The sequence below is a fragment of the Peromyscus californicus genome, unplaced genomic scaffold, assembly GCF_007827085.1.
Source record: "Peromyscus californicus insignis strain IS unplaced genomic scaffold, ASM782708v3 Scaffold_3__1_contigs__length_106647218, whole genome shotgun sequence".
Taxonomy (NCBI): Eukaryota; Metazoa; Chordata; class Mammalia; order Rodentia; family Cricetidae; genus Peromyscus; species Peromyscus californicus.
This window is the reverse complement of record NW_026294551.1, coordinates 78,592,584-78,664,672: the sequence shown is the minus strand read 5'-3', so window position 1 is coordinate 78,664,672 and position 72,089 is coordinate 78,592,584. Positions and strand designations below refer to the sequence as shown.

The following is a 72,089-nucleotide window of genomic DNA, read 5'->3' as shown; positions in this document are numbered from 1 at the left end:
ATGTAGACCAGGCTGGCCTCCAACTCTCAAAGATCCACCTGCTTTTGTCTCCTGAGTACTGGGACTAAAGTTGAGCACCACCGCATCTGGTACAATATTCTGTTTTTTTTTTTAAAGTCCACATCCTTTTCATGAATGAATGGCTAAGTAATAAATAAATATTACTGGGGGGCTGGGGGTGCACTCTCAGGAAGTTGAGATGCAGTAGGAAGTTCTCCGTCCTTGAGTGGATGCTTCCATGTAGTAGTTCCCACCCATTCATACAATAGAGGCTGTAAGAGCTATGCCATAGCTCTGCCAAACCCCGGACAGTGTGTGGCTGTCATACCACTCGCCTTGGCAACTAATGCATGTCACACAAATAGGACAGCTATGGTAGGGTTGTGTTGTCACTAGCAAATTGACAGCTTTCTAGTTTGTTTCTTCTCCCTGCTTTTCTCTTATGGAGAATAAGACATCACCAAACCAGACTCTTGGCTTCCCGGTTGCCCCCAAGTCTAAACATGATTGGTTTATGGACCAAGCCGGCCAATCACTTCAATCACCTATCTAGAACTTTAGTCATGTGAAGAAGTCACCATGAGATGACACAGGCAGCCACCAGCCGGGGCCTGGGAACAGACAGCATGGCCTCATAAGCTAGGTGCTTCTAAAAAGCTGCTTAGTGCCAGTTGGGGGTCTACCTTCAGGACAGTGTGACCTGAGCCACTTTCCCGTGCCACATGTATGCTATTGAGCATGCACTTGACTTCCAATGGCCCTGTAACCTGATCAAAACAGAAACCAGGGGTCTCCTCTTGGATGAAATCTTGGCATTTTGGTCACAAACAAGCAATGAACTCGCCTAAGAATCCCATGTCTTCTTTCTCTTCTCCCTCACGATATTTTCTTTGTTTGGATTTTCCATGGAGTTTCCTCCCTTAACACTTGATCTTTGGGTTTTTAGCACTCTACAACCGATTTCCTCTTTGTCGCTCCGCCCCCTTCCCACTCTTCCCTGGGCCTCAGCCCCCTCCACATGACTCCTTCTTCCTCCTTTTCTTCCTCTCTATTTCCCATCTGTAAGAATTCCTTGAACATGTCTTCCTCATTCTGGGTAGTGAAAACCTTGTCAGGGAGAGAAAGTAGAGTTTGTGGGTTTAAAGCAAGAACATTGCTGTCTGCTTTGGGTATGAAGTCAGGATTTGCACTTTAGTATCAATTCCACACCCCCCCACACAAGTATATAGATGCTTGTGATGTGAAATTGAATATGATGTTGTGTATATATCTATAATGTTAGGAAAGTGCTTAGCCTGTGGTAAATCCTGCTTAGAATAGCTGGGTGTGGTGATGCTTGCCTGCCACTTCAGCTCTCAGGAGACTGAGGCAGGAGGATGGCAAGGTGAAGTTTCACTGGAGCTGAGCAGTGAATTCAAGCCTAGCCTGGGCTAAAGAGTGAGCCTCTGCCTCAACCAAGAGACAATCAAATAAATAAATAATTCCAGCTTGTGTTAAAGAAAAATTAAGACTAGCCCAGTCTGATCTTCAGTGGGACTTAGTTCAGTAGGGCCATGGCTATGTTGCTGATGGATGAAGGTTCCAGACTTCTCAGGGACAGAGTGGATGGAGACAGGTTGAGCACTAACTAGTTTCCCAGTTACAGAACAGATTGGATAGTCTCTCTTTTGTATACTGAACCCCTGAATAATATTCTCCAGAAAGGATCCAATTGCTGCAAAAGAAACTCAGTTGATGTTGTTTTTAACTGACATTCTGTTTGTCCATTTGGCAGAAGTCTCCTATGGCTGCTGCTGCGTGAGTGTCCCTGACAAGGAAGGCTTAGTGTCACTACTCCACTCCATTTCGGTCCTCTGTATCTTGAAGTCCCATTAAAAATCAATGATATGGGACTAGAGAAATGGCTCCGTGATTAAGAACATCAGCTGCTCTTCCAGAAGACCTGAGTTTCATTCCCAGTGTGTAAATGGCAGTTCACAGCCATCCGTAACTCCAGCCCCAGAGGAGCCGGTGCCCTCTTCTGGCCTTTGGAAGCACCAAGCATGCACATAGTGCACAGACATACATGCAGACAAAACACCAGTATACATAACAGCGGATTAGAAATCAACAGTAGCGCTGGGGCGATGGCTCACTGGGTAAAAGTGATTGCCACCCAAGTCTGACTGCCTGAGTTTAATCCCCAGAATCCACATTAAAAAGGGATGTGGCACACATCTATGACCCCAGCACTCCTATGGAGAGATTGGAAGTCGAGACAGGATGAATGCTGGGAATCTCATTACCCAGTTAACTTGGAGTGGAGAGTGCAGTTGCAGAAACAAGAGAGCTCTTGCTTCAAAAAAAGCAAGGTGGGAGACAAGAACCCATATCCAAAAGTTGCCTACACACACACACACACACACACACACACACACGCACGCACGCACGCACGCACGCATGCACATACACACCAGTGATGTTCCTTTTTCTCTGAACACATAGAGGCTTTAAGTTTACCCTCCAGACTTTCTCAGATATTACTTTCTTTCCGTGGGCTCTATCAGAGAATGAAAGAAAGTTACTGGGCTCCTGGTTTCATTTCAAGAAAGCTAGCTGCCCACTTTCTGCACCATCTGAGAAATGTGGTTTCATTCCGGATTTCACACACTGATTTGCGGCTGTGAATTGTGTCTGCCAATGCATTTTCTCTGTTTAGCTATGCTGTTTCACTGGCTGATGTTTTGATTTATGTTTTAAAAAAATGAAATCCTGACCTTATTAGAGACATATCAGGAACAAAGGGAGTCTGTATGATTGGTAACTCCCCAAGGAGTCTTCTGAAGAGATGGAGCCCCTGCAGCTGGATGCTTACCATCATGCCCACCAGACTGAGTGGGATTCTATGCCTCTGACAGCCAAGTTCTGGTACATCCTGCTCACTGCCTGTTCTATCCCCATGCTTCCCTGCCACGGGTTTTGCTGAAGGAGTCAGGGAAGGGTCTTAGAAATGAAAACAGATTGCGACCATCCTCAGTCCCACATAGTTTCTCACTAAGTGAATGAGAACCTGCTGCCAAAGGTAGAAAATGCTGAGAAGCCCATGAAAAGGACAGAGAAATTTCAGAGTGCCCAGAGTATAGCTGATTTCACACTTATATACAGAAAAATATCTTGGACAACTGACAGGCAAACTGCTATACTTCAAGGCAAGAAGAAAGGTTTTAACATGCTAAGCTAGACAAAAACTAGTTTCCATTAGTTACTTTTCCTCATTACTATGACAGAATATCTAACAAAGGCAATGTAAGGGAGGCAGGGCTGATTTGGGCTCACCATTCCAAGGGCACAGTCCATCATGGTGGGGAAGGCATGGCAGTAGGAATGTAGAGCAGGTGGTCACATGGCATCTGCTGCCGAGAAGTGAAGAGAGATGAGAGCTGGTCCTCAGCTCCCTTTCAAATTCCTTCTGTTGGCTCCAGGATCTCAGTTCATGGTCCTGCTTCAGCTAACCCTTTCAAATAACACTGTCATTGAAACATCTAGAGATATGCTTCCATAATGATTCTAAATACAGTCAAATTGTCAATTAGGCTAACCATCACATGGGCTGTAGCCCATGGAATGTGCCCTAGGCTTTCTAAAACATTATTAACATGTCAAATGTCCATCATTTGCAGCCTGGGTGTCAGTGGACAGCAGGAAACACTCATCTGACTATTTTAACAACTTCATTGTACAGAGTTTAGAATCTGGACCATTTTCCCAATGTCTTCCATAAAGTTGGGTATATTCACATTTACATTTTTTATATTTTATAATTCTCATAGCTACCCTTAAAGGTTGGTCAAATTATTATTCCTACTTTCTAGATAAGTAAACTGAAGAAATAGGGTATCGTAGTTCATTTTATGAAACTATAACAAGACATGGAGCCTATAAAGCATAAAGAACAGAATTTAATTTGTCCTCAGGAGTGAGTCGAATGCCTGTATCTACACATATTTACTCACAAGAGCCATATGAATTGGGCATATATCCAGAAAACAACCACCACCACTGCTGCTAGAATATCTCTAACTGGCCTCCAACCTCAAGGCCCACACCACTCCTGTGCCATCCTTTACATCACTAGAACCTGCCCAACAGTTAAGGACTGAGTCAGCCACCTCTTTAGTACTCAGGCCTATATACCTATATTCGTCCCTGGAACCACCACTTGCTGTAACATGTCCTCTCCTCCCCAATTTTCTCATCTGTAAAGTAAGGATATAACCACATCTACTGTGGCAGTCTGCTCAGACTACTATAGGAAAATGCCATAGACCATGTGACTTGTAAGCAAATTGAAGTTTAGTCTTACACTTGGCAGTTATCAAGGCAGGTAAACAGGATGGGAAGCCTAAGACTGAGGGTCCAACAATTCTGAGTCTGTTGAGACCCTGTTTCCTTATACCAAATGTCTTCCTGATGTACCCTCAGCATGGTAGAAGAGACAGGAAATTTTCTGGAGTCTCTTTCACAAAGTTCCTAATCACAATCACAAAGCCTTTGTTCTCAAGACCTTATCACCTACTAAAGGCCTCATTTCCTAACACCATCAACTTTGGAGTCAAAAATTAAAAATATGGATTAGGGTGAGGGGGCACACATTTTTAGATCATAATATAAAATTCAGAGCATTGTAAAGACTAATTCCTTGACTTGGGTAAGGCTTAAAGACCAAGATAAAACCCCATTATGTGTTCCATCAACATCTGGAGGAACAGGACAGCTTCAGACAGCATGATCAAGAGCTTCCTCCCTGCTCTGCCCTGAAGAGTAATTCCCACTGGCTAAGTAACTTTCTCAGTACTACATTTGTGATGGTTAGTCTTGACTGTCAACTTGATTGAATTGAGAAACACCTAGGAGGCTAATAAAACATATCTCTGGGTGTGTTCATGAGTATGTTTCCAATGAGCCATGAGGGCTCTGACTTAATCAGTGGTTTAATCCATTATTAGATTTATAATACAATGGCATTATTGAAAGGTAGAGGTGGGTTGATGAAAATAGGTGACTGGAGGGCATGCCATGGAAAAACATATCTTGTCTCCTGGCTCTTTCCTGCTTCTTGATTGTCAGACAGTGAACAGCCTCTGCCACAGGGTCTAGACACAATGAAATTCTGCCTCACCTCAAGCATAAAGCAATGAGTCCTCTGAAAGTGTGAGCCAAAATAAATCTTTCCTCCTTCACATTGTTTCTCTCTGGTATTTTTGTCATGGGAACAAAAAGTCTGGCTCATACAGTAACTCCAATCACAGTGCTTCTCACCCTGTGGGTTTCAACCCCCTGGGGGTTGTATGTCTGATATCCTGAATGTCAGATATTTGCATTACAATTCCTAACCACAACAAGATTAGAGTTATGAAGTAGCAATAAAATAATTTTAGGGTTTGGAGTCACCACAACATGAGAGTTATATTAGGAAGGTTGAGAATTAAAGGGTTACATTGTTAAAAGTTACATTATTAAAAGGTTACATTAGGAAAGTTGAGAATCAAAGGGTCACATTATTAAAAGTTACATTATTAAAGGGTTGCATTAGGAAAGTTGAGAATTAAAGGGTCACATTGCTAAAAGTTACATTATTAAAGGGTTACATTAGGGAAGTTGAGAATTAAAGGGTTACATTGTTAAAAGTTACATTATTAAAGGGTTACTTTAGGAAGGTTGAGAAATAAAGGGTCACATTATTGAAAGTTACATTATTAAAGGGTTACATTAGGAAGGTTGAGAATTAACCTCTACACTAATAGAAAATGATGGGATGAGTTGACCACCAAACCTTGCTTGTTCATGTTCAAATGTCTCATTCTGGCTTTGAGCCCTTTCCGCTTGGTATCCATTTCATAAAAAAAAACACTTCCACTGTATTATCCTCACTCTTGGGATGCTGAATAAATCCTGTCACACAGGTTAGTCCTCCATGGATGCCACAGATGTAAGTTCTTCAAGTTGGCAGATATATCTTTGGAACTCTCCCTAAGAGATGAATAAAGTAGAAAACATTGGCTTTAATCTTTAAAAAATAAGGGGGGAAAAGGCTTCCACTAAGAATTGGGTTCATTAGAAATACAAATCACAACCATGAGTTCATTTACCTAAAGTTACCTTTCTGTAAGAATTAGAGATTTCTTCTCTACACTGACGTTCCTCAAGTGGTCACTAGAAGCTGTTGCCAAGGACTCAAAAATACTCACCCAAGATTATGAGGATTCCACAGTCCTCAAACTCTCCAGGTCTTTCTAAAAGTACTCTTGATTGATAATTTTTACCAAGAACCACAATTAAAGTGCAGCCATTCCAAATCTAGTAACTGTACTTTCCAGTATCGAAGAAGACAAACTGAGGACAACTGTCTTGCCTAATGATACTGGTGAGCCACAAAAACAATGTCCCCAAAACCTCTGGGAGCACAAAGTGGCAGAGTTGCCCACAGCAGTTGATGAAGTCCCTCTTTCGGGTCCCTCATGTGCCTGACAGACCTGCTGCCTCTGGTTCCCTGGCAGGAGAGCATCACTACAGACCTAACAGGGATGAGCAAACAGTCAAAGGGTCTGGGCTTCAGTTGGAGAAAACAACCCTCTGTGAAGCCAGAACCTGATTTCATCAGAAGACCAGTTTCAATCCTGCTCTGTTATTGGAGACACTGTGAGAAATCCTCTACTCTCAGTTTCCTCATTTCTAGGGGAAAATAACACCTGTCCATCAAGAAATACCACCCTGCAATGAGGTCATGGGTAATCAAATGTCAGGTTGTTTTATTTTTCCCTAAATCAACGTTCCCCAGGGTGGCACACAAGCTGTTAGTGGTATATCATAACATTTCCTATCATAATTGCTTTTTTATTTTAATACTCACAAAATTTTTAAAAGGCATTAGAAAATTGTAAGGAGGGTGTCTGCCTTTGGAGGTTAAGTCAAAAATAGACTCAAACTATGTATTCACTAGTTCTTACAAAGTAATAAGTAGATAGTGAAGAAATAGTGAGGCACCTTAACAGGATATAAGCATATAAAGCGATAACTTAAGAAAAAATGTAAGATATTGAAAAGAAACATGCTTTCAATTTCAATATATCTTTACATTTATTTATTTGGGGACCAGTCACAGTGTTCATGTGGCTGTCAGACCAATATGTTTTTACATTTATTTATTTATTTTGTGGATGGCGGAAAATCATATGCCACAGTGTTCATGAGGAGGTCAGAAGACAACCTGTAGGAGTCAGTTCTCTCCTCTTCTAGAATGTGGATCTTGGGTCATTAGACTTAGCAGCAAGTGCCTTCACTCAGAGAACCACCTCACCAGTCCCATGATTACAATTTACAAGAACTAATGCCCCCTGGGGTCTCTAAAAAGAGGACCTGAAGTCATAGAGAGCTTTCTTCCTAAAAACCGGGGGACACATCGTTTTTAGCCATAGCATTAAATATAGTCTTTCTGCTCCTAAGGACTGGTCTGCTTTGCCTCACAGTCACAGCAAATCATGTAATAGGTTGGGTTTTCCTATTTGTGTTCACAAGAAAAGCTTACATCTCAACACTTAGCACCAGTTGTGAAATATGTATGAATCTGAGTCATGTTCATTGTTTATTAGGCTTATCCCTAAATCTATTGTTACTGTTTCAAATTTAATTTCTCTTTTCCTTTGAACTTTACCACTTTCCTATATGTTCATAATCTTTTTTTAATGCTGTCCTAAATTTAGAATATGGGAAGATACAAATTTTTGAGGTCTTAAGTTTCTGTTCTTTTTATTATTATTATTTCTTTCCTTTTTATTTTCTTGGTGATATGATTCTCTAGGCTAAAAAAAAAAGTCCTTAAATTCAAGGGATTTTTTTTATTTGGAATCTTTCTGTGCCCCTAGAATGGTATTATTTGAGTGTGCTTTAGTAAGAGTGAAACAGTCAGTCCCTTAGTATCATTTTGAAATCCATCCTTGTCAAACACATGCTTTTCAAAGTTACATAATTATTTAAAAGATCATTATCATCATTAATCGGGACAACCCCATGGACTTTAAAGAACAAGAGGAAGTGGGTGCCGTAGTAATATTGAACTTCCTCTTTTTTTTTCCTCAAAAGCCAAAATTTTGCCAACAACAACAACAGGAAAAAAAATCCCAACCTAAAATGATACCAAAACGTGGTGTCAAAATTGTTCAAAATGTCTTACTGTCAGGGAAACACTTTTTGTTCAGAGTCCACAATACACTGAGCTTCCTAAGAGAGTGAATTTCTCATGACCTATCTCCTGTACTGACCAACATTTTCCCAGTAGCAGAAGGTTGTATATTTGTTTCTGTGCAACTCCTAATCTTCTTGGTATCTTGACTCCATTTTTTTAAATAGAGATAACTCCTACTCTATTGTGACATAAAGTCACAAACTGTATGAGGATATTGTTACATGTGAGAAGAATCAAACCCAAAGGTCTGGAGAGACATCTCAGTGGGCAAAGTGCTTTCGTTGCAAGCATGAAGGCTGGATATCAGATCCCTAGCACCCACCTCTAACAGCTGTATACAGAAGGCAGAGAAGGCATCATCAGAGCAAGCTGACAAGCTAGACTAGTTGAATTACCAAGCTCTAGGTTCAAGTGAGAGACCCTGCTTTACCATATAAGATGGAGAGAAACCAAGGAAAACCCTTCACTGGCCTCTGAGCACATGCTCACATCCATATACACAGGCATGCACGCACATGCACTCACACCAAATCCAATTCCAACAAATAAAAGATACAAAGATGGTGGTGGTGGTGGTGGTGGTGGTGGTGGTGGTGGTGGTGGTGGTGGTGGTGGTGGTGAAAGTTGTTAGAAATTGCTCAAATGGGGCTTGCCTGGCATGCACAAAAGTGAGTTGGATCACATACACTGCATGTGGTGGTTCGTCCTTATAATCCCAGTGCTTGGAAAATGGGTGCAGAAGGATCAGAATTTCCAGATCATCTTCAGCTATATAGTAAGTTCAAGACAAGTCTGGACTGTATGCAACCCTGTCTCAAAAAAAAAAAACAGTGTTCCCCAGATGCTGATCAAATAGCCAGAGTAGCATGTGAGGATAGACCTGAAAGATCCATGGAGGCAGAAACAGGAGCATGGTCAGCTCTGTCCTTCTAGCTCATACATCATTCTTTCCCTATCAAGAGTATACAGAAAACTCAAGAGACTAAACATCAAAGAATAAATAAATAACCCAATTAAAACCTGGGGTGTAGGAGTTTGGGCTGATATCTCAGTAGCTAACATGCTTGCCACCAAAGCATGAGGATCTGAGGTCAGATACACAGCATTCAATATAAAAAGCCACATGTGGGGGTGCACATCTACAATCCTGTTGCTGGCAGGTAGACAGGAAAGACACACACACACACCCAGGGCACAGGTGCTAGATAATCTAGCCAGTTAACAAGTCCTAGGTTCCATGAGAGACCCTGTCTCAAAAAGTCAGGTGGGAAGTGACAGAAGAAGACACCCAATGCTAACTTCTGATGTGGACTCTGGCCTCCACATGTGCATGGGTGGGGCAGGCACATGCATGTACACACACACACACACACACACACACACACACACACACACACACACATCCCTTTTAAAAAGAAAGAAAAATGGCCAATGGAACTGAACAGACAATTCTTAAAAGGATAAATACAAGCAGCTGATAAATGCTTAAGTGTTCATCCTTAGATGGATCTGAGGAATACAAATTAAAACAATTTTAAGATTCTGTCTCACTCTAGTCACAATGATTATTATCAAAAATATAAATGACAACAAATGCAAGTAAGGATGTGGGGGAAAGGAAGCCTTTATTCGGTATTAGTGGGGGTTTAAACTGGTGCAACCAGTGTGAAAATAGAGTTTCTCTAAAAACTAAAGGTTGAACCTTATGACCCTACTATACCACTCCTAGACACTCAAAGGAGACCATATCCCATGACATCATGACCACATGCCTGTACATCTGTGTTCTCTGCTGTTCTATTCGTAATAGCTAGAAAGTGGAACCATCCTAGGCATCCATCAACTGATGAATGGATAATGAAAATATGCTACATACATACAAAGAAAAATAGAATTATAAAATTTTCAGGAAAAGGGTTGAAACTGGGAAATATACTGAGTGAGGTATACCCAGGTCAAGACATATAAACAGCATGTGTTCTCAATATGTGAACCAGCACTGAGAATGTTTAGGTTTTTATATGTTTAAGTTGGGGTGAGTATCTGTTCAGGCTAGGAAGCCAGAAATGCAGTGGGGCTGTCTTAAAGAGAGTGAGAGTAAACCAGACGAGATCTGGAAGTCCAGGGGGAGAATACTGGAGATGGACCCGTTTAAACAGAAATAGGGTGAGGGTGCAGGGAAACGGGAGAGAGTTAACTAAACCAGGATTACGAAAAGGCCATACAGAAACCCCGTACTACAGAAGCTAACTGAAAATATAATTCACAACGAAAGAAAGAATATTTTAATGGAGGTACCCTGCAAGGGTGGCTAATGCTACTCCCAGAAGCAGAGTTTTTTAAAGTTAAAACCCAGCAGTCAAATTTGGGTATCCCTTACGAGTGTTTGGCCACTGAAGCCCCTGATGTCCCCAAAACAATACAGGCGAATGTTATTGTTTTTGGTTGCCCACCAGAACCAGACAGTAAAACCGTATTGCTGAACACACCAACCCACTTTGGTTGCAGGCCATTGAGAAATCAAACGGGAGCTGAGTTGAAAGATTCTTCCCCTACTAGCTAGTTTTCGTAGTGCTGGAAGGTGCTAGAAAGCTGGGGGGAGGGGGGGAGAAAAGACATCAAATGTCCTACCAGCTGCAAACCCTGCATGCCAGAATATGTGTATGTGTCAGTCAAGACACATACTAGCACAGTCATGGCTGTTTGTGGAGCAACTGATTACTGTCTGATTGGACTTGAGACCCAATCCACAGGAGGGACTCATATCTGTATTGTAAACCTGGTCAGAAGATCAGAGCTAGAGAGTCATAGACCCTAGTAGGGAAACTAGTGCTGTTGTTCTGCTAAATTGACAACTTGTGCCTGTCAAGTTATCTTAAAAGTTGTGTTTGTTCCCATAGATTAATGCTGTCCTCAGCTTTGGTCAGAGAAACTTCCCCTTGCAGTGAGAAATGGTTACTACAGAGACTCAGATGTGGTCAAAGTGCTGAGAATAAGTGACTGTCTTGTCGAGCATTCAGCCCTAAACAGGACACCTGCATCACCCCTTCCAAGAAGTGTAAACGTGGAGGTCTCTGCAAATGCTACATCCAGTACAGGAACGATCTACATAAGGCAAGAAGGAAATCTAGTTCAACACAACTTGATTAGTTAGTGTAAGTTCAAACTTCAAGAGTCTGACCCTGAGTAGTTTATTTCAGACGTATTTAAGTCTAGTACAATCTTGGAAAAAAAATTCCTGGTAACAACTATCTCAATCCCATGTGTACAATAAAGCTTAAGGAGTGACTCCACCATAACTTTTCAAAGTGCATGTGATCTCTACCATGAAGATGGGTTCTATAGCTTAAGGACCCAGGGTCTGGTGTGTTCTTGGCCATACATATAGTGTGGAGGTCACCAGGCTATAAAGTACCATCTATGACGTCTCCCCTAAAAATGGGTTCTATTGACTGAGAAACAAAGCTAAAGACGAAGTCTAGGGAGGAAGAGTCTGGGATACACATAATAGTCTGGGGGATTTCGGTGTGGCCTGGCCCACCAGATAGCACAGATGACCAGGCTACTAACAACATCCACTCCCAGCCTTCAGGTGGAAAACAGGTAATCACATCCCTTCTGTTGAAGAGACAAGCCTGTGTGCTTAACACTTCTGGTTTCCTTAGTGCTTATCTATGAGCACAAAGACCTCATGCCCTCTATATGTATATGCACACACATGGACAGAAATGGATGTGTTATAAGGCACATGCGACTATGGAGAATGACAAGTCTCAATATCTACAGTTAGCAAGCTGGGGACCCAGGAGACAAGTCCAAAGCCTGATCTGAAAGTCACTCAGATAAAGCCCATGTTTCAGTCTAAGTTAAAAGACTGGCAAAAGCCGGGCGGTGGTGGAGCACGCCTTTAACCCCAGCACTCGGGAGGCAGAGGCAGGAGGATCTCTGTGAGTTCCAGGAAAGGCGCAAAACTACAGAGAAACCCTGTCTCGAAAAACCAAAAAAAAAAAAAAAGAGAGAGAGACTGGCAAAAGTTGGTGTTACAGCTCCAGTAATTATAAGAGTATGGATCTCCTATGGCTGTGCAAAGATTCAATAAGATGACAATTTCAAGCATATGAACATATGAACATTAGCTCTTATAAATGTTAGCCCTTAATATCAGAGAGCCTCTGGGTATTATTCAGTTCAGTAGGGAGTCAACCTTGGAAAATACTTGAATTTATTTTACTACCACAAAATTATTCTTAAGTTAGTTAAAGGGCTTGCACCTATAACCCTAGCACATGGGAAGGTTGAGGCAGGAGGATTGTCATGTGTTGAGGCCAGACTGAAATACATAGTGAGGCCCTAGAGGTGTTAAGGACAGCCCAAAACTCAAAAGAAAGGAAAAAGCCCTCTAGAATGAGGAAGCCCTCCCTACTGTACACTGCTCCTGTTTGCCACCTGCCCCATACATGCTAACATCACCTCATGTGGCACTTGCCCTTTGGAAAACACTAGACCAGAAGCCCCAGGGGATCTGGTTCCTAATTTTTGTGCCTTTCACTCATAGTGCCAGCTTCCCAGCAGAGAATTCCAGCAGGCTAGGTGGAGAACCCCTACTCACCTCCCTCGTCTCTTGTGGAGGGATTCCAAATACTTGTATTGACATCACACGATCAAGCCTGTCTTTCTATTTCAAAACGAATCTCCCCCACAGCTTACAGTTGAAAGCCTTAAGGGAAAACCACATCTGTCTTCTTTCATTTCCTCTCCAGAAGCCCCTCTTTTTTTTTTTTTTTTTTTGCCTACCCAGGAGTGTCTGGCTTTGGAGAGAGGTTGGGTCAGCCTTGCCCTTTTGGCTCATGAGTGAAGTATCAGCAGGGCAGGGGGAAACAAGAGAAAGAGCAGAAAGGCACATGACTGGCCAAGTGCCTTCTGATCTGAAGAAGGCACTGCTTCTCTCCTGTCTCTCCTTTGGATACATATGCACCAAACTACAGGCTGTCCTGGAGGAAGCAGGGAGTTGAGACTGAAAACTGGGGTTTTGAGTGGGGACTCCAGGGCTCCAAGATATTGTTTATTTTGTCCTCTGTCCTGGGTGTCACCACCAGAACTGGCTGCCTACCCCACAAAGACTTGGATGCGAGGATGTCCCCCAAAAGAACATGGCAGCAAGAGCAGACAGACCAGCTCCCAAAACAGAGAGTTGAACGAGGCTCCTGGCCTCTCCCTTTCTGTATTTTAACCTCAAATGGTGACACGCTCTCCACCAGCAGATAGCCAGGCTCTTTACAGTCTCACCAACAAGCCTCTTCTCTCCTGTTTCCCACAAAGCCTTAGGTCAATGTCCAGGTCACCTCACCACTCCCAAAAAGCCTTATATCTTGCTATACACATAGTCTAGAGGGCCCTTCTGCCCCATTCCTTCTGTCCGTCTATGGCCTTAAAGCCAATTATAAACATCACCTCAACTGTGAAGCCTATGATAACTCTCCCTATCAAATCATAATGATAATGTAATTGATTTCAATGTCCTCAATACTAATATTTATTGAGTGCTTCTCTAGGCAGGCACTGAACTCAAAGCTCACATACATGATATCAACCATATTACATAGTAAGTGGTATCTCATCACTTCTGCCTAGGCAATTCTTATCTCTATGTTATCAATCAACACATTTGCTCTTTCCACATCTCATTTTCCTCAGCCGTTGATGGGACTCAAACAACCCATTTTAGTCTGGTTGTTGTACGGATGGCATGAGGTGCATAGTACCTCAGCACATAGGCTATGCTCAGTAAACACTGTGACACCTTGTAAAAGTATATAGGTTGATGTTGAGAGTATTCCCATTTTACAGATGAAGAAACTCAGGCAACAGAGAGACTGAGTAAACAGCCCACATTCAGAGAAAAGCAACATTTTTACTTTCCTCCTAATTGGGTTTTGTTCACAATGTTCAACCACCCTTGCCAATAAATTATACATCTGTGATCTCTCCTTCACCATTCCTTAGGTAGATATTCACCCCAGGGCACAACTGACTACTGTCTCCCAGATACTCAGCTATAATGAATATTTTTCTGTCCCACCAGCCAGCTCCCAAATAATGACATTGAGACTTCTTATTAATTATGAAAGCTTGGCCTATAGTTTAGGCTTGTTCCTAACTAGCTCTTATAACTTAAATTAACCCATTTATATTAATCTATGTTCTATCATGTAGTGTTACCTCTCTTTCATCTTACTTTCCTCTCCATGTCTCCTGGTGTCTCCTGCTCACCTTAATCCTTCTCCTCTTCCTTTCTCTCTCTGCCTGGAAGTCCTGCCTATACCTCCTGCCTAGCTATTGACCATTGAGCTTTTTATTAGACCAATTACTACAATACACCTTCACACAGTGTACAAATATCCTACAAGACCCAGCCCTGGATTTTCTTGCCTCATTGCTTCCTGCCCATCCATCCTGTCACCTTCTGATTTTGATATAATCCAGCCTTCTAATCCATGATGAACATCTCTACCATGGAATCTGCCTTTATCTACCCAACTGGGCACGATCCCCCCATCTCTTAAATTCCCCCAGCACATATCTGAACTGTGAATATTCTTTACCTTGTCTCCTTCATTGTCTTCTGGGTATTTCGTTTCTTTATCATACTAAACACTGAAGTCCGTATAGAATGAGTTTTTCTCTCAATCAAATGCAGTAGCACGCTGTCAATAAAAATGTTTTGAGTGAATAGATAAACAAATGCATTTGTTTCCATTTTTTAGACCCTTGCCTCCTGATTGTCTTTATATATTGAATATAAATATTTAAATACATTTATATACACATTTGGCCTGAGTACTTTAGCAGAAATAAATATTTGTTGTTCTCATTTTTTTTCTGAGACCCAGGGAGATACCAGAAGTCATGTTCATTGTTTGTGGTATAGAATTCCAAGTTATATTACTTCTGAACAAATCTCATGTAGTCTCCTCACTGTTGCATCAAGTCAGGACCATCTAATTCAACTCACAAACATGTCTATTTAGTGAGTAGAATGTCTTTTTAAACAATTTTTGAATTTGGGGACATTCACAGGGGATGTGACTTCCTACTATTTGATGCCTCCAGTGCCACTTTGTATCATACACAACACAATTCTTAGGTTTCTTGACTTCTAAAAGGCCTGAGATTTGCCTTCGCTATAAGTTTATCATGAGATAAACTTCCCTTTATTTATCATGAGAAACAGTCTTTACATCAAGTCTTAGTTCCAGAAAGTTCTAATGGAAACATCAAAGAATCTGAACAAAGGAATGTTCATTCCAAATACAGTAATGTTGAGGGCATATGGAAGAAGATAATATCTATGTATCTGGAACTGTAATTGATGGTCACTTTCATGTGTTAATGACTTATGACTCGGGTTTGGAGAGATAACTCAGCTTTCTACTCCTGCAGAGGACAGAGTTCCATTCCCAGTACCCACATGGAATAGTTCACAAACAGTTCCCATGAATCTGAAGCACTCTTCTGACCTCCATAGGAACCCACACACATGTGTGCACACACACATGCATGATCACACACACAGGAAAAATAAACCTTTATAATCACCAAGAACACTGAGGTCTCAGAGTATCCAAAGGCAATGTCCTCTCAAGTGTTTCTGTCAATAGAGTATTTCCTCCGTTGACTATGTGACCATAGTTACTTGTGTAACTGTGTAACTAACATATGTACAACTATGTGACCATTGTTCCAGACATTGAGGACAAGATAGAAATGGAAAAAGTAAGAAGGCTCATGGCTCAAAGAAACTTGCAAAGTGTTCATTCTGGGGGGCAAAAATACCTATAACAACAGTGTGTATGTGAAAGGCAGGCTTTCTGCATGAAGTTCTATCTATATCACTGAACCTTCACAACAGCTCTTTGTTGTGGGCCTTCCCTTTAATTCAAATAAAGAGCAGCATCCAGTGACTGATGGTCTTACCCAACATCATAGAAACAATACACTCGAGAGTTGGCATTTAAGCATCTGGACTCTTGGGAACTGTTATATTTAAGTGCGCCCTATATATACTGGAAAAGCTGGCATCCATATGTAGTCAGGAAACAAAATACAGTTGTTATTCATTTACCCACTCACTACAACACTTTTATTGACAGTCTAGTGTATGACTGTATGTGTTTGTGAGCAAACCTTCTCAGATAGAAGTTTTCAGCTCAGCAGGCAGACAAGGCAAACACTAAAAGGGCATTAAGCCAAATAGGGTAAGAGAAGTAACCTGACTCAGAGTTGAAATGGATACCTATTACTTATTAAGTGGCGCAGTGTTATTCATTAAGCAGTGCTGTTTACCATGCTAGAAAAGCCACGAGGTACAACAAAACCCAGTATCAGCATTTATTAAAGGAAGGGAACAGAAGGGGTGTGCATAGGCCTATAGGATGGTTGTACAGAAAGAGAGAGGAGGAATAGTAGAACCTGCTTTTATAGGTCCCCCCACCCTGCACATATGCATATGGGCTTACATAGCTACGTCACACATGCTCATAGATACATGATCACGCAGCACATGGATTACATAGGACAGAAAGCCCTGGGATGGCTAAGCATCTTGCCTGGCTACTGGACAGCACATGTGAGGTTATGTAGCTGGGGGAGTGGCTAGGAATTCTAACAATACCTCATTTAAATATCACTGTTTCCCATTTCCACTTCCTCTACAATACAGTATTCTTTTTCTGCATAAGTTAATCATCATAACCAATTTCTTCATGCCATAGTGTGGCAAAAGGGAGTGGTCCCAGATGGCCACACCTTCCAAAGAGAACTCAAACCATTTCAGTGTGATGACTGTAAGTGCTAATTTCTAACCTGAACTTGGTGTGGTTTTCTTCTCCCTAAAAAATAGAAAGAAAAAAATAGTTTCTCACTCTGTTCATCTGCAAGACAGGAAGGAGGTGGCTTAAGCCAATCTGGTAGTTCACCCACATTCAGAATGTAGTACCTATGCCTGAAATACTGACCAATGAACATATACCTTACATTTGAGTGATGGAGTTCTCCATCCCATCACCCAGAGCCATGACAAAGATGATGTAAGAAAAATCTCCCTCTGGTTTCACCAGTGACTCCACCAACCAGGAGGATTTGCATACATTATGTCACAGAGAAAGAAAAAGTTGAATGGACTTCAAGTCAACTAGTTCTACCAGCCGTGGTCCCTTGAGACTGTGGTAGTCATATTGCATCACGGCAGTGGGGTATTCCACAGACAGAGGTCTGACCATGAGCCCTTACACTTTCTCTCACCAAGAACAGGAACCAGCTGAGGAAGCAGATGAGAACAGCCAAAGGAATGTGCCGAACTGGCTAGGGGTTAGGTTTCTTCTGTGCATTTCAACTCTCCTAATCTTTGATTTCCTCCTGACAGGGTGTTCCTAATCACAAGGGCAACGCCTAGAGTTTACCAACTTACCTGCATGTCTGACCAAAAGCAGCCCTTCCTAAGCTCAGCATGTTGCATATTCATTTCCTGTTGCTTCCACCTGATGCTCTTGCTTGCTCTTGTGTCTCTCGCCCTCCTACTCTAGCCAAAGAAACCGGACTACGTTTAATGTTTGTTGACGATTTCGAGGCGATGGGATACAATTCCAAAAAGAGTGACTGATGGCTGGGGCAGGGGAGAGAGTTCAGTTAGTAAAGTGCATACTTGCCTTCTAAGAATGAAGACTGGAATTTGATACTTGGAACCCACATTAAAAAGCTGAGTAGGAGTGCTTATAATCTCAGCATTGAAGAGCTGGGCCTTGCTGGCCAGGCAGGCTATTCTATTGGGTACATTCCAGTTCAATAAGAGACCCTGAAATAAACAAACAAACAAACAAACAAACAAATAAAGGTTGCATCTGAGGAACAGCACCCAACATTATTGTCTGGCCTCCACACACACGTACATGTGCACATGCACTCCCACATACATGTGCCCCCACACAAGCACACACAAACAAAAAAAAATGAAAGAAAAGATAACAGAATTCCTTTTCAGAATTTTCATATAAAATGTGCTTAGATATTATTTAAGAAAGAATGGATGGTGATGGAGTATCTTAGTTTCCCAGTCTGGAAACAATATGTATTGCTGTGTGTTTCCCAAACCCTACTGGTTCACCCCAGGGTTGCCTATTCTCAGGAGTGCCAGAAGGTATTTGAAGTCTCCAAGGCACACCGGATATACAACTATTGGATGCCACACAAACAAGAGTGTTCACAGTTTAAATCCTAGCTCATGCCACATCCCCTTCCATAACGGCACGTTTGGTGGGACCCATGCTTTCAGCTGTAACAAAAAGTAAGTGATGCAGCGAAATCAGTGTGGGACAGAAAACAAGGACAGTGTTTTCCAGGAGGGTTCCAGAGCTGGAGGAACTGAACTGTCAAACATACACACACACCACTAGGTAACTGTGGGGATCTGAGAACGCAGCAAAAATACTAGTTACTTCTTTCAATTTTTTTCCCCAAAAGTCACTAAGATGGTTTATAACACCAGTTGTTTTTTGTTGTTTGTTTGTTTTTAACTAAATATAAAACTGCTAAATATTTCTTTTGGCCTGTGGTGCATGACAATACACTCAGTTACTCAGGGATCGGTAAGCTGGGTGATGTGGAATTTCTACTTGAGTCAATCTTTTGTTGTTGTTTGCTTTTCTCAGCTCCATGGGCCTTACTAGTCCCGATCTTCTTGTTACAAAGTGTGGTGGAGTGTGTGTGTGTGTGTGTGTGTGTGTGTGTGTGTGTGTGTGTGTGTGTGTTGTCATGGATGTTTCAGTTCGGTGATTTTTCCCATCGTCCCATGCTGCATGCCCACTTCACAGGGCCATGTAGCTTCCCATCTCTGTGCTGCCTGCCTCAGCCTCTCTGAGCATCTCTCTCTGCCCTCTCTTAGTTTGCTCACACGGGCCTCCTTTCAGATCCTTGAACACCCTTTCCCATCCTCGGAGCTTCTTGCTGATTCTTATCCTAGTCTACCCTTAGGTCTGTTCTTAAATGTCACCTCAGCAGAGAGAGACAGGCCCCTGCCTCCCAAAAGCAGACTGCTCCTGTAGCTCTGACATTCTCTGAATGGTGGGGACCCATTCATTTCCTTCACAGCACTGTGTCTGCTGAGCATGCCCTTTCCCTCAGTGTAAAGGGGTGCTGATCACAGGTCTCCTCCCCTCAAGGATGCACAGATGCTTGAGTCCCAAATAAATGTTTGCATCGAGTTTGCATAGAATTTACACCCATCCTCCTGAACATTAAATCATCTCTCAATGGCATATTACACCAAATACAATCTAAATGACACAGCTCTCATATTGTACTTTTTAATAATAAAGGACCATGTCTGCACATGAACAGTCAGTATTTGCTGGTTTTTTTTTCCTCTGATGTAATCCACACTATTCTCATGCAATATAATTCAACAGTCTGAGGATGGTTGAATTAGTGAGTGGGGAATCTATGGATACAGAAGGCTGATGGTTCATGCTTAGCTCCCTAAAAAAAGGGAGATCGAGGCTGCTCTACTCTCGGTTGTACTCACGGAACCCTATCGTGCCTGGTACATAATCGTCACATGATCAGCGTCAGGTCCAAAAGAAGTTCAGGGTAAATGGCTAACTGTGTCCCCTATTAGCATACCAAAGCACGTGCTGGCCTCCAGGCTCTCTCAGCATGGCACGTACCTGTTACAGAGTCCACACCGGCTGGCATCCTGGCTCCTCTCAGCTCTTCGAATCTGACCCCCTATCCTACATTCCTCCAGCTCTTGGGCTCCTCCGCCCCCACGGCCAGTTTCTCATTTCTGTATAACCCTGCCATTCAGTCATTCAGTCATGCACTCTCTTGGCCCTCTCTCCTCTTTGTTCTCTCCTTCTCCCTCCCCCCACCTCCTCTCTCTTCTCTCCTCTCCTCTCTTCTCTGGCTCTCCCTCCACCTCCTCTCATGGCCTGGCTCAGTCTATTGGTCATGTTCAGTCCACTACTTTCTCTCTCTGCTCTGACTCTTCCAGATGCCTCTGACTGTACTCTCCCTCACATCCACAATAAAAGTCTTCCCCTCAACCTAACCTTGGAGCAGCCATGTCCTCACTTTACACCATAAGTAACTCTTAGGGCTGGGGAACAGACCAGTGGTAGAGCTTTTGTCTAGCATGTATGAACTTTGGGTCTGATCACTAGCATCAAAAAATAAAAAAATGAAATGATAGTGATGGATGGGGCCAGAGAGGAAGAATTCCAGTTCTGTCCTGCTCTCTGTGGACATGCTGCAAGTTACTGCTTTCTTTCTAGTTTCTCTGTGTCCTTGCCTGGAAAGTGTTGTTATGAGGCCTAACTATTGAGCTCTGAGGCACTGTCTGGCAAGATACAAGCGTTCTAAATATGTTAGCTGCTGTGATTAGGACGAACTGACCCCTGAGTTCCCACCTTCCATTGCTAGGGGAAGTTTCTGCCTCAGAAACTGACCGAGGCATGTGACTTTTGCAAACTTCAGAATACAAGACTTGCTACAAAGAGTAGTGTTGGGTAAGTGATTCCCAGGTACAGGCCTCAGCCTTGGCTAGAACCTAAAAGACTCGCTAAGGGACTTTGATTGCCCGGGTGGATAGGGCTGAACTGTTGCCAATCGGTTTAGATCATGTGTCCATGGCAGCAGAGGTAGGGGTGCTTTCTGAACCCCACCCCACCCCCACAACCCTTTCCCCTTTCCATCAGACCTCTTTGGTGTTTATGAATAAGCAGCCCAGAGCCCCCTGGTGTCTTTCCACTTGTACCTGGGCAGCCCAAGGCCCAGAGTCACTGAAGGTTGCCAAGAAGAAAGGCCACGTGACTCTCTCTACCATGGGAAGGAACACGCGCACCGTTTGTCACCTGCTCACTGCGGTTCCTCTTTCCTGGACCTCACTCTCACAACGGTCTCAAACAACATTCTCCCCAACAACTGTCCCCACCTCCTGGTTCTCCGATTCCCACATCTCAGAAAGCCATTTAGTCCTCACGCCTTCTGTGCAGGGTTTAGCTAAGGACAATGCCGTCCTGCCTCCCTGCACGCTTTCTGTTCTATTAACATAACAAAGGGTGGCCTTGTGTGACAGATGGCACTGAGGAACTCAAACACAGGATGTGCAACCGTCCCAGCTTCTCTATCAGCTAGCTCCATTTTCCGTGGCAAGCTGAATTTATGCTCTGAGCCTCTGTTTCCTCCAGTGAAAAGTGAGCAGGACTGTGTCCAGCGCATGGCTGGATTGTGAGGACTGGGTGAGGAAATGCACACAAAGCAAGCACACACCCAGTGTCCGGTCTGTGGGAAGCACACTTGATCAAGCTAGCTGTTGTGTTTTCTCATCCAAATACCTCATTTGTCAAGCGTCAGCTTAGACACCTCTCCAGTGCCTCCCTGACCCCATCCAAAGAACTGGGTGCTTCTAAAGCACGATGCCCGACCGTCCGTCACAGTGCAGGGCCACTTCCTCTGCGTGGTGTCCTGGTGTTGTGATGGGAGCACACTACACACAGAGACAGTATTTCTTCTCTGGCACAGAGCGAGTAATCACAAAGAGATCTTCTCAACTGAAAAATAATCAATTAGTTAAACAGGTAACCAGACAGAGTCAAACTCGTTATTAAAATGTTGCTGCTACAAAGCCAAGAATGATGGTCCACCCTAGCACCAAGGAGGCTGAGGCAGGAAGATGAAAAGTTTGAGGCTAGACTGAGCTACATGGAAATACCCTGCATCAAAGAAACTGTCACTGTATTGATACTATAGATTCATTTAGTAATCAATTCCATACAATTTTATGTTATTTAATCTCAGTAAGAGCTAATATGTATTAACTCACCTTCTATATGAAACACAACTTGCTTCTTCTATCTGTTCCCTGAGGTAGAGATGATTTGAGTCTCATTTTACACAGCAGGAAACACATAACAGGAGAGCTGAGGTCATTTACCTATGAGCCCCTAAGTGTTGGAACAAGTGGGGAGCCAAACCCAAGACAGGTCCAGCCCCAGTGTCTGAACACCTCGTTGCCTCCTGATGGAACTGAGGATATGAAATTTCCTTTTTGCAAAATTTCTCCAGTCTCCCTAGGATTCCCACATATCATTCCACGGTCTTTGTTATTGCTCACATTCCAAGCACACTGAGCTCCATAAAAAACCCCTGCATCCCTGTATCAGAAAAAGCCAACAAATAAAAACCATTACTGCATTACACTAAATTTGTGGGTGACTGATCACACTCTACCTCATCCTGAGTTTCTTCAGCTTCCATGCCTTCTTACGTAGCCCCAGCTAAGTGTAACCCTCCTGGTGATGGTGCCTAAATTTCACGATTTTTCTATCACTCCAGCTAAGAAAGATATCTTCTTCTTATTAAGCAACCTAAGTAGAATGTGTGCCAACTGGTTGCAACATAGTCAAGTTAAGGCCTGAGCTCCCTGTAAAAAAGTGCCATCATGAATAAGTGAAGAGGCTGTTGAGATGGTAATCTCTTGTAATCCCAGCTTGTATTGCAGAAGCGGAGGCAGGAGGAGCTCAGGTTCAAACCCAGTCTGAGAATTCAAGGCCAGCTTAAAATATATAATGAGACTGTCTCAAAATGAAATCAACAGGGGCTGGGAATGTAGTGGTAGAGTCCTTGCCTAGCATGTATAAGATCATGAATTTAAAATCACGATGATGATGGTGGTGATGATGATAAAGATGACTATGACAGTGAGGATGGTGATACACGTTTAAAAAGAGAAAATAATAATACAGATACATGAGATTTTTTTTCAGAACGATATGCCATGAAGTCCCACTTATTAAATGGGACTTTATTTAATTTCAGAAGAACAGAGACTCAACTGTGTGTCCCACGTCACTAGTCCTATGAGAGAGGATGTTTACATTGCAGGCCCTGATTTGGGGTGAGGCCAGTTCTCCCCTGGAGAATCCTCTGCGCTCCAGGACAATGAAATACTCTGATGAATGGCAGTTTAACATCCCATGAACGCAGGCGCACACCTGATTATTTAATCAGAGTTTGCTGTGTGGATGAGAAGTAGAAAGGAGAACTTCAGTTAATCCAGGAGAAGTCATCCCCTGTACCAGCCCCATGCACCTGCTGACTTTGCCTTATTCTACCCAGACCAGCTGTTCCCACATACCTCCCTAGTAACGCCTTTCCACACCTCAGCAGGTGGAGAGCCTAGGACACACCCTCTTCCTTCCGGTTCCCATTACACCCATTCCTTTCACTAGGATTAACCTAGAGAGGGAAAACACTGGGTTTCCACATGCACATTGCCCTGTCCATTTGGGGCAATTACTTTACCCTGTAGTCAGTCCAGTTGAGCAGGCCCAGGTGACCACTGGGATGATGAAACAGTCCTGGCTTTATTCCACACCCTCTGCCTTCCCCTCATGGGCCAAGAGAGGAAGTCTGACAAGACAGAAATATCCTCAGAGTCACTGTCAGGGAAGAAGCTGGTTTGAAGACATCTTAGTCCTTTTAAGAATGAAGCTGAGTCTTCATATTATTCAAAGCATTAAAGGAGCAGGCATATGTTTGAAGGACATGTGAAAACCCGAGGGAGCTCATATCGGGCAGCACGTGCTTCTCCATCCCCCGGTACATCTCAGTGACAACCTGGTGATGTGTAGGGCAGGAAATGTTATATCCAGGAGTGCACTCAGTTACATTTGCAGTAGAATCGTGATCTGACCCAGGTCTGCGTCTGAAGTCTAAATTCCTAATCACTACCTCTTCTATGTGACTCATTTGCCCCTTCTCTCAGATCTTTTGTTCAATAAGAAAAAAAAGGACACCTGGGACTGAGGAGATGCCTCCATGTATGAAGGGCTTGTCACACAAGCATGAAGAACTGGATTTGATCCCAAGATCAAAATGTGCCAGTAATCATGGTGTTGGGGGCGTGGAGACAGGAGGATCCTAAGGCTCACTGGCCTGGCCAAACTGGTCAGCTCCAGGTTCAAAAAATAGGATGGTGGGCTAGTGACATGGCTCAGTGAGTAAAGGTGCCTTCCTCTAAGCCTAACAACTTAAGTTCCCTGGGAGCCACACAGTAGGAGACAACAAACTCCTATATGTTGTTTACACATGTGAGCATCTCTCTCTCTCTCTCTCTCTCTCTCTCTCTCTCTCTCTCTCTCTCTCTCTCTCCACACACACACACACACACACACATACACACACACACACACATACACACACACACACACACACACACTCACTAAATAAAATGTGATTTAAATAAAATGTGATTTAAATTTTTCAAACACACTAAGGTGAAGAACAATTAAGAAAGCAATCCAACACCAACTCTGACCTCCATACATGCCTGCATTTGTACACACGTGCACACACATGAGTGTACACAAGCAACATGTACACACATACATAAAAAACAAATGTTTTTTTAAAAGAGTGATACAAGTTCATTGTAGACATTTGGGAGATAATAGGATGCCATTAAAAAAAAATCACAAGAATCATCCATCCAGTCACACATTGACACATACACTCTTGATGTTTTCCCTGTGAGAGCATCTACATCATCAGTAAAGAGGCAGGCAGGAGTAACAACCATAGCCTTAGGGCAGACACATCTCCTGAACATGGATGGACTGGGAAGGAAGCCTTATTTCTCATTGTCCAATCACCCTGTTTCTTCATTTTATGTCAGCACTAACCATCAGGTTTACCTAGCCAACACCTATGACTCCCCATTGCTCACCTATTGCCACCTAGTTAGCATATCCATTCCTCTGGGATCAGCACTCTACACCCAGCTCAAAAGAAAACCCAACTTTCAGTCACTGTAAGCATATTCTCCTCAGTAAGCCTGGGTTATAGTTAGCTGGAAGAAAAGGCTACGGGAGCGTCTAAGACAACTTAAGTCTTAAGTGAGACGTACAGGTCTCCCATATTCTCTATCTATCTATCTATCTCTGTATATACATATACATATATATGAAAACACACACACACACACACACACACACACACACACACACACACACTCCACTCCCTGAATGGCATCCTGGATAGTCTGTTACCTGGAGCTACAGAGCTATCTGTAGAGAGAATCTAGTTGGAAGACTAAGCCCCAAGTCTCTAACTGATCCAGATGTAGAGAATACATTCAGTCGACTTCCAGCAATGGAGACACTATAGTACACTTTAGGGCTGTGGATGGAACCGTGGTAAAGCTCTTGACTAACATGTGGAAGGTCTGTGATCAAGAACACCCTTGGAACTACATTTGAAACCTGGATCATGATATAACTCAAGCATGTCCAGTTCTCGCCCACTATATAAAAGGCATTTTCAGGATCATGCATATAATGAGATCCCGCTTAGACAGCCAAATACATAAATACATACAGGAGGTTCAGGAGTCTCTAGAGGAACACACACTAAAACCTTGGTATTGTCTACTGCTAGGAATCTCTGTATCAAAGGTTCAGCTTCTTATTCAAGGCATATTTTGGCTTTGGATTTTTGAGACTAGCATGGCTGCATGTCTTTGCCTGCATTGTCTAAACACTAATGGTTTTAAAGCATACACAATTTATACTGTATTTGAAATGTATACCAGAAGCTTATAGACATCTTCTTAGGGCAGACACATCTCCTGTAAGAAGATGAACTGAGGAGAAAGCCTTCTTTCTCATTGTCCAATCACCCTATTTCTTCATTTTATGTCAGCACTAACCAGGGAAGAGGGGTTTGGGTCCAAATATTCTTCCAGTGATTCTCAGCTGCAAAGGGAAGGGCTCCCTGCCACAGTTTAATCTCCATGCTATTGGCCTGATAGCTTGGCATGCCTGCTCTGTGTCACCATACCCCCCTCTCCCATAGGAAGAGCACCAGGGGCCCGTGGGGTCTGGATCTGCATGTGATCTGGGAAGAGCTGACAGATCCCTTCAAAGAAATCAGGTCAATGGATGTCGGTTGGCATCATCCTGAAGCCTGGTGGCCTTGTAGAATATCCAAAAATGAGTGAGGCAACAGATGTCATGTCACTCGATGGGACTCGGGTGTGCAGAATGTCTCAAAATGTCAGTTGTGGTACCCACATAGAACTACCTGATACATTAGTGCCCTAGTTCAAAGGGAGAGCCCTGCAGCCCCACTCCAGGTCTACTGAATGAGTCTCCTGCTATGAGGTCTAGACAGCTGAATTTTGTTGTCATATGCAGATAGACTTTGAGAAGTACTTCCTCTGTGGGTGAGCTGAACCAATCAAAATAGGCTCATGGGATGAGGTCAAGTTTATCTTACTTGTCTGGGCTGCCTGGAGACTCCAAGCCAAATGAACTCAACCACAGCCAAGCAGCTTCATGAGGAAACCTGCTTGGGAGCCCCACTGTTACTCCTCACACCCCTCCCTTGGGTCTTCTATTCCTCTAGCCATCTTTGACCTGTGAGCCACCTACAGCCCTCCAGGGACAGGGTGGGATAAAACAATCAATAAGTCTAAGGAGAGATTCTTCAGCCCCAGACTTCTTTGCTTGGTGCACACCATGAAATCCCTTTCGTCTTCACAGCTAATCTAAGCTTGGAGGACATTTACTGACCCTGCACTGCAGCTGTGAGGCTCGGAAAGATGAGATAGTTTGCCAGGAAGGTGCTGGACCCAGTTCTCAGACCAGAGACTCTTCTGTATTCCCCATCTCTCCTTGGGTGAGATGGGCAGAAACGACCCTGAGCTTTGCATGTAGGATCAGCCTGACCAGCAAAATCTAAGTCATAGAGACTATGATTGCCCTCAGAGTTTTGCCATAACCAGCACATTATTTTTTTTACTGAGATTTTATGTTATCAATCATATATCTCCAAAATTTTGAAGATGCTCTTATAAACACATGAATAAAATTTTAGTCATTTCTCTGTGTGTGTGTGGGGGGGGGTTGTCTTAGCTCCTGTTTGTGTATATTTATAGGGAAAGGGTGTGAGGGCTCAGCAACAGCGATGCACTCTCTCTAAATTGTTCTATGTCAATTTCATATCACCGTAGCTAGCTGTTCAGTACCCTCTAGTAACTGGTTGGGGGCATTTCAAACTTTATTACAGACAGATACACATGCACAACCAAGTTGTCACATATTTAAATATTTGTTGTAACAATCAGATTCAGGGAACTGCAGAAAGTCCCTCCTCCCGTGTCAGTTGTGAAATACACACACACACAACACACACAACACACACACACACAACACACACACACACGCACACTATACGACACAACCAATATGCAATGAAACCTACTTTGTTCACTTAAGAATAATCTTGTATACAAAGCCAGTTTCACTTGAAGCCTAGGAATCAAAGTTCAGGGAGGCCACTAGCTACCTTACTATGACTGATGTCTCCACCCTCAGCCCGAAGCGAGGGATTGCAGCCGGGCTGCAGGAGGGAGGAAGTTTGCAGTTGGGAAGCTCCGCAGTTCTCACCCAAGTTTCCCGTTTTCCCCCCTAGGCTGGCTGACACTTCGAAGAAAGCTAGCCCGGAAATCTTCACCGCCCGAAACCTGACCGGGTCCAGCCTCAGCCCTAGGAACTTCCCAGGCGGCTGGGACCCAGGCCTGGGACAGGAATGAAGAAGCGACCGGGGATGTCCTCGCCGAAGCGCCCTCTATCGGCAGCTTTGAGAGTGGCCCACATGGGTCTGTGAAGTAGAAGGGCAAGAACTGGTGTTTCTGGGTGAAGACGGGGAAGGGAGTTAACATCATGTACACCATTGCACAGCTCTTTGCAATTTTAAATCCCCCAAGAGGAGAAATTTCTCGAGGTTCCTAGGACCATAGATATGTGATTAATGAAATGATGTAGTCTGGGTATCCAAAAGGATGACTTTTGAGTATGGGATTGGTCATCTGAAAGCTTGTCTGTGGCTAGTTCAGCTCCTGTTATCATGGGTCCATGAGTAAGAGCATAGGAGATATGTCAATACACAGTGAATCTTATTAGTCGTCCACCTCCCCTGGGCTGCCTCTAGACACAGACAACAGAGGTGTGTCTGTGTGTGCGCATGGATGGTAGTAGCTTCTGAACCCAGATGTTAATAGGGAAAGCTGGCACAGACACACTAGGCTCTTTGCTGGTCATCTCATCTGCCTTGACTTCAGAATTGAAGAGTGTTCCTTCAGTCATTTGACTGTGGCATGAACCATGAATTCAGTTGGGGACATGACCTTCCTTTTCCCCCAGTCTGTGGAATCCTGGGGAGGGAGGTTGGCCTTTTGCCGCTTCTATTCACCTTGGAATGATGTAAACAGAAATTAGCATCTGTCTCCTTCCTTTTTCCACACCCCGAAGTCATTTCCTCTTACCTGGGATTTCGATGTCTATATTCCTTCTGTGTGATGGATGCACGCAGAGAGAAAGGAGGGGGGAGGAACTTCTTAAAATTCCCCAAAATGTTTTGACACTAGTTTTCAATGTTGCAATTGGGACTAGTCAGTTTCTAGTTTGGGTTTCCATCAGAAAGTTCTGTAGGAGTAGAGTATATAAGCTCTAGGAGCAGCAGCAGCAGCAGAAGGACCAGTCAGTGGTTGAGGCACACCAGACCAGACAGCCCGCAGCGAAGCAAAGTGAGTACTCTCCTGTTCCCCACCACTAATTCCCTGAGCCTAAAGGCTGTCCAGGTACAGACTTCAGGGGTGTGCTACCCCTGAACCAGGCATCATGGGAGTGGGATCGGGGGTCTGGAAGTATCCCTGATGGCTTACCTGCTGGTAAGAACTAGGTACTTTGGGGACAGAGGTTTCAAATATTCATTTAAAAGTCAGCTAATTACAATATGATGGTGCAACACCCGTGATCCCCAAATTTGGGAGCTGGGGGGCAGAATGGACAAATTTGGGGGTTTAAAGCCAGCTTCAGCTACATGATAAGTTTGAGACACTGTCTAAAAAAAAAAGAATGCGCTATTAATAATGTGTATCAACCCTGTAAACAGATGGGTATCTGATAGGTTTGCTTTGCCTATATAGACACATACACACATGTGCGTGTTCTTAAGTATTAATGCTTGTCTTTTAAAGAATGTAGTTAAATTCTGTTCTTGCCTTACTAGTGAAAACTTTTTAAAAAGCCTTTCCTGCACCCCTTAAAGTTCCTGAACGCCATATTTGCTTCCTTCCCTGTGATGGGCTATAGAGTCAGCTGTGATAGTCAAATTGAATGGCTGGGTTCTGTGGTTCTTTCGGGTTTTTAGCTAATTTAGCCACCTCTGCAAAACTGTAAAGCCTTAGTCATGTTCAAAATTCCTTCTAAAGGGTTCTAAAATCTGTGAGAAAGGGGACAAGAGATCATCTTCACAGGCTGGTTTCTTCTGCTAGCCCAGGTAAATAAAGTCAGGAGCACCGGAGAGGTCAGGTTGACATCATGTTTTTGCACAGCGACCACTAAGCCTCAGCTGGCAGTTCAATTTGTTCAAGCAGTGTTTCAAGATGAGGTTAGGTTGTCTCCAAGGTTCATTCTGCTCAGATCTAAAATGCTATGAGTATTGCACCAATAATACATGGACTCCCTCTAGGGTATAAGACAAGACAAACATGAATTCTGCCATCAGACCTCAGTATGGGGGGCATATGCATTAAAGACGTAACCAAATTATTGCTATTGCAGTAAGTGCTGAAGGAGGAGAAGAGCAGGTATTTGGGGTCCTGGTTTCATTTGGGGATCAAGCTGGCACTTTCTATGAATTGTTTCATGAACTCCTATCCTGACAGAGTTCCTATTTAACAGTCTAGGAGTATGAGGTTTGACAAAGTCAATACAACTTGTCAGTGTCTCATAACTAACAAGGGGCAGAGCGAGGTCTGCCCAGCTCTGGAACCATGGTCCTTTGCCCATGCCCCTCATGCCATCTGTACTGTGTATTGTTATTTCTGAGCATTTTTACTTTTAAATATGATTTCTCTATTTGTATTTAAAGAAATAACAGAATGAAACTTGCAAAAGGGATGTCCACTCAGGGGTCCTGTGCCCAGGAGCATTTGCATACTCTAGGGAGCTGGACCTCTCTAACCCAGGGTTCCTGTGTCCTTTGTGCAAGAATTTCAGGAGTTCAGAAAACTAATGAAATCATACTAAACAAACAAACAAACAAAAACTACTGAATCATCAAAACTTGCCATGTCAAAGAACTGTGGAATGAGAGAGAGACACAGCTCCCCAGTATCTGAGGCTTAGCCCGAAAGCCAAAGCTTGGCCACATCCTGCACCCTTTTTGCTGTGTGGCTTTGATTAAGAGGAGACCCACCACCATTTCCACCCTCTGCTGGTATTCTTTGATCTAAGATGTAGGTGAAGCTGAAATGAAGATTATTCCCTGGACCATTGCCAGGGCTCCCTTCAACCTGAAATATGGTTCACGTGTGATGCTCAAATGCACCTGAGGCCCACAGAGGAAACGCTTGGCACGTCACCAAAGGGAAAAGTCCCTGTGTTGAGAGCATATGAAGAGATCACCAGGAGGGGCCAGGCATCTCTGCCTTTTTCCCTTCCCAGAGTGATGCCATCTGGGCTTTACAGCCATGTATAATTGCACCACCTTCCCTGGGCAACTCTCTCCAGCCTGGCAGATTTTTTTATTTTTAAACCTTCTGTATACAAAACAGAAAGAATTTCAAAATTTCCCCTAGTTCTTTTGCTAGTGCAGGGTAGCCCACCATCAGTTGACTGCTCTACCATATCATCTCGTTGCACACCTCCCAGCCCTTTAAGACCACATAAATCTTTACTATGTCCCTTTAGAGGTAAAGAGAGTAGGGCTCAGGGGAACAAGACCAACACCACACAGCTACTGAGCAGTAGGGCCAGAATCCAAGCCCATGTCTGCTTGACTCCAAGCCAACGAATGAACCAATCAGTGCCTGTTTCAGCTAGTCCTTGGCTGTATGATAACTTGGACCTGGACAAGGCCTGGTGTCTAGTCCTGTCTCTGTCCTTGGTGATATCTGTAAGGAAAGAGAGGACATAGCAAGGTCCACAAAGGTTAGCAGCAGTTCTGACAAAGGCATGATTTCAAACCAGTGCATGCTCATTTTTAAGGTATTTGCCTGGAATATTTAAGCCTTGATTCATATGGACTAGACCTCTCTCAAATCTTGTCCCTGCCAGATGGCAGCATCCTCCAAGATAGAAGGGAATTAATTAGTCACTAATCATCTCAACCACATTTATGAGTGTGGAATAAACTTCACAGTCGAAAGAATTCTGCTAACCCTGGGTGTTAATCTAGACTGGGTTACAATATAAGACGGTGGCTGATTTATGTACTTCAGTATTCCATGGTGGGTCAGTCAATGTGTTATTGTCTTCTGCCAAAGAATACCTTGATTTGTAGGAGTTCTGGACCCTAAACACTGGCTAACACGTCTGCCTTATAATGTGTTCCATGGACCAGAGGCATCAGCTTCTGGCACCTTCAAGACAGGTTAAATCGGACACTCTGGGATGAGACTCAGCAGTCTTAGGAAGTCTGGGTTATACCATATACTCAAGCTTATGAAATGCTAAGTTTTGTTATGAGGGTGAGAGCTAGCTTAGAATTTGGAATAATTTCTGCCTAGGTTTAAAATAGCTAAGCCACTACAGGTTCTTGCAAGAACTTGAAAGTTTACCCCTGCATTACTTTTCCCAACCTAACCTGGTCCTTTAGCCTAGGGCATCCCTGTGCTTTCTGCACAATGGGCAGTGATGCCGCTGCTCAGTGAGAGGGGAGGCAGAGCGTACACTGTCTGAGAAAATATGTGCAGCACAGCAGTGTTGGTCCTAGAAAGCAGTGTGTAGGGGAAAACTCTTTCCCACTCTGTTCAACGCTCTCTGGGAGTTATATTAATATTACAATCAGAACTAAGTAAGTAAGTGCAGAATGTGAATCCAGGAAGCCATGTTCCATCTCTAAGCTCATGTTTCTGCACCTTAAACAGATAAGATAATGAGCCAGGTGTGGTGATGGCACTTACCTTTAATCCCAGCACTCAGGAAAGCAGAGGCAGGTGGATCTCTGTGGGTTTGAGGCTAGCCTGGTCTACAGAGTGAGTTCTAGGACAACCAGGGCTGACATTCTGCCTCAAAAAAAAGGAGGGCGAGAAGTGTAGTATCAGCAAGACAAATTCAGCAGGTAAAATGTCTCGCTACACAAGCCTGATGACCTGAGTTTGAGCCCTGAACCCATAATGGAAGGAAAGAGCCAACTCCCAAAAATTGTCCTCTGACCTTCACACATGTCAACGCGAGTGTGCGTGTTCTCTCTCTCTCTCTCTCTCTCTCTCTCTCTCTCTCTCTCTCTCTCTCTCTCTCTCTCTCAATAAATAGTATCAGATAGCTGGGCCCTAGGATTCTTTCAGCTCCAGGTAGCCTATGATTCTCCATTTGGAGATGTTTTTACCCAAAACTAGAATGGACCTCCTATAATCCTGGTAGCTGACAGTGTGGAAGAGAAGGGGGAAGGTCAATATTTAGAAGGCAGAGAAAGTGTGGTTTGGTTAATTGGACAACGGTTGACATTCTCTGTCCTGTTTTCCTGTCCCTTCTTTTCCTTTCCTCCTCCTCTTCCTCCTGCCTCTCCACACAGATGTATCATCAGAAGCTGACCATCTCCTGGTTTGCCGTGGTTCTGCTGGCATCTCCACTCATGGCCATATGGGAGCTGGAGAAAGATGGTAAGCAGTCTTTCCTTGTTTTCTATGGAGTTCCAGGATCTAAGCCTGATCTCAAGGCAGCTGCTGGGAAAAGACACTGAAGTGGACAGCCATGCATGGAGTCTCCTCGGGGAAGATGCAGGGTTATCCTCTCTTCTTCCATCTCTGGGGTCTCTGCCTTGTTTGGTTTTCATGTTGGATGACAGGAAAGGAGCTTCAGGTAGACTGTGGCAGCAAAGGGCATATGATCTTTGCCTGTAATACTGTAATACTAAAACGACTCTTCCAAACAACTGAAATTCCCTAGTAGAGAATGTGAGAAGTAGCAGTATTGTCTTCTGCCCTCTGCTGTTCCTCCACACTACATTGTCCTCACAGTGGGCACTGTGGTGATTTTCCTCTCACCACTTTGGGATTGACGTTCTGATTGACTTGGGTTCAAATCATGGTTCTGCCAGGTATTGATTCTGAAACCTTGACTTGGATAACCTCATGGCCTCAGTGTTCTTAGTTGGGTGTCAATATTGACACTGACCACATGGACTATTGAATATGTTAATGAATACAGAAGACAACATATGATAAAATGGACATAAATATTGGCAAGCCCTAATGTTTAAAATAAAGTCTCTGAACTTTTCATTATCCCAATGCCAACAAGATTATTAGTATATTGTTGGCATAGCAAGGAGTTCTCTCTGTCCTTGTACTAGCTCACGCTTAGCAAATGTCCATCAACTCAGTCCTCAGATGTACCTAAAAGAATCTCAAATGTTTCATGAAATCCAACATAATAATGTTGGTAATTTCTGCTTTTATAGCTATACTGTCTCAGTTAAGGTTTCTACTGCTGTGAAGAGACACCATGACCACAGCAACTCTTACAAAGGAAAACATTTAATTGGGGTGGCTCACTTATAGTACAGAAGTTCAGTCCATTATCATTATGGTGGGACATGGCGGTGTGCAGGTAGACATGGCACTGGAGAAGTAGCTGAGAGTCCTACATCTTGATCTACAGGCAACAAGTGAACTATCTACCACACTGAGTGTAGCTTAAGCAAAGGAGATCTCAAAGCCCACTTCCACAGTGATACACTTCCTCCAACAAGGCCACACCTACTCCAACAAAGCCACACCTACTCCAACAAAGTCATACCTCCTAGTAGTGCCACTCCCTTTGGGGACCATTTGCTTTCAAACCACCACATATACTATAGTAATATTAAATATTTATTGAACATAGAACCTCATTTAATTTCACAACACTATATAAAGTGGGAGTATTCCATTGTACAGATTTTGAAAACCGAGGCTCAAGAGATCAAGTAACTTGCCCACAAAGGGTGGAACAGGACTTGACCCCAGTTCAGTCTCACTTCAGAGCCTGTGTATTTAGGTGCTAGAAGATTCTAAAAGGAGAGCAAGAAGCAACTGTTTCCTGTGCCCATAAAGAGGAAACAGACATAAATTAAAATGAAAAGATTTCTTGGCTGATGATTAGAAATAATATTTTGAGAACCCAAACAGTACAATACCAAAATTGGCACCTAAAAAACATTGAGGTCAGTGTTTTCATTCCAAAGAGTCACAGGAGCTAGAAAATGACTTAGCAGGTAAGGGTGCTTGCTGCCAAGTCTGATGACCTGGACTTGATCACATGATAGGAGAGGACCAATTGCTTCAAACTGCCCTCTGATCTCCAGACATGAGCTGTGGCATATGTACATACACACACACACACACACACACACACACACACACACACACACACACACACACACACACACACACAGAAGAATTAAATGCTATTTTAAAAATAATGATTTCAAGAAGTCTGGCCACCCACCCCAATCGAATTTTGGATCCTTTCCCAAGTAAAGCTGTTGCCACAGCCAGCTCTACAACCTAGGGATTTTTAGAGTGCTTGGGAAGGAACTGAGGCCAGGGCAGGGTTAACTCCTTCGTTAACATGGTAGACCACAGAAGTTTCAGAAAATCAATGTGAGAAGCACAGAGAAGGCTTGTGACGAAGTCACAGTGATGGCCTGTAGCCCAGCGGACAACTAAGCACTGCTTCCAATATCCCCAGGATATCTTTTCCTGCCCTTGGGGCAAGGTCTTCTGGGGTTTCTGAGTCCAGGTTCTAACAGGAAAATAACCTGCAGAGTTGTTCACTTGCCGGTAGGACAAAGAGAACCCGGAGGAAGCCAAAGGTTCCTGTGGTTTGGTGTCAGTGCAAGCTAATGATTTCCAAAGAGTTTGGCCTCCAGTGGTTTTTACCTCTTATCTTCGCTTCCCATTCAGCAGCTACATATCCCACTGATGTAAAGTGAGAACTCTGCATTTCACAATGCCTTCTGTTTGAATGCCAGTCACAAAGCCACCATTCACCGGGGCACTTGAGGGAGCTGTCTTAAGCTTGCATACCAATTAGTTTATCTGTCACCTTCTAAAGAAAGCCCTGTTTTATTTTCATTTTTCAAATAATGACATCAGAGCCAGGCATGGTGGTTCATGCCAGTAATCCCTGAACTTGGTAGGTCAAGGCAAGAAGACTGCCCCGAGTTTGAGGCCAGTCTGAGCTACAAAGTGAAATTCTCTAAAGATGATGACAGTAAGCTTAAAGGAGCTCCTTGTCCCTTCCCACACCCAAGGCTTTCTTAAGGTCTTTGGCTGGTTCTGGTCCATAGCTGTGCCGTTCCAAACCCCAGCTCTTCATCACTATGTCTTCCATACTTAATAAAACATCAAGACAATCCAGAAGACTTACCAAATGGGCCACTGGGACCACCCCAACATTTCTGACTCAGCAACGGGGAACACACATTGTGGATGAGTTTCCTGCTGATGTTGATGATGGAGGTTGGAAGACCCGCCAGGCTTTGAGGACCACTGCATTAAGTTATTCTTTTGATTAATAATTGATATGTGGGGTAACCAGATGAATGAAGCTTTGATGGGACATTCTCCAGAATACCTTATGGAGCTATTCCTGGGGGCTCAGTTAAAAACTGGCATTAGAAATCCATTGCCTAGCACAGGAGACTAAAGATCTGAACTGCAGTACTTGTCACACGTCACACTTGATGGGACCTTGCTTAGCTCCTTGGCATCAGTAACTTCCTTCAAAAAAATGAGGAAACTCTCATCTACTTATTCATACTCATGTAAATTAGCTTTTTTTAAAAAAAAAAAAGGGGGGGCAGCTAATGACAATCTCCATTGATGAGGTTCATGCAGAAGGGACTAAAACCTTAAACCTTCCTGGATAATTTTTTAAGTGTTTTTCAGTGCATTTGCCTGGCTCTTTGGTCTGTGGATGATGATGATGATGATGATGATGAGGAGGAGGAGGAGGAGGAGGAGGAGGAGGAGGAGGAGGAGGCTAGCACAGAGCTATGTTGCAGTTTCTGTGCTGAGGTCTGCGTTTTTATCCATCTCCCAGCCAAATCTACAAGCATAGACACTATTGTTCCTGTCATTTTGCAGGGACTCTGAGGCTCCTGGTGGTTCAGTCTCTTCCTCAAAATCCCCTTTCCAATTAGAGGAGACAGAATTTCCTGCTCTGTCTTCCTCCAGACCTATACTTGAAGCTGCTGTGTCACTCTGCTCAGCACGACACCAGGCCATATTCCCTGTGAACTGTAACTGCAAGTTTATTCCCACACCCAACCCCCACCTCCATTTCCACATCTCTAACAACGAATCTTGTACCGTTTGCATCTTTCTTGTTTAAAGGTTTTCCCTATGTGCCTGCTAATCAGAGATTAATTATTATAGGCCGACTGCCAGTTAATGACTTGGTGGCAGCTATAAAATTGTTTCTCTGTTCTGTGACCTTGAGTCTAGACAGGGCTCCATGCCCTCAGGCCATCTCAGCAAGCATTTGCAGAACTCTTGTGAGCAATGATGTGCCCAGGCAGTGGGGCTGCCAAGACAGTAAATGAAACCTAGTTCCAGAGTTCATGAAGCTCACCATCCAGGTCTTCACTGCTGGTCCTCTCCAGTTTATGTTGTAGAGGTGGACTGGTCCCCTGGTGCCCCTGGAGAAAGAGTGGTCCTCACCTGTGACACTCCTGAAGAAGATGATATCACCTGGACCTCAGACCAGAGCAGTGAAGTTGTCGGCTCTGGAAAAACCCTGACCATCCAAGTCAAAGAGTTTTCGGATGCTGGCCAATACACCTGCCACAAAGGAGGCGAGACCCTGAGCCACTCACTTCTGCTGCTTCACAAGAGGGAAGATGGAATTTGGTCCACTGATATCTTAAAGGACCAAAAAGGTAATTCCATTCTCTGGGATAGTATCTTTTCTTCTACTTCTCCTTTAAAAAAAAAATAGTTGTGTGTGTGTGTGTGTGTGTGTGTGTGTGTGTGTGTGTGTGTGTACAGGTGTGTGTACAGGTGTGTGTACAGGTATGTGTACAGGTGTGTACAGGTGTATATGTGTGTGGAGGCCAAAGGACAACCTTGGGTATTATCCTCAAAAATGTTTTTCATCTCCTTTGAGACAAGAACTCTCATTGGCCCATAGCTCACCAATAAGCTGGACTGGCTGACCAGTGACACCCAGATATCTTCCTGTCTCTGCCTCCCCAGCTCTGAGAATACAAGTACACGACATCACTCCTGGCATGTTTCCCTAACTAGGGACTGAACTCGGCTCCTTGTGCTTGTAGGACAATTTTATCAACTTCACTATCTTTGGAGCCCATTTGTCCCTCCCAAGAAATAGAAACATTAAAATTTTGAAAAGGCAGGACATATTTAGTGCAGTTAATGATTAAATGTAAGTCCTGGAATCTCCCTTTTCCTTGACTTTCCTGGAATTCTTGGGCTATTGGCCATTAATATTTAGTATTGAGAGAGTTTAGTTGTCTTTCTGAATGCATGTTCTCAAGTTTTCTTTGAATAACATCGATGTTATTGGATATCTGTTGAAAGTTAGCCAATGTGTCCAGTTAATAACTCAGTACTGGGGTGAGAACTTGGAAAAATTAATATTTCTGTATAATGGGTATAAAGTAAGTATGTGTGGTACATCACACTCTACAGAAAGAGCATCCTATCCAGATATTACCAATCTGTGCTGAAATACATGCCAACACAGCAGCCTCTTCCAAGGAAGCTGATGGAAGAATACCATGTGTGGCACGTAGTTTAGTGGTAAAGTGCTTGCCCAGCATGTGCAAGGCCCTGGGTTCGATCCTCAATACCACAGGAGGGAAAAAAGACTGCATCTAGCTGGGCAAGGTGGTTGGTACCTATTGTCAGCACTACAGAGAGTTCTAAATCCTTCTATACTGTCAGCCCAAGCTACACGAGACCTTGTCTCAAAAATCCCCACCCTTGTACCATTTAGTGGCTTATGATTCATCCACAATAAAAAATAAATAAATAAAACACCCTAGCCTTCCTTTACTAAAAGAAAACTCCTAAATATAGAGGGTTTTTTTTTTTTCCTTTTCTAACACAGATCCCAAAAATAAGACCTTCCTGAAATGCGAGGCAGCAAATTACTCCGGACGGTTCACCTGCTGGTGGCTGACAGCAGTCAGCACGGACTTGAAATTCAACCTCAAGAGTAGCAGTAGGTAAGGAAGCTGCTCTGGTTTCTCAACATTTTCCTAGACCTATTTCACAAAGAAAATAATTAGAAACTGTCGGTGGACTATCAGGAAATGGTACGGGGACAGCACAGTCGAACCTGTATTTTTTTTAACCTTTCCTCTACTTGCCCAAGGAAGTAACATGGAGCTTTAAGCTGGCCCTCTGAGAACAGTTCTCTGGTGAGTGTGAATTCACTCATCCAAATTGCCTGGCAGCGCTTCATTAAGGCTCACAGCACCGTGGGGAGAAATTAAAAAGAACTCATAGCTACAAATAACTTGCCAAAACTCTACTGTGCGCCAAAAACAGAAACAAGTGCTCTAAGGCCTCACTCTTGGAAACCCTGACGCAGATTCCAGAACCCTCTGAGGCCTTCTGAAATTTTCCTTGAGCCTTTTCAACTTCTTTCTGCCCTACCAACACCACTGTTCTCAAGTTCAGTTTGTCCAACACACTTGGGCTTTGCTTCAGGAACCATTTCCCAGGGCTGCAGAGCTGGTATGTCAGGCTGCTCTGCAGCTGTCTTCAATTCTCAGCTAACTCCCTGAGCCACGTGGAGGGCAGTGGGATAAACACCCTGGCTCTACTACTATTTAAATAAGTAAACTGGGGACTCAGTTTCTCATCTTTAGCATGCATTTGCTATAACTTAGAACATAACTAGGGAAAATCATGGTTTGGAGTGAAATCAGAGTCCTTGCTGCTCATATGAGAATGAGAATTTTCTGAGCTGGTAAAGGTGGCCCCTAAGCAGACCCCACGTACATTGCACGATGCCTACCTATAGTAACATGCCAGACCTCTATGTGCTTAAAAAAAATTAGACACACATAATAAATTTTCTTGCTAGAGAAATTCTTGCACATGTTCATGAAGTCACTGTTGCATGGATAAGGGACACTGAGATATTTTGCATAATTAGCAAAGAAATACTCAAATAGAGCATTAATGTGCATTTATTGAAAAGAATAACCCAATTATATGTTCTGCTTAGAGAATTCCCCACAATGCTTTCAGAGAGGAAAAAGATGGTTACAAAATCATATGTATATAATTTTCTTGTTTTTTTAAAGTCATGCTAATATGTAGATAAAAATACATATGTGCATATATATGTGTATATGATTATCTTGAATATTCTTTGGAAAACTCTAGAAAGCTGTAAATAATATCTATATTTGGGACTCAGATTTGAATTCAAATGGGGATGGCAGAGATACATATATTTTCTTTATAAACATCTTTGTCATGTTCTTTATAATTCGCGTCTACTGATCTTATGAATGATACAGAGAAAATTTAAATTTTCGATAAAGGGTTTTAAGCAGGTTGTCTTTCATTAAAGCATTTCCAGATTCATTTAGGCCAGAGATTTAAGTTTTAGTCTCTTAGAACTAAGCTTCCTTTTCTGGAAAGGGCTGGGTTTTTTTTAAGCCCAGAGGATAAATCTAACCAGCTACGTGGCCTGTTCTCAGACAAACTATAGTCACCAGTCACTTGCTCTCTGATCTATAACACAGAACAATTTCTGTCTTGGCCATCAGTTCCTCTGAGTCCCGAGCAGTGACATGTGGAGCAGCATCTCTGTCTGCAGAGAAAGTCACAGTGGACCAAAGGGACTATAAGAAGTACTCGGTGGCATGCCAGGAGGACATCACTTGCCCAACTGCCGAGGAGACCTTGCCCATTGAACTGGTGATGGAGGCCCAGCACAAGTATAAATATGAGAACTACAGCACCGGCTTCTTCATCAGGGACATCAGTGAGTTTTGTTTGTGTGGGAGCACGTGCCTGGGAAGTAAAGACCCTTGGGAAGCAAAGGTGCTGTTTGCCACATGCTCACGAGCCCCTGGGGTATAGGATTTACCTGAAGTCTTTTTTCTTCTGTGACTCCTGAAGAGCGTGATATAGACATTCTGGTCTGCATTTTGTAGAGGAGGAAACTGAGAGATTAAGCCACCTTTCCCCAGACCGCCAATCTCACAGCTGGCAGCCCAGATCCTGATCTCCCTCATGTAGCAGGCATCTTGTGACGTGTCTAATCGGCTACCCAGGTTGATGAATGATGAATCTGAGAGTCACTGGAGCAGATCATCCCATACTGAGAGCAGAATTTCCCTACCAATTGCAGTTTTCACAACTCATTTTTCTCTAGCATCCACATATATATGTGTAGCTATAAATTCCCTTGGACATCTACTTCTAAATTGACAGAGCGTTTGGCCTCATTTCTTTTACCACATATTCATGGGATGATCATCCCGATAGAATGTGATGGGATCAGAGAATTTGATGCAGAATTTGCATAAAGTCTGTACTTGGTGGGGGTGGGTCTTGTTCACAGGAGATGGCCAGGGAGGTAGGTACCCTCTGAGGAGATGACATTTGGCAGAGATCTAAAGGACAGATGTTGGTTGTATTATTATTACATTATTATTATTCATACTATTAACAATACTAATGAAGGGTATTTGTGAAGGGTCCACCAAGAACAATATAGTCATTGTGTGGAATACAGCTAGGCTTCCTAAACTGGAGTATACTCCAGAGATGTCTCCATCTAGAAGAAAATGTCACTTGAAGATCATGATAGTCACTGTATCCTCAGACAGAGTCCAGTGGTGGCACCTAATGGATTACAAATCTTGCATCAGCTACATGCTTAGTGTAAAGTGAGGGATCAAGCCCAGAGAGGGTGTCCCTGATGGCAGAGCCCAGATACTAGTCTTTATTAAGTAGAATGACTCCCTCATCAGTAACAGTGACTTCCTCACATGGGAGAAGCATCCTCAGCTGAGGTCCCTCACAGGTTCTGCCCAGGTGCTCAGAGAAGTGAAGGAGCTATAGAAACTAGAAGGTGGAAGGACCTCTCATCCAAGATCAGAAGTCTAAACCCTGGCTCCAAAGCTTGACAGGATAATGAAGGATGTTTGTTATTCTTCTGCAGTCAAACCGGACCCGCCCAAGAACCTGCAGGTGAAGCCTTTGAAGAACTCTCAGGTGGAGGTATCCTGGGAGTACCCTGACTCCTGGAGCACTCCTCATTCCTACTTCTCCCTCAAGTTCTCTGTTGAGGTCCATGGCAAGAAAGGAAAGGTAAGGCAGGGGTGCAGGCGCAGTGTATCCAAGTCGGACTTATGCAGCCCCTGTTGGGGACAATGTGAAGATCCTAACGACCAGGCGCTGGCTACAGGACTAGAACTGTACTAGGGGCTCTCTGTGTGTATCACACACAACCCACACAAAGACCCAAAGGCAGCCTCTCCACAGAGGACAGTGACGCCCAGAGAGGCTCTGACTTGTCCAAGTTCACCCAGCTAGAGCAGCGACAGAACCGGGACACAGCATCAGTCAGCTGGAGGCAAAGGTTGTGACTCCAGTCACCCCACTTCCTCCAGGACAGTGGACCGTCCATCCTCAACTAAAATTGTTGATGATATAGAGACCTGGGTTCCAGGAGCCTAAAATGATTGTTTCAACTGAATGCTAGAACATTGGTGCTGTGTCTCACCCAATATGGATAATCCCTACTTGTATAATAAATATATGGTGCAATGATTTCACCAAGCAAGGTGCCCGCACTCATACAGGCTAACATAGTGGCTTTCCAGCCTCCTGACCCTTAACAGAGGGATCTCTTGCAAGGTTTTGGGAACAGTTTTACAGAGCCTTTAAAATCACAAATAAAGACTCTTTCCTACATATCATTTAGCATGTGGTAACAATTCAGCTTAAATCTCTCTCTAAAAGCAGGAACAGAAAATGAGGTTAATTTGAAACAGGTTTTAACTGTTACCAAAATCTTGTTAAGTTTCAACCCTGTGTATATGTATTTAACATACATGTCTTAACTAGGTAATGTTGAGCATTTTCTACTGGCTAGAAGCTTTCTTAGCATCTTTACCTAAATACTGTATTTACGTTCTGCAGTTCTTTGAGGCAGGCGTTAACTTGGGACCCATTCATAAATAAGGAGAGACACAGGGAGCCAAAGACATTTTCCTGAAGCACCACAGCTGTTTAGTGGCACTGCAGGATTTGAAGTCCCATTTGTAAGCTGACAGGCACAGGGGAGAATATCTCTGGATAGCCAGAGGGCAGCTAAGGAAGGTTGGTCTGAGTCCCACCATTATCAGCCTCATACTGCAGTCATTGCCCATGGGGTCTTAGGACAAGGCTACTATTCAGAGACAGGAAGTGGAGCAAGCCATTTCTGTTGAAGCTTACGAAATAGAAAAATGAGGCCCGGGAGATGGATGAGTCAGTGAGTTACTTCTTGCATGAAGACCTGGATTCTAACTCCCAGAAACTATGTAAAAGCTGAATGTAATGCCTATAACCCCAGCATTGGGGCACGGTGGGAATAACACACACACACACACACACACACACACACACACACACACACACACACACACACGAGACAGAGACAGAAACAGAGACAGAGAGAGTCTGTGTTTACAGCTTCTGCCAGCAGGTGGTGCAAGGGTAGCATCTTAACACAACACTGTGTTTGTTTAAGGAGGTCTTGTTCTGCAGAAACATGCCAGCCTGCCTTGTTTTGTCTAAAGCCCTTATGCCTTCCTCTCCTTTGCAGAAAAATGAGTCCCTCATCGTAGACAAGCTCTCTGCCCAAGTCCGATGCTCCAAAGGTGCAGAGGTCCGGGTGCGAGCTCAGGATCACTACTACAATTCATCATGGAGCAAATGGACATCTGTGCGCTGCAGTTAGGTGAGAATCCTAACCACACCTGCACGTTCAGTGGTCCTGGTGGAGGACAACAATGAGGGGAGGGGCTTGTCAGGAACCGGGGTGGAGTTACTGGCATAGGGATACCAGAGTCAGAAACACATCTGTCCACTACCAGATATTAATTTGATGTCTATGTTAGTTCAGGCGCTGTTCTGGGCCCAGAGATACTGTAATAAAGAAAACAGGCATGGGTCCTACCCTTATATGGGGAAAGACAAGGAAAACCAGATGGGGAGAAAACCAGGAGTAGAATCAGGAGGACTTGGGAGTAGACAGAAAGTGGAACCTTGTCCTAGGGGTTCTGGGGACCACTAAACTGTTTTTAATAAGAGAATGGCCCCTTTAAAGAAAAATCTCTCAAGAGAGTCCCTAGCAAGCATGAGACCAGCTGAATTCTGAGCCCTGTAAGGAAGGGCTGGCCTTCTCACATGGAAACCCTAAGACCCCAATGGCTGGGGAGAATGTGTGCTGAGAAACAGGAGGATACACTTTGAGGCTACACTTCTGGCTAACACAGACTTACCCACATTCCTTTACAGGGTCCAATCCCAGGATGCAACCTTGGAAGAAAAAAAATAAGTGGAAGACATTAGGAAAGAAAAGTTTAAACTCATGATGGAAGAGACCCCCAAAGCTATTTTCTACTTGGTTGGCTTTTTCCAGTTTTTTAGGTTCATACTGACACCTCTGCTATATTTCTACATTTAAATGTTAAATGCCCACTGAGAATGAGCTAATTCATGTATAGATATTTTAACACTGTACTTGGCCTGATGCTATTTAAATATTTAAGTAATTTATGTATTTATTAATTTATTTCTGTATTTAACATTTGTATACCAAGATGTATTGAATATTTCATGTTCTCATGGGCTGATTCACAGAGACCAGGCCCTGTTATGCGAAGTGTGAACTTGTTATCTTCTTCAACAACTTTTCAACCTAGGCTGCCCAGGTCCATTGGCTTTTGTGACAACCAATAAGAACAAGATATTCTGACACAAGCAGTGTTATATATTTGTGATTAGTAAAGACCCAGGGGGTATTTAGCGACATGGAGATGCTATGAAGGAGACACTGAAGAAATCAGTGATGGTTCCAGCATCAATGCAGACTTCCTAGCAGTGGTATTGATGAGAAACCAGGGCCACTTGTGCTTCTATTAAACATCGGGTACCTACATTTAAAAGAATTTTTAAATCCACGTTTGGGGATGTAGCTCAGATGGTGCTTGCCTAGCATTCACAAAGCCCTGGGTTTGGTCCCCAGCACTGTATAAACTAAGCAGGGTGGTGCATCCCTTAATCCCAGCACTAGGGAGATAGGGGCAGAAAAGTCAGAAGTTCAACATTATTGTCATCTACATAACAAGTTCAAGGCCAGCCAGGACTACATGATATACTATCTCAAGAAGACAGGAAGGAGAGAGGAGGTAGGGAGAGTGAGCTGGTTACCTCCAGACGTGGAATAGACACATCCTGGGTGTCTGGAAGCAAAGAAGCTCTTGGCATCTGAGAGGAGACAGAAGTGTAGTTGTGACTAAAGGACACCAAATCCAGAGTGGCAGATCAGCCATGCAAATGGATGCAGAGAAAACTGTGCAGAATCAGTCTCTTTAGCCTGAGTGAACCTAAGGTGCAGCTATGACCAGACGGGATCCATCGTGTCACGAAGGTTCTGCTGCTGCATAATGACCATGCTTCTTGTGGTGACTGCCTTTGTTTATTTATTTATTTATGCCTTGTGAGACCAAACAAATAAAGACTCTTCTTTGCAGTCATGGTTTTCTACTTTCTCAGCTGACTTAGGCGTTCCATTTTCAAGCCTATTTAAGTGCGCCCGCCTCCCCCAGCCCCATGACCTAAGATCATCTCCTCCTTGAAGTGATTTCATTTCCAATTGTGCAGAGTTGCTCTTTCCTTTTATAGCATTTCCAGCATCGGTGCCTTGCTGAGCTCAGGGGAAGGTCCCTGCAGGCTTCTCAGCGGGGACTCTATGAGGACACAAGATAGTACTGTGTCCTCTGTAGGGGTTGCTGCTCCATCATCAATCCTGAAGTGATACTCTGATTTCTCCCTGTCTTGGCTTCCTTTATATATTGCTGTGATAAGCCACCACACCCAAAAACAATTCCGGGAGGAAAGGGTTTATTGTGAAGGGAAGTCAGGGTAGGCACTCAAGATAGGAACAGAAGCAGAGGCTGTGGAGGAGCACTGATTTTTTGGCTTGCTCTTCCTGGCTTGCTCAGTTTGCTTTCTTATACAACTAGCTGCCCAGGCACCTGTCCTTAGCAGTCTGGGCCCTCCACATCAACAGTCAATCAAGAAAATGTCCCCACAGGCTTGTGCTGTGGATGCTGTGAATGTGTTGCTCGGATTGATTGATAAATAAAATGCTGACTGGCCAGTAGCCAGGCAGGAAGTATAGGTGGGACAAGCAGAGAAGAGAATTCTGGAAACAGGAAGGCTGAGTCAGGAGACGCTGCCAGCTGCCGCCATGAGCAGCAACATGTAAGATACCGGTAAGCCACGAGCCATGTGGCAAGATATAGAATTATTAAAAATGGGTTAACTTAATATATAAGAACATAAAGCAAGAAGCCTGCCACAGCCATACGGTTTATAAGTAATATAAGTCTTTGTGTGTTTACTTGGGTCTGAGCAAGCAGGACTGGAGAAAACTGCAGCTACAGGTTTGCCAATATGACCGAGACATTTTTTTTTCCTAATGAATTTATTTTACATCATGGCTGCAGTTTCCCCTCCCTCCTCTCCTCCCAGTCTCCACCTCCCACCCCCACCCCCATTTCCACCCTCCAATCCACTCGTCCTCCATTTCTGTTTAGGAAAGGGCAGGTCTCCCATGAGTATCAACAAAACATGGCATATCAAGTTGCAGTAAGACTAAGTACCTCCCCATATATTAAAGCTAGGCAAGGTGACCCAGTATGAGGAGTAGGGTCCCAAAAGCCAGTAAAGGGTCGCAGACAGCCCCTGTTACCAACTGTTAGGAGTCCCACAAGAGGACCAAGCTACACAACTGTAACATATATGCAGAATGCCTAGGTCAGTCCCATGCAGGCTCCTTGGTTGTCAGTTCAGTCTGTGTGAGCCCCTATGAGTTCAGGTTAGTTGATTCTGTGAGTTTTCTTGTGGTGTTCCCCTTGCCCCATATCCTCTCCAGCATGAGCTGTCACTTGTGCCATTGTGACAGGTGTAAGATGGATTCTCAGAGTCGTCTTGATTTGCATTTCCTTGGTGGCTTAGGATGTTGAACATCTTAGTGTTTCTTGGCCAGGGGTGTTTTCTTAACTGAGGGTCCCTCTTCTCAGATAACTCTAGCAAGGTGGCAAAAAGACTAGCCAACTCATCCCTACACCATGAAATAAAACTCTACACGAGATGAATGAGCCTTGACCACCTCATCTGCCCATGCCATCCATTCAACTGCAGTGTTTACTGAGGAGCTGTACCATGTTTGGATGTGCGTTAGCCCTTAGTGCTTGGGGTTTCCAATGAACCTCATGCTGTTTTCCCCTTAGAGTGCCCATTTCCGGCATCCCTTACAAAACAAGGCCGAACGTGGTTAATCCCATTGAGTGCTGAGATGCTCACTGTGTACGATGTCCCAGGATCTCGACAGACTAAAGAGGAAAGAGAAGTCAGCTTTGTTTAAATCATGGGCAGGACCTATCAAGTTGTCCTAGTGGGTGCTATGGGAAGACTAAGCAGTGAACTCAAGAATGGATATCAACTCCTTGCTATTCTGGAAACCCAGCTGTGCACATCCGGGCTTCTTTGCAATGGCAGGGTGATTTTTGGTAGAGTTATTTGCTTAGAGTCCTGGTTGTGTTTTCTAGAAGGGTGGGAGGGAGTTTCTGCCATCCTATTCAAGGAAGCACAACATCCTGTTATGAGCCTACGCTTGACAGCAGGGGATGGCTTCTAACACCTTTGATCTTTCCACGAGGTCTTTTATCTAGTGATACCAAAACATCTAGTAGGAACTAAATGAACAATGATAGGAAAAGAATAATCACATTTTATAAGCACAGAGACCTAGGGATGTTTCCCCAAACTTCCAGCAAGCTTCAGGCAGGCTTGGCTCTTCTGGCCCTCACCACACAGTTGCTTTTCTGACACGACCTCTTAACATTTGCTTGATTTCAGTGCACACAATGAAGAGTCTCTCTAATTGAAATCTATTTTCCAGGACAGAGCTTCATAAAAGTCAAGTCACTGGATGTAGTGATGGCGCTGAGCATGCAGTGTGGGTGCCAACCACCAGGCCCTGGTCCTGCTCAAAGCTCTAAGACCTGCTATGACCACCCTGCTGAGGTCAAGGTGTGGACCTTGAAGGGTTCTGTGTGCTGACAGGACATTAGCATCATCACCACCAGACCTTGAGCTCTCTGAGATTAGAGTTCATTCTTGAGGTACAAAAAAATGCAGACACCCAGGACTGTGGTACTGATGGAGCACAAGGCACAGAAGGTCACCACTGAGCACCAGAAGCCGAAGGTCGGAATTAGATAGAGAACCAGCAGTTACAGGAGCTGCAAGTAGATGGGTCGCAGCAGGAAGCAAGAGAGAAGAGCAATGGTAGGTTCACCTGACCAGGAAGAGCAGACTTGGGCACGACTGAACAAGCACTATGCCTACAAGAGAGGGTAAAAACTTTCATACCCAGGGGCAACATGGAGGCCTGTATAGAAGTATTAGGCTCCTGGAAGAACCACAACTGGACCATCACTAGAAAGGGGCAGGTGGTCAGGTCATAATGCAGAAGCTCTTAGGTACCCAGAGTCTTGGGCAGGTAATTATAATGGCACATAGGTCAAATATGCAACAACTGTATCACTTCTGCAATGAAACATCTCACAGCATTCCTCCCCATCCTCCAGCTCTTCTATACTCTCCACTCTCTTTTTCAGGATGCACACTGAGCCTTGGGGAGCTTGATACAGATGTCCCATGTAGAGCTAAGCATTCAACAATCATTTATTCTCGGCACTTTGACAAGAGTTGTGAATCTCTGCATTAACTACTGCCCAGTGCAGATGCTTCCCTGTCTGGGGTTGAGAGCAACACTAATTGAAGAGTATCACCATAAATATTTAAAAGGCAGTTTGACAGAGTGTCCATTTAGCAAAACAATAGTGGTAGGTATGGCCATGACTTCCTAAATCACTGCCTTCTGACCAGGCTTATAGTATCAGGCATGGAGTCCTCTTACAGAGCAGGCCTCAAGTTCAATCAGAAAGTGATTGTTGGTTGCCACCATAATGTTCATGCCACTGTAACAACTGGTGGGCACAGCTTACAAGGCAGGATGAGGATGGTATTGCAACATTCAGGGTTCTCCACTGGGTAATACCACTGATGAGTTTTCTCTCTCAGAGGCCTGCATGGTACCTTCCAGACTGAGAACTGGCCAACAGGAAGTTTTCAGGTCAGTTCCAGCTTCATTTCTCTATGCCCCACCATTAGAGTGGTCTGCTTTTATGAATGAAGTTTTACTGGGGCCCTCCCACTCCTCAAATCAAGCTACTAAAAAAATCTATTAAAGCTCTGAGCACAAAAACTCAAAACTTATAATCAGAAGGCCAGGCCCTAAGTCAGACCTGTTGTATGACCATGACCTGTTGGCTGTCCAAACAATACTCACTCCCAGATTCCTTCTTCTCTGATGCTTCTCTTTAGTTCTAAAGGTTAGAAAGATAAGCAAACACTTTTCTAGGTACTCTTCCTGCTCAGAAAAACCAAGGAGGTCAGTTCTGGCCAACAAGAAGTAAGAAAATTCCACTGGAGAAATGCCGAGACACCTAGGTTTTCCTGATGAACGATGGAGCCGTTAGTATCATTGTTTCTTTCCTTCCTTTCTTGAGAAGATAAAACTTGAGACACTGCAAAAGACCTCTAGTACTTGGGATGAAAGCCATCAGGTACATTCTGTTCAGTTGGGTTGTGGACTCTAGTGCAACATCAGACAGTTAAACAAACTTCTAATAATGAGCTACCCTAGAATTTAGTCATGTCTCAGTCTGTTTTCTGTTGTCATAACAAAATGCCTCAGACCAGATGACTTATGAAGAATAGAGATCTATTCAGCTCATGGATTTGAAACTGGAAAGTCCAAGGGCACGATGCCAGTATCCACTGAGGGATGTGCTATGTAATTTCATGCTGGAGGTCATCAGATGTTAAGATGATACAAGCTCAGGCCTTTCTTTACCTTCTCATAAAACCACTAACGCTACCATGGAGCCCAACCTTCATAGCTTCATCTAATCCTAATTATCTCCCAAATGGGAGATTCTCACCTTCAAATACCATTAACATATGAACTTGGGTATTAAGTTTTTAAGACATAAACTTTATGGTTTGGAGGGGGGCTGGGGCAAGGTCTCAAGTAGCTCAGGATATCCTCAGATTTACTTCCTATGTAATCAAAGACGTCTTTGGAACTTCTGATTCTTCTGCTTCCACCTCCTAAAGGCTGGAATTGCAAGTCTGACTGAACCACACATTCAGGCTTGCTTATTTATTTATTTATTTATTTATTTATTTATTTATTTATTTTACATCCCAGCCATAGTTTCCCCTCCTTTATCTCCTCTCAGTCCCCCTTACCTTCCTCTGTCCCCACCTTCCAATTCACTCCTCTTCCATTTCTTTTCAGGAAAAGACAAGACTCCCATGAGTATCAACAAAACATGGCATATAAAGTTGCAGTAAGACTAAGCACCTCCCCATGTATTAAGGCTGGGCAAGGGGATCCAGTATGGGGAGTAGGGTCCCAAAAGCCGCAAAAGAGCGGCTTAGAAACAGCCCCTGCTCCCACTGTTAGGGGTCCCACAAGAAGATCAAGCTACACAACTGTAACATACATACAGAGTGCCTAGGTCAGTCCCACACAGACTACCTGGTTGTTGGTTCAGTCTCTGTGAGCCCCTGTGAGGCCAGATTAGCAATAGGGGATAGATAGCCTGGACAAGCCATCTCCTGTGACCAACTGAGCTACACCCCAACTCAACACATGAAATTTGGGGATACACATTCATAGCACACGATATAGCAAGATCCATATTTGTTTCTTTCTGTTGTGCTGAAATACAGAAAATGTGTCTTTTATCACATTAGCCATTTTAGGCATATAGTTCACTGGCATTAGTACATTTGCAGTGTATGCAATTGTCTTCACCGTCCATCTCCCAAACTGTTTTCTCTTCCTACAGTGAAAGTCTGTACCCATTAAAGCAGAAATCTCTTATACTTGCCTTTAAAACAGAAAATGAATAAACCAAAAATGGAAGAATAATAGTATCCTCCCATCCAGGCACGGTGGTGTCTTCCTGTCATATCAGCGCTTGGAAGGTGGAGTCAGAAAGATTAGTTCAAGGATAGCCTTGACTAACAGTAAGCTTGAGGGCAGCTGAGGCTACATGAGACACTGTCTCAAAAAAAATACCCTAAACATCTAGAACCCCACTTATGGGAGGCTGCCAACCAAAGCATCTGATGGGTTCAGAACAGTATAGAAAGGAATCTAGAGCTTGCCATCAGGAAACCTGGCAAAGAACTGGAACAGTCCATTTCCAACAATGCTATATGGCACCCTTGTTGGGGACTCCTTGAATACTGTACTTGTCAGGGTTCTCTAGAGGAAAAGAACTAATGGAGTGACCATATATGACAAAGGGGATGTATTGGTTTGGCTTATACACTATGGGCTGGACAGGCCAGTAGTGGCTATTTTCACACAAAAGAAGCTGAGAATGTGGTATCTGCTCAGATCGTGAGGCTGAATGTCTCAGCAATCCCAGCCTGGTACAGAAGGCCTGGAGGATTTCTGGTGAGTCATGGGTCTTCAGTGCATGTTGGAAAGTTGAAGAAGTTGAATTCCAATATCAGCAAAGGATAGCAGCAGCAGCAGTGAAAGAATAGATGGATGTTCTCAACCAGCTAGGCAAGGACCAGAGTCAGGCAGGCAAAGGCAGCCCTGCTTTCCCCCAAAGCCTCTTTGTATCTGGGCCAATGCCAAAAAGTGCCACCCACTCTGGGGGAGGGTTCTCCTTCTTCACTTAATCCTTCTAGGAAATACTCTCACGGTATACACCCACCAAGAGGCATGTTTCTTAAGGTGATACTGGAGCCAGTCAAATTGACAACCAAGATTAATTATTACAAACATCAACACACAGGCCATCCTCTGAGATCCGCAAGAATCAAGCCATGGGGCTGGAGAGATGGCTCAGGTTAAGAGCACATGGTGGTTCACAACTATCTGTAATGAGATCTGGTGCCCTCTTCTGGCCTGCAGGGATATGTGCAGACAGAATACTGTATATATAATAAATAAATCAAAAAAAAATCCAGAATACTTAAAAAAAAAAGAATCAAGCCATTAAGATTCTGTTCCTTCCTGCCCACATTTAACAGAAAGTAAAGGAGCTAAGGGCCCATTGTATCTCAGAGAAGCTGTCTCCTTAGGTCCCCTGACCACCGTAAGGAAGAGAACTTTACTATCCCATTAACTTGAGTGAGTATAAGCTTTCCAGGGGGGCTGTCAACACCAAATGGTGAGGGGTGGAGCATGAGGGTCCTGGGAAACCACCTCTGCTGCAACTTCACCACATATTTCCTAAATTACTTCTGTCCCTGGAACCACATCAACTTTATAGCTACAGGATGAGCAAGCCATACATAATCTCATGTTGGTCCCAGCCTTCTGAATACCTAATGGCTGACACTCCAACACGGTTGGTCACTATGAAGTGAGGTCATCAGTTTAACATGATGGGCACAGTGTAAATAGTAGCTACGCGCACTGACAGCTTGGTCTTGAATAAATCGCTTAACATCTCCAAGACCCAGCTTTCTCAACCCTAATGGAATCATTGCAATATCTGTCTTGTAGGGCAGTTGTAAGGATTAAAGGGCTATGGGAGCAGAAAAGTGGATACCTCCTGTACCCACCACACGCATCATGCCAACTTCCCCATAGCAAAGACAAGTTAACATGAGAAAAATAACACCAGCTTTGTTGAATTAAACTTTTTGGGGGATGAACACAAGCTTGAGGCTCCAGACATTTCATGCTTTGGCTTAATGAAAGGACTGACAGGAGACAGACATCGGATCAGGTAAAAGAGTGTGACCTAATGGTGTCTGGGGACAGGATCCCAGCAAAGCCTGCATGCTCTTACCCATCTTGGATACTTTGTGTAGCGGTCCTTGCTCTCAGGGATGGAGCAGGACATCTCTGCTATGAGGGTTTTCAAAAAGGCAGGAAGAAGGGAGAGAGGGTGACCTCACTCAGGCATTGTAGCTTTCTTGGGGATGAGAGTCTCTACAATCTATCTTGAGAAAAAGCAATTCTGTTTTATGTGAGTTGCTTTGAGGGTAGAGGGACAGGAGGTGGGAGAAGAAGAGATCAGGGGAGATTTTGCTTTGGAGGCCTTTCCAGTGTCCTTTGGCTTAAACTAATCCGTATGCCAAAGTGTCACTCGGGACTTTCCTAGTCTAAGCCCCAACAGTGTTCAGAAAGCTGATTTTCCTGGGCGTATGTGTGAGCTGCTTTTGCATTGATGTAATAAAATACCTGACAGAAACAACTTACAGCAGAGGGATGGATTTACTTCAAATCAAGTTCGAGAAGGATATTGTAGAAGGGAAGGCACCGGGGACATCTTTATGGCCACAGGAGAATGCTGGGAGATTTTCCCATGGTCGTGGTTCACAGGAGAATGCTGGGAGATTTTCCCATGGTCGTGGTTCAGGAAGGAGAGAATGAAGACAGAAACCAGAAGTGTGAGTTCCCAGGGAGCATCCCTAGTGACCTATCTCCACCAGTCAACGCCCACTTCCTAAAGGCTCTCCAGCTTTCAAAATAGTGCCACAAGCTGGCAAGTGTTCACACCATGAGCCCATGGGTGTGCTTCAGATTCAAACCACAGTAAACTTACACTGCTTATCACCAGAAAGAATCCTGGTTCTGGACCTGTGCTTCACATAGGAGTGAGAGGGGAAGGCTAGCTGCTGATGTCTCCGAGAACTAGGTTGATATTGAAGGATCATTCATCAGTGTGTGTGTGTGTGTGTGTGTGTGTGTGTGTGTGTGTGGTGGTGTTGGAGGGGGGGGGTAATTTGGCATAGAATCTTTTTCTTACAAATTAGTTTGCAAACCCTCCTTTATGTGGAGATATCAAGAGGCTGTGACCCTAGCCGCTGACTGCAGGGATCATACAATCTGTTAAGAGAGCATTTAATACACCACTACGGTGAGTGTATTAAAACACAACATAGTTCAGATAAAGGGATTTGTACCATAAATGTGTCCTTTACAGAGGCTTCCAGCTCCTGGGAGGAGCGCTTTCTTTGTCGTCGTCCCAGGATTGAGCGTAAACCCATTGATTCACCTCGCCTGTAAATCAGACTCTAACCATGCCCTTCTATGTCGGCACAGCCTTTCTTCCAGGGCAGCATTTGTGAGGAAAATGTCTTTGGACAAGACTTTCTCCAGAGGGTCGTATTATACCAAGGAAATTAATTCCCTCTCTCTCTCTCTCTCTCAGGCTCATAAAATGCAGAAATAAAATCAGCATTCGAGCTGAAGGCTGAGGGAACCAGGCTCGCATACTGAAAGCCCTCCTTCTGTGGGAAGCTGCTGGAGGCGTTCATTTGCATTGACCTTCACGCAGGCCTGGGCTCTGCAGAGCCTGGCGCTCAGGCTGCCCGCCCGCTGCATGGTACACCTTCTTGGCTGGTGGATGCCAGGACGCGATGCGCTGCAGAGCTTCACCGCTGCTCCCTGAGCTCCCGCCTTGCCTCACAAAGAGCACAGACCACCCCTAACTTCTCTTTGCCTCAGCCCACCTGGCACCTTCCCGCTTGCGGGTAGATGGCGCTAACCGGAAGAGTGAGAGAGAAGTGGATACCAGGAAAGCATGAGAGCTCCAGTGGCCTTAGGTTTGAGGGAGGGGGAAGCCCAGAGGATGTCCACTCTGGCTGCCGATCTTCTAGGGTCAGACACAGTACAGGCAATCCTAAATCATCTCTTCTTCCATCCTCACAGACACGAGGGTTGGTGCGGACCATGAACTGACCCAAAGCTGTGCTCCGTCACATGGCAGCGACTGGGCTCCCAAATCACAGCACTCAGAGAGCAATGGTGTGTTTCAAAAACCCATGTACAAGTGTTCTGTGGAACCTTCTAAAACATGCTTCCTTCTTCAGCCGTGGTCTATCCCTTTCACTGAAATCCACCCACCACCCAGGAACCCCCAACCACCCTCTACCCCTGAATGCACACATTGCCTCATTGCCTTAGAGGTTAACAACCCAAAGTTGGTTGGGGAGGGGAGGGGCTCTCGAATGAAGTGCCACCACACACAGTGATTTGGCAGGAGGTGTAGAAAGGGGCATCTGCTGTACCTGCAATGCTCTGGCTTTTTACAAGCATAATATATTAATGAGTGTATTTCCTGTGTAATCAAATATTAAACTTTCAGAGTTCTCATATGAGAAGCAGACAAAAGCAGAATTGTCCCACCCATGTCCCCTGAGACCCTTTTCACCAGAGAGTCCTGGACCTCTCAATACCCCCACAGCATTGCAGGACCCAGTTGAAAATTTTCCGGCTTTATAAAAAGAGGAAAATGAAGGTAGTCTGGTGCCTTGCCCAAGGACTAGAGCCCGATTAGTGTCAGTGCTCAAACTTGAACTTGGATCTCCTGACTCCTATTTTGTCCGTTCCTTGTAATGAGTCATAATTCCCAGAAGATTGGCATTAAAATGACCAATCTGTCACCAGAGTGAGACGCCGAGCTAAAATTTACTATCTGCCGCAAGCACGCTAGCACGAATTAGTGTCTCAAAATAGTTGTCCGTCTCCTTGGATCATGGTGTTCAGAACCTGGAAAGCATCTCCTATTCCGTACCAGGAGAGGGTGGAAAAACACCAGCACCCATGTGACTTTGTGTGATGACTTTTCCTGGTTGTCGTCTGGGAACCAACCTGAGGGCATGTCTGAGAACAAGCTTCTAGATTGGGCTTGCTAAGGTAGGAAGACCCACTCCATGTGGATGACACCATCTCAGGAACTGGGATGCCAGACTAAGTAAAAGGGTAAAAGGGAGTACTAGTACTCATCTCCCTCTGCTTCCTGACTGCAGACACAGCGTGACCAACCACTTCAGCCTCCTGCCACCGCGACTCCCCTTCCATGATGGACTGCACTCTCCAACTGTGAACCAAAAGAAATTCTTCTTTGTCCTTGAGTTGCTTTTATGGGATATTTTGTCACAGCAACAGAGTAAGTAACCAGTGCAGCTTCTCAGCATAGAAAGGTCATGGTATGGGCTTATTGTGCACTTCCTGCTACAAGTCTTCAGCAACTCCGGGCTATCTAGGTCAAAGTTGTGCTTGCTGCTGGCACATGACCTCACGTCAGCTCACATGGTTTGGTAGTAGCGAGCAGGCTAGATTAAAAAGCCCTCCCCCCCCCCCCCCCCCCGATCCATTAGTCATCCATACTCAATGAAAGAGTCAGTGCTGGGAGAAATTGAAAGAAGTTTCATTCAGTTGCTTATTATTCGTTCTTTCATTTATCAAATAGTTGCTCTGTCTGCCACTATCCTAGGTGCAAAAGAGAACATGTGAACAAGGTGGGCAGGTCAACTGCCCTTGAAGATCTCCCAGCCTAGACGGACAGAAGACAAGATGACCGATGATCTAAGGACAGAGTTGTAAGTGCTTGCATTGGTGAGGAAAAGAGTTATAAACTGAGATACTTTGAACTGCAAGTAAGAGGACCCCTATTAAAATGGTCTTGAGACATAAAGGGCATGAAGAATGAAAATGCTAGGAATTCTGGCAATAAGCTGTGGCACAATAAATCAATCCAGCAATTCAACAGCATCATCTACAATCTTGGGTCTTTCCCAGCAGCCTTAATATTCTGTCCTTCCTCCCATTAGGTAACTGCTACATCACCAAACATCATGCCCTCTTCTTATCATGCACCAAGACTGGAAGAGCAGTTCTCTTCTAAAAGAGTTTTTTTTTTTTTCTTAACTAGGAAAGATATTTTTCCCAGAGTCCCTTGGGGAAAATATGCCCATATTTTAACTGTAACAGGAGCTTAGAAAATAAGAATCTGGCCTTTTCACCCACTGAGAGCAGGAAGGAGCAGAGAGTAGGAAACAGCCGTATGCTAGACTACCAACAGTGCCTGCCACCAGAGTACAGGGGAGAAATGTAAAACCCAGATTTGAAGGTGGGGACATGTGGCAGAGAAATATTGGCCCCCTATAATGTCCATCCTTGCTCCATTTCTGTTGCTGTGATAAAATATTCTGCCAAAAACAACAACAACTTGGAAGAGAAAAGGGTTTGCTTTAACTCACAAGTCCAAGTTGCAGTTTGTAGTTGTGGAGAAATCAAGATGGCAGGCCCTTTGAACAACTGGATACACCACATCTGTACTCAATAAGAGAGGGATGTAGCTGGAAGCAAATGCATGCAAGCCTATGTGCTCAGCACAGGACAGAACTGACAAGATTGTTGAGGGGACATGAAGGGTGCAGGGGGAAAAGTGAGAATCAAGCGAATTCATTCAACCCTTGACTATTAGCACTCTCCAAAGACAGCGATCGATGTAGACATTCAGGCAGTACAGACATCATCTCTATTCACAAAGAACTTAGAGACTTCTCATGTATCAGCTTGGTCACAGGTGTCACCATTCACTGCAGGAACAAGAGCAGGCTTGAGTCGAGGAAAGAGCACAGATAACAAATGAGTGCTACCATCAAAAACATCATCCACCATGGTCAAGTGGGCTTCATCCCTGAGATGCAGGGATGGTTCAACATATGAAAAATCTGTCAATGTAATCCACCATATAAACAAACTGAAAGAAAAAAACACATGATCATCTCATTAGATGCTACAAATGCCTTTGACAAACTCCAACACCCCTTCATGATAAAAGTCTTAGAGAGAGATAGGGGATACAAGGAACATACCTAAATATAATAAAAGTAATCTATATCAAGCCTATAACCAAAATCAAATTAAATGGAGAGAAACTCAAAGTAATTTAGAAACTAAAATAAATCAGGAACAAGACAAAGCTGTCCACTTTCTCCATATCTATTCACTATAGTACTCAAAGTTCTAGCAAGAGCTCTAAGACAACACAGGGAGATTAAAGGGATAGAAATTGGAAAGGAAGAAGTCAAAGTATCACTGTTTTAAGATGGCATGATAGTATACATAAGCAACATCCAAAATTCTACTGGGGATCTCCTACAGCTGATAAACACCTCCAGCAAAGTAGCTGGATACAAGATTAACTCAAAAAAATCAGCCTGGCTCATGGGAACTCATGGAGTCTGAACTAACAACCAGGGAGCCTGCAGAGCACTGGCCTAGGCCCTCTATATGTATATGACGGTTGTGTAGCTTGATTTATTTGTGGGATTCCTGGCAATGGGAGCAGGGGCTCTCCCTGGTGCTTTGGCTGGCTCTTGGGAACCTACTTCCAATGCTGGATTGTCTTGCCTAGCCTGAATACAGGGGGATGTGCCAGGTCTTAAGACAGCTAGATGCGCCATGCTTTGCTGATGCCCATGGAAGGCCTGCCCCTTTCTGATCGAATATGGAGGAGCAGTGGGTTGATGGGTGGGAAGAGTGGAGGTGGGGGGAGGGAGTGGAAGGAAAGGCTGTGGTCTGGATGTAAAATGAATAAATTAATTAAATTAAAAAAACAAATGTTGTATTTTGTATCTGTGGATGTATTCATGGTTCAATCAATGGTGGAATTCTTAAGACTGGAATAATGAATCCAGAACTATATGTGAGTTGGCCTGGGTAGAAGCACTGGGGATCACCAGATAGATAGATAGATAGATAGATAGATAGATAGATAGATAGATAGATATAGATATAGATATGAATATACAAGACAATAACCTTGACTCCCTCAGGTTATGGGAATATAGCTCAGTGATTAAGTGCATGCTTACCATACAGAAGGACCCATCCTGAGTGAGAGACCAGCTGAAAACTGGGACTGACTCTTCAAGTCATGCTGGCTGAACTGGTGCCAGGAAGGGCCAGGAGTGCTCAGTAGAGATAACTGAATGAGGGGGCAACCGAAACAGGCAGATGAATGAAACCCAGTGGACACAGCTCTCTTCGACTGCTTGTTATAAAAGAGAGGAAAGCCTGGCTCTCTGCTTCTTTTTAAAGGCATGCGGAGGCCCCAGACTGTCCTCCCTTGTGGTTTAGATGCTGGACTCGGGCTCTAGTTTCCATTTAGATTAGTTGGTGCTTTCAAAGTGGATCTTCTCCCGAATGACTAATGCATTCTCTTGGGAGGACTCATAAGTTTGACTTTCAATGTTTCCAAAAAAAGCAGATATTCCATTTCACAAGGCTGAAGTGGTTGAAGCCGGATGGGCAGTATTGAAACTGGATTTGAGAACCACGTGTGCAGTTTACTGTTTTCCATCCTTGGAAATTATATGTGGTGTATGCTAAGAAATTCATAGACAAATGTGGTGGTTTGAATAAGAGATGTCCCCCATAGTCCTGGGCATTGAAACACTTAGTCCCCAGTTAATGGCACTGTTTAGGGAGGTTTAGCTCATACAGCCTTCCTGGAGGAAGTATGGCACTGGAGGCTGGGTTTGAGAGTAAAAGGCTTTGCCTCCTTATGTTTTGCTCTCTGTGTTTCATGTTTCTGTTCAACATGTGAGCTCCTTGCTTCCTGCTCCAGCTTGCATCCATGCTGTCTCTGCTATCATAAATTAACACTCTGGAACCATGAACCAGAATAACCCTTTCCTTCTTTAGGTTACCTTGGTCACGGTGTTTTATCACAACCACAGAAAAGTCACTAACATGACAATCATCTCAAGTTCAGTAAGAAGTCTTTGGAATGAGACTCCGGGAGAAGTCAACCATTGCACAGTGGTAAGGAACACATTGATGTCGAGTGCAGACGTTAAAAACCTGTTCTGCCGGGCGGTGGTGGCGCACGCCTTTAATCCCAGCACTCGGGAGGCAGAGGCAGGCGGATCTCTGTGAGTTCGAGGCCAGCCTGGTCTACGGCGCGAGATCCAGGAAAGGTGCAAAGCTACACAGAGAAACACTGTCTCGAAAAACCAAAAAAAAAAAAAAAAAAAAACCTGTTCTTCCGCTTTCCGGCTGTGCAGCCACAGGACTGTGAACTTACCTGCTCCACGCATGGATTCTCTCAACTGTAAGGGAGCAGGAACAACGCCCATTGTGGGAGCCTGAGGCAAAGAGCTCAGCATGGAGCCTTAATATTAGGTTCTCGCCAGGCAGTGGTGGCATACGCCTTTAATCCCAGCACTCGGGAGGCAGAGGCAGGCAGATCTCTGTGAGTTCGAGGCCAGCCTGTGCTACAGAGTGAGTTCCAGGAAAGGCGCAAAGCTACACAGAGAAACTCTGTCTCAAAAAAAAAAAAAACAAAAACAAAAACAAAAACAAAAAAAGAAAGAAAAAAGAAAAAAGGGGAAAAAAAAGTAGGTTCTCAATACCTGTTACCTGGGGTATTAGTTTCCCAAGGCTGCTGTTACGAAGCACCAGGTGGCTTAGACAATAGGCTGGCAACTCTGAGGGCTGTGAGTGGTGAATCTGCACTGTGCCCTTCCCTAGTTCTGGGTGTTTTGCCGACAATCCTACTGTCGCTCAGCTTTCTTCCTATCTCTGCCTCCATCTTCTCAAGGCATCTCCTTGTGTCCCAGTCTACATCCAAATTTCTACTTCTAATGAGGACACCAGGAGTCCTGGATTAGGAGCATACCCTACTGCCTCAGGACTACTTCATCTTAATAATTATATCTGCAGAAGCCTGCTTCTAGCACTTGTGAAAACACCACATTGCACTTCCTACATACAAATTTTATAAAAACATGTTCTGACCCTAACAGCTAGGCATTATGGCTTTTAATACTTTATTTTCATACTCACACCAGGTTATCAAGTAAAGATCTTTCTTTTTAACCTTTCAGTTTTAGTTTATTTGAGGCTTTAAAATATTTGTTGTTATTACTGCTACCAAATTTTCCCTAATGTTAACATAATTGCACTATAATTATCTAAAACACCATTTAATATTTGCACAATATTATTACCTTATTCTTACATCTTAATTCAGATCTGCCTCCACTAATGTCCTTAAGGTGGTGTAGGATTGACTCTAGAATCGAATGTATTTAGTTTCCTATCATCACCTCGATCTATTAAAGTTCCTTGGCCTTCCTTACTCACACATTGCCCTGATATGTTTGAAGAGCAGTGGCTGTTTGTCATTAATTATCTCTCAGATTTGTCTGCTGATTCCTCATGAATAAATCCAGTTCTCTCTCTCTCTCTCTCTCTCTCTCTCTCTCTCTCTCTCTCTCTCTCTCTCTCTCTCTTTCTCTCTCTCTCTCTCTCTCTCCAGTAATCCCACACTGGTAATGTTACTTATTTATTTATCCACTTCTTTTTTCTGTATAGTGGGGGAGGGAGCTGTGCATGCCCCAGGAAGATGTAGAGGTCAGAGAACATGTTCCGGCAGAAGTCAGTTTCTTCCATGTGAATCCTGGGCATTTAACTTAGATTGTCAGGCTTGGTATAAGCACATTTATCCCGTGGAGTCAGTCCTCAGGCCTTCACACCAGCCATCTTGTGCCCTTCTCAGTGAATCCTATCAGGGGGGTGACATTGTCAGGGTTGATGATGTTAACATTGGCCACATGGTTTAGGTGTTTTTTTTAGGGATTCTCCACTGTGCAGTTACTCTTTTTTCCCTGTGGGATGAATATACCTTCTGGAGATGCACCATGAGACTGTGAGACCCTGCTTATAGGCTCACACTTACACACAACAGTTTCGTCACACGTGGCTAATACTTGCTTGCAAGAATCATTGTCTAATACTTCCTATTTCCAGCTGTTATCAACATGCATCCCATTGCAATTTGTTTTATAATATGTAGGAAGAATATATATTCTTACTATTATTATTATTGTTGTTGTTGTTGTTGTTGTTTTAACTAAAACCTCTCTCTAACTTTATACACTATCAGAGGACATTTTATGGGCTCCCTAGGACTCGATCCTTGAGTCCACCCACTTCTGAAGTATCCTCCACACACTACACAAAGGGAGAAAAAAAAATCCTTCTTTATTTTGCATTTAAACCTCATGACTTCCCATTAATAGAATCTTTGAAGGCCGAGTGTGCCAAATGTTTCTTGAGGCAAAGAGGATGTTTAAATTATTCAAGAGAACTGTTTTTATACAACTGGATGTACACATAAAAATTAATGCTAATTACATACAATTTCCAGCTATTCATTAAAACAAACCCCAAGGCATTCCAAAGTCCTTCGTTAGCCTAATGTTATTCTAGGTGCTTGAAAACAAATCAGCCTTAAAAGGGAAACCCTGAGCTATGCTTTACAAAAAAACACATATCTGCATTAGCCATGAGCAACTGTGCTCCTGTTGCCTAGATCCCCTTATCTCTTTCTACTAGGCATCCATTCCATAGCCGTGTGTTGAAAACCTCCTGTGTGTCAGCCAGTTCTCTAAATGCTAAGTTGAAAGCAGTAAGCAAAATAAAGCCCCAAACCGACGACTCCAGCTTCCAGTTTCATGGGAAGAGACATGTGTAGTGGCTGCTTGGTGAAAATATTAAGCACAGAGGCACAGCAAGATGACGGGAGAGGGAAGACTGCCATTTGGATAACGTGGACAAGCAAGACATTGGATGAGGTAGAAGAGACAGGGTGCAACAGAGGCCTGAAGAAGGGACCGCAAGTGCTGTGGCTTTAGGGGAAGGACAATCAGGAGAAGGGAGAGCCAGTTCAGGCTCCTGCAGGGCAGCAATAAGCAACACTGGAAAATGGGCAGGGTTGGGGCGGGATTGTTCCTTGACAGCCCACTCAGCTTCTTTGGGCTAAGTTGTAAACTTCCATCCTCCACTTGGCTTTTCTTAATAGTTTTGAATATATTTCCTTGTGTAGAAAGTCAATAAGTATGATATAGCTAGAGATAAGTGGAGAGTGATTAATATAATACTGCTTTATCTTTATTTCTTTCATATTATTGTTTAAATCATTATATTACATTTATTTGTGCATGAACAGAGTCAAGGGACAACTTTCAGGAGTCAGTTCTCTTTTTTACCACAGGGATCAAACACAGGTCATTAGGTTTAACAGTAAGTTCCTTTACTTGATGAACCATCTCACTGGACCCTCTTTCTCTCATGTTGGGTTTGCTGGCAGTTCCCACCACCCTCTTACCATTCTGCTTCACATTCAGAGCTGGACAAGCTGCTAAGAAAACCAAGATTGCTTTCCTGTGAATAACCTAATCCTAAGGAAAGAAAACTACAACCACATATGCTGACCTTCACAGACAGGCACCAGCGCTTGAACCTGGGTAAGATGGTCTGTACTAGTAAAGTACACTTGGGTTAGTCTAAGAGAATGTAAAATGCCTCACTAATAATGCTTCCTATAGTAATATGATTATAGGGGCTGGAGAGATGGCTCAGCGGTTAAGAGCACTGGCTGTTCTTCCAGAGGTCCTGAGTTCAATTCCCAGCAACCACATGGTGGCTCACAACCATCTGTAATGAGATCTGGTGCCCTCTTCTGGCCTGCAGGCGTACACGCAGGCAGAACATTGTATACATAATTAATAAATAAATCTAAAAAAAAAAAAGTAATATGATTATAATATAATGTATATTATAATTGTATCTTTTTAATATTAAGTTAAAGTATTATTCACTTTTATTTCACCTTCCTGCTAAATGTAGGTACAAAATAATTTTAAAGTTATGTATGATTCATATTTGTTGTTCACTTTGTACATCTTTTGGCCAGCATTAATCTATGCCAAAGCATTGATAGTGTTATGTCAGTTGTTTTTAATTTCTTCTTTGGGCATCTGTAGTATCTTCAAGTATTACTTAAGATTATAAAGATAGGACTGGGGAGATGGTTTGGTGGTTAAGAGTATTACTTACTGCTCTTAAGAGGACCTGGGCCTGCACATGGTACACAGAGGTGAGCAGTAACACATATGTAAATGTAAATAAAAAACAAATACACAATTTTCAAATTATGAAGACACTTCCTGGAGCTGTTCAGTCCAGAAGAGACTGCCACCTGTCAAAAAGTTCACAAATTGAAAACATTTTCCAATTAGCCATGATTCTAAAACTGATGCCCTCCTCCAAATGACTGCTTAATTCAATTAAATTGAACAGAGACTGTACCCATCCCTTGAATCCCTTACATAACGAACTCCAACCTATTTTAGGACTATTTTATTTTTTTCAAACAAATAGCTGAGTCTCAGCCAATGGCAGCACCCATACTTCAGATTATCACACACACCCAGACCTTCAGACTACACCCAAATAAGGCAAAAGTCCAGCTGCAGGGAGCCAAGCTCCTCTGCCCCCACCCCCACCTGCTTTCCTGTCCTTAAAGTTTCCCTGTCCTAGCTGCAGGATAGTCACTGAAAGTCGCTAGTGCTAAGGGCTGCCTGGCTGGTGAAGCGTTCTTCAGGAGCAACTAGTATCCATCAAACGTAATGTGTCTAAAGTTTCAACAGTACCCATAGACCCCAAGGGTCAGCCAGCCTGGAAAAAGTAGCAGCAGTGGTGACAGAATTTATAAGTGCGTTGATGTGCCTTGGCCTGTAAGCGTGGCCCCATAGATCTCAGAACTGACGTCATAGGAAACCCAATGTATGATGGGAAACCCAGTGTGTGATGGGAAACCCAGTGTGTGATGGGAAACTCAGTGTATAATGGGCTTCGACTTTCCTAGGTGATGCTGGAGTACACACTGTGGTCTTCTTTAATGGAGCCTTCAGCTTTGTAGAGCCTTGTCCATAATAAAGCAGGAGGAGCAAGCTTGTTGGGACAGGCATGGACCAGCCAGCTTTGCAGGGTGATGTTTTGAAGCCAACTGTACAGATTCAATCGTGCAGAAATGTTATTGTATTGAAGAGGTTAGAATTCAGAACATGCTCGGCTGATTCAGCAATCGTGTTTAATCACTGTTGATTCTGGTGAGCAGAAAAGAATCCACCTCTGCTATTTAGGCAGTCAGCAATTTCTGCCAAAAGAATTGATGGTCCAAGAAGGCACAGTATGAGGAAGGAAGGGAAAATCAAGAGGATTTAACTGGGTATATAAATTCTACTAAGGGGGCTGGAGAAGTGGCTCAGTGGGTCAGGTGTTTGCCGCACGAGCATGAGGACCTGAGTTCGGATTCCAGCCAGCCTGACACACGTCTTCTGACTTCCATGTGCTCTCCATGGCATGAGTGTGCCTACAAACACACACACACACACACACACACACACACACACACACACACACCCAATAACAACAACAACAAAAATTTTAGCACTTTTCAGAGAAAAAATCTAATGCCTTAAAATGATTTTTTTCTCTATTTAATTATATTTTGAAATTTAAACCAGAGTAATTCTAATTCCACTAGGTAAGAAAATTATTAACTCCTAATTCTCCATAGACAAATATACACAAAAAAGCAAATCTATGAGTTTGTATTTAGCCCAAGATTCACAAGAAGAAAGCATTTTACTTCTAAATAATAGAAAAATTACTCAAAATAGAAAAATCCTTATGTTTTATTTTATACTTCCAATTAAAATTGAAACTGTCATTAAGTGCTACAATTTAAACTCAAAGCTATATTTTTAAGATTAATTTTTGGTGTGTGTGTGTGTGTGTGTGTGTGTGTGTGTGTGTGTGTGTGTAAATATATGCCATGTGGGTGCAATTCTCACAGAAGCCAGAAGAGAGCATTGGATCCCCTGGAGCTGGAATTACAGGCAGTTGTGAGCTGCCCAATGTGGGTGCTAAGAATTGAACTCTAGTCCCCTGGAGGAACTGCTGAGCTATCTCTCCAGCACTTAGTAAAGATCTAACTAACAAACAAATAAACCACAGCATTAATTAATGTACATATTTGGGAGATATATGTAGAAAATGAGCAATTCTCAAGAAGAAATCCCTTAGATGTATGCCTTGGTCTTTTCCATGCTGGTGTCACAGAATACCACAGACTAGGTAGTTCATAACGAACAGAAACTTGTCTCATCATTATAAGGACTGCAAAGTCCAAGATCAAAGGCTCCATCTGGCAAGGTCCTTCTTGCCATGTCATAACTCAGAGGAAGGTATCATCTGGTTGCAAGCAAGAAGGGGCTGAACTGGCTTTTATGATAAACCCACTCCCTCAATAAAAGTACTAGTCGATCCACGAAGACAGAGACTGAGAACAGCTCCCCTCTCACAGGTCCCTGCTCTCAAGCCCCAGTAGCATTTGGCTATTAGTTCTTCAAGACACAGGCTTTGACAGACACATTGGAACCATAGCAACTTGGCTTAAGTTTCATCCAATGTATGAATCAGGGTGTGGGGAAGATTTGAGTTTTTGACATGATGGCCAGGAAAAGTACCTGAAGCAAGGATAATGTTTATTGCAGAAGTCAAGACATTCTCCATTGATAAGCATTTTGTGTGATTATTTTCTTTGACTCATTTGTTGGTACAGAAGTTAGAAGTAAAGGTCTCTCATATGCTAGGCAAGTGCTGTATCTACCACTGAGCTATATCAGCTCTTCTAGTCACCCTGCTTTCTGGTACAGAGAGGGAGCCACCTTAAATATTGGTTCCTTTATCCACACAGGCAATTCTTACCGTGTTTTCAGAATTTCTCTATCTGTCATTAGTCTAGTCAGCTCATAACCAGATGTGGCAACACATACCTGTAATTGCGCCATTCTGTAGGTTGATGTAGAAGGATCAGATGTTCAAGGTTATCCTTCATCCACATAGCAAGTTTGAGGCCAGCCTGGCCTACATGAGACTACTTTCCAAAGAAAAAAATGGAAAAAAGCTAAAAGTAGTCCTTATGCCAAAGAGGCATCACTATTAATGAATGGGAAGTAGTGTTTGTGGTGAACAAGTAAGTTTTAGAAATGTTAAACAAGTTTTTTCTTCTCTCTCTCTCTCTCTCTCTCTCTCTCTCTCTCTCTCTCTCTCTCTCTCTCTGTGTGTGTGTGTGTGTGTATGTGTGTTTACATTTGCATGTCATGGTCCCCCACATTCTCACCCCTATTCAATCACTCAGCCTAAAGGAATGGATCACTCTGAGTAAAGCAGAGAATAGAAAAATCAGGAAAAAAAACAAACAAACAAATTTTTGCCTTCTGAGTATCAGAAGCAAGGCAGTGGGTTTGAGTGGGTTTTATGATCCAAGCAGAGCTTCCTGTCCATCTTTGACCAATGAAAGACAATTACACCTGTCTAGTACTGAAGGGAATACAGGATGAAAAGTAATCCCGGCAGGGGAACCACGAAAGGGTGCTGTTAGTCAGTGTTGTGACTTGACTGTAAAATGTCCCCTGCAGGCTGCTGTGTCCCAGCACTTGATCTCTAACTGATGACACTATTTGGGAAGATTGTGGAACCTTTAGGAGGTAGAGCCTTGTTGGAGGAAGTGGGTCACTGGGGATGGGCCTTAAGGCTTTGTATCCCTACCCCACTTCCTGCTTAGTCTGCGTTTCCTGAGTGTAGATGCGATGTGACCAGCCAGCCTCCTGATCCTGCCACCATCTTTCCATTCCTGCTGCTGTGTTTTCCCCGCCATGATGAACTCTATCTGTAACTGTGAGCCAAATAAAGCCTTTCTTCTTAGGTTGTCTTATCACATCAACATGGACGTCTCTAAGACAGCCAGCTTTCGGCCACTGTGAAAATGGCTGAGATAATTATAAGGAGAAAGGTTTATTTTGGCTCATAGTTTTGGGAGACTTCTGTCCATGATTGGTTGGTCTAGTTGCTTTGGGTCTGTGATGAGGCATCATGGCGTGATGACATTTCATGGCAAACTAGTCACATTATGTCCAAGAGCAAACATTTCTCATTATCTCCCTTGGAGGGTACACCCCAAATGAACAAAAGTCTCCCACTAGGCCACACCTATTAAACTTCCCTGTGGTGCTACTCTAGGGGACAAATCTTCAGCACTTGGATTTTTAGGGGATAGCCCAGATACAAACAGCAGCAAATTTCCATCATAATATGGCAGATGTGGCTGTGAGGTTGCTCACTGGGTAAAGCACCTACTGTGTGTGCAAGCATGAAGACCTGACTTGGGATCTCTGGAACTCTTTCAAAAGCCAGGCATAATGCCACATAAGCCCAGTGCTGAAAGAACAGAGACAGGTAGTTCCCGAAACTCATTGGCCAATCTAGCCAAATCAATAAGCTGCAAATTCAATGAGAGCTCCTGCCTCAAAATACAATGTGGAGCAGTTGCTGCAGTCAGAGCGGGGTGAGAACTGCTCTCAGCCTCCACTGGATAAGCTTCTTTTTATAGAGAATGATGGTTAATGCAGAGACCTGTGGCTGCTCAAGGTGCAGAGACTAAATGCAGAGCCCTAAACAGGACAACTAGAGCACCCCCTCAAAGGGTCAGCCTGGTGGTGAGCCAGAGTATCCAACTAAGCCAGGCTTGGACTTCTGACCTTGCAAACTATGAGGTAATAAACAAGGGATGTTTAAATCATAAGTGTGCGGTAGGTTATTACAAGGTGTCCAAGGTAGTTTTATGTCTACCTGACACAAAGTAGAGTCATCTGAGAGGAGGGAACCTCAATTGAGAAAAATGACTCCATAAGATCTGGCTGTAGATAGGCAAGTCATTAGGGCATTTTCTTTATTAGTGATTTGCGGGGAACAATCCAGACGATTGTGGGTGGTGCCACTACTGGGCTGATGGTCCTGGCTTCTATAAGAAAGTAATCTGAGCAAGCCTTGAGGAAGAAGTCGGTAAGCAGCACTCCTCGGTGGAGTGAGCCTCTGCCTCAGCTGCTGCCTCTAGGTTCCTGCCCTGTTTGAGTTCCTGTCTTGGTTTCCCTCAACAGACTGTGACTTGGGATATATAAACCAAATAAACCCTTTCCTCCCTAAGTTGCTTTTGGTCGTGGTGTTTTAGCACAGCAACAGTGATCCTGACTCAGACATATGGGAATAGAAATGTGTAAGGATGTTAAGATCTCGACATCTATGCATGGAAATAGCCAGCCCAGTGTCTTCACTCCAAAACCCACGTTTACCAGGGTTATACACTACCCTCCTGTTCCCAGGCGGTACTTTTGTTTTAGGTCTCAGCTGTACTCTAATAACCAACTCAGCTGAGCTCTCCAGATCAGTCATACAGCAGGACCTTCTCTGAGATGGATCACATAGCCGACCACAGTGTCTTTTCACGCACACAGAGTTCCTCTTGGACACATGTAAAACATGGAATACCTAAGAGATGTGTGATTTCTTCCTACACTTGCTGCACACACAGAGGAGCCACATATATTGGCTCCTTAGTGACCTGGGAGGCAGTAGACAACTGTGCTTCACTTTCCACTTGCTGCTAGGTGGCATCAGTTGTAACACCTGTCATTGTCCTAGAAACCAGAAGGGACAGTCATGTAGTCTCGAGCTCCCAGAACTCTCTGGGAGCCTCATTGTAAGAGAAATATTGGGGTATTTAGATACGGCGCTGTGCATGCCTACTCTTCTTTTATGAAGGCATTTGTAAATGATGTGAATCAATTTACTATAACACTAAAAACAGGAGGCATTTAGGAGCTGGATGAAAATATCTATCATGCATTACAGAGACTGAGAACTACAGTAACACCCATCCAACACCTTCACATCAAGACCCAGAATTTGCAAATTTCTTCTTTTATGATAAGCTGTCATGAAAATATTTTTCTTATTTCAGTATCTCTCCCTGTGACGGTAGATTGAAAAATCAGGGAGCAGGAACGCAACAGGGTGGAAATAATACATCTGTTGTGTTTGTCGTTGCTCACATCACAGTTGGAAGCACTTAAAGAAGGCAAGTGGTAAAAGCAAATTGACATTGAACTAGTGTGGCTTGTTTGTTACCTAGTCATATGCTGAGTGGGGGGTGAACAGCTCAATACTAAAGGCACTTGCTGCACAAGCCTGGTGAATTCAGTTTGATCTCCAGAACCTGCATAAACGTGGAAGGCATAAGCCAACTCCACAAAGTTTTCCCCCTGACCTCCACAATTGCATGTGTGTCCAAACACATGAGTCTCTCTCTCTCTCTCTCTCTCTCTCTCTCTCTCTCTCTCTCTCTCTCTCTCTCTCTCTCTCTCTCTCTCCCTCCCTCCCTCCCTCCCTCCCTCCCTCCCTCCCTCTCCCTCCCTCCCTCCCTCCCTCCCTCCCTCCCTCTCTCTCTCTCTCCCTCCCTCCCTCTCTCTCTCTCTCTCTCTCTCTCTCTCTCACACACACACACACACACACACACACACACACACTAATAATTATTTAAAAAATAAACAGCCACATGTTAACTCAACTTGCATTTCCCAAGACCTACCAAGTTTGGAACCTTTCTGTACACTTGAGAAGAACACAAAGAAATAGACAGATGGTGTCTGACTTTGGGAGGTTACTCAAGCACAGAGAGTGAGATGGTTAATATTGTCAATTTGACAGGATCTGGAATCACCATGGAAACAAATTCCTGGAAATGTCTGTAATAGATTATCTAGATTAGGTTAATTGATACACTTTAAATATGGGCAGCACCATTCCCTTGGCTGGGACCCTGTACTAAATAAGAAGGAGAATGCAAATTGAACAAGAACATGCCTTGCTTTCTGCTTGCTAACTGTGGGCACAAAATGACCAGCTGCCTCAAGCTCCTGCTGCATACTTTCCCCACCATGGTGGGATTTGTCTTCTGGAGCTGTGAGCCAAAATAAATCCCTCTCCTTAAATCACTTTTGTCACAGTGATGAGACAAGCAACCAATCAGAGCCACTAAGACCCATCTGATCATTCTCTCTTATTTGCAATGGCAAAACTTATTTAAAAGAAAATATCACAGACAAAAAGTCTATCTTGGTGTTTTGAAGTTAAGTGTTTGCATCTGAGAAAAGAATGGATGGTTTAAGTTGAATCTCTAAGAAGTTCAGTGATCTAACACCAAATCTCACAAATACTTTCTCACACATTAATTATGACATATGCATATACATAACATTTGTAATGTCTTAGGCCAAACCTACAGTTGCTAATATTCTAAATATTTGTGAGGGTTCTGTGTGTTGTATATGTGTTTGTCAATGCTGGCATGTATGTGTACACACATGTGTGAGGTATATGTGTTTGTTAATGCTGGTGTGTGTAGAGGGGTTGGTGCATGTTGAAACCCAACATTGACATTGGGAGTTTTCACTCAATCACCCTCCACCTTTATTTTTTGGGACAGCATCTCTCACTAAATCTCGTGCACATACATTTGGCTAGGCAGGCTAGCCAACGAGTTCCAAGGCTCCAACTGTTTCCACTTATGCCCACTCCCAGCCCTGGGATTACAGGTGCTGCTCACTGTCACATGTGGCTTTTATGTAAAGACTGGGAATCACAACCTAGATTCTTGAGCTGGAGAGATGGCTCACAGGTTAAGAACACTGGCTGTTCTTCCAGAGGACCTGAGTTCAATTCCCGCAACTATGTGGTGGCTCACAACCATCTGTAATGAGATCTGGTGCCCTCTTCTGGTGTGCAGGGACATAATTAGGCAGAACACTGTATACATAATAAACAACTCAGATCCTCATGCAATGCAGAAGACATTTTACTAAGCAAGTCACCTCCCAACCTCTAGCAGAACATCTGTTTACCTATGTAGCTAGAAATAAAAACACATCAAGGCTGTCTGCTCAGATTCATTTCAATAGAAATAAAACTTCCCTACTAGTGGTCAAATCCTTTGTGTCTCAGGGTAAATTCTATAATGTCATATCTGGGATAAATAATCTAAATAATTCAGTTAACAAAATATTAGTAGTTACAGTGGCTATTATTTACCATAACATGGACATTTTTATTTTATTATAAGAATAACCAACTCAATAGATTAGTGATAAGAAAACAGAGACTGATGTTCACATCAGTGCTGATTTGGAAAATTATATATTTAGAAAAATAAAATGTCCAAAGTCTTAAGATATAATAAAGAAATGCTGCATATGCACCAGTGAGGTGGCTCAGTGGGTAAAGACATGTGCAGCCTAGCCTGATGACCTAAGTTTGATCATTGCGCTCCACACGGTGAAAAGAGAGAACAAACACTCAAAGGTTGTCCTCTGAACTCCACAAGCGCACACACACACACACACACACACACACACACACACGCACACACACACCACAAATAAATAAATAAACAAATGTAACAAAAAAGAGCTCACATTTATATCAAAGAAACTCAATAAAAAAGAACACTTCCTATATATCAAAGAGATACACAATTTCTGCTGCTTTTTTCCCTGTTTTTTGTTTTTTGTTTTTTTTTTCCCCTGGCTGTCTTGGAACTCTTTTTGTAGACCAAGCTGGCCTCAAACTCACACAGATCTGCCTGCTTCTGACTCCCGGGTGCTGGGATTAAAGGCATGTGCCACCATGCTGGGTCCTATTGCTACTTTTTCAATCTATCATATTTTGCATGATCTCATAATTTTGAAAACATGAAGATGGCTCATTCTTGTGAATAAATTTTATTGGAACACACATGTGTAAAGAAAAAAAAAAGCCTGGAAGGATATGGTTATAGAGCTTCTACTCTCCGAGCAAAGCCTCTGGCCTCTTGCCCTCTTGACTACACCACCTGT

At 43.6% G+C, this 72,089-nt stretch overlaps 1 protein-coding gene across 1 annotated transcript; it reads left to right on the top strand.

Moving 5' to 3' along the window:
- The first annotated feature begins 32,854 nt into the window (after positions 1-32,854).
- Il12b (interleukin 12B) lies at positions 32,855-43,266 on the top strand. Its single transcript, XM_052755923.1, has 6 exons — positions 32,855-32,942; positions 36,932-37,207; positions 38,401-38,518; positions 40,079-40,296; positions 41,482-41,630; positions 43,132-43,266. Exons 1-6 carry the CDS (start codon positions 32,855-32,857, stop codon positions 43,264-43,266), a joined length of 984 nt encoding a protein of 327 aa, XP_052611883.1.
- Positions 43,267-72,089: the final 28,823 nt, after the last annotated feature.

What these genes read in the sequence shown, in the direction of transcription:
- Il12b (XM_052755923.1), top strand. Translation starts at nt 32,855, where the DNA reads ATGTATCATCAGAAGCTGACCATCTCCTGGTTTGCCGTGGTTCTGCTG. An exon ending in ATGGGAGCTGGAGAAAGATG is followed by an intron (nt 32,943 to 36,931) that starts GTAAGCAGTCTT and finishes GGTCCTCTCCAG; the next exon opens with TTTATGTTGTAGAGGTGGAC. An exon ending in TATCTTAAAGGACCAAAAAG is followed by an intron (nt 37,208 to 38,400) that starts GTAATTCCATTC and finishes TTTCTAACACAG; the next exon opens with ATCCCAAAAATAAGACCTTC.